Source organism: Tachypleus tridentatus, chromosome 9 (genome assembly GCF_004210375.1).
Source record: "Tachypleus tridentatus isolate NWPU-2018 chromosome 9, ASM421037v1, whole genome shotgun sequence".
Lineage (NCBI taxonomy): Eukaryota > Metazoa > Arthropoda > Merostomata > Xiphosura > Limulidae > Tachypleus > Tachypleus tridentatus.
The window spans coordinates 97,723,760-97,780,153 of record NC_134833.1 but is presented as its reverse complement, the minus strand read 5'-3'; the positions used below and the strand labels follow the sequence as shown (position 1 = coordinate 97,780,153).

General features: G+C 32.3%; 1 protein-coding gene across 1 annotated transcript; it reads right to left on the bottom strand.

Moving 5' to 3' along the window:
* Positions 1-2,847: 2,847 nt before the first annotated feature.
* Positions 2,848-33,159, bottom strand: LOC143227438 (uncharacterized). Its single transcript, XM_076458884.1, has 6 exons — positions 33,085-33,159; positions 14,534-15,043; positions 12,376-12,405; positions 11,919-11,957; positions 5,151-5,269; positions 2,848-3,202 (listed from the first exon to the last, which is right to left on the bottom strand). Exons 1-6 carry the CDS (start codon positions 33,157-33,159, stop codon positions 2,893-2,895), a joined length of 1,083 nt encoding a protein of 360 aa, XP_076314999.1. The 3' UTR covers positions 2,848-2,892.
* Positions 33,160-56,394: the final 23,235 nt, after the last annotated feature.

The window sequence follows — 56,394 nt, the reverse complement described above, 5'->3', positions numbered from 1 at the left end:
AATTATGTTTTACTTTATACTCTGGAGATATTTTATAAGATATTCTGTAGAAATTACTTCATGATGCTTTAATTTCTTTAGCCATGATGTAGATATTCGTTACAGGTCACTTCAAGATATTTTTCCTTCTTTAGCATTGATTTAGTTGAAAAACATTACTTTATTATGTTCTATCTTTAGTTTGACAACGCTAACTTTGTCAGAACATCGACTGCTTCGGATTTTATATTACTGATTTGCCTCTGGATATTTATCTGAACTATTCATCAAATGATAAATTAAAAAGTTGTATATCATTATTTTGGCCTATAATTGCGGCTATTATAAATAAGACCAAAGCTGTATCGATGAAAAATAACTACATATTATTTTTATACATCACATAAGGAACTCAAGGATTAACAGCAAATTTTCATTAATTTCAAAAAAAAAATATGGTTAATTTTTTACGATATTCATTCAGGAAAGATATAGTTTTGAAGTGAAAGTTGAGCATTTACTAAAATTATTCTGAAAGTTACGTGATATTTTATCCTTTTGTGATATGTATTTAATAGATATGATATTATCATTTGAAATTATTGTTCACGAAATTGTTACAAATTCTATTATGTAACTTATTAGACGAAAACTTGTATTTGTTTTATTATTCTCATAAAAGTTTAATGCTTTGTAATAACTTGAAAAAAAGAAATAAATCTATTTATCGCTATGCCGGCATACGTATTCGATAATATTTCCAAAATTCACAATAACTGTTAACGAAATGACGATTTTAAAACATTGCATTACTAGTTTTGTTGGAATTTTGGAAACATGGTTTTATTTTTGTCATTCTGAGTAATTAAAAAAAAACCCTTTGAAAAATATTTTAGCTGATACAATCGTATGTAATGTATAAAGCTCACGGAATTTTCAGTACATTACATACTTTGCAATTTATTTCAAGACTGGTGTGACCTACATTTTAACGTGTTCTAACTGTAAATCCAACGAATCTGTACGTTGGAGTTGTGGATAAGTTATAGGAATAGAGGTAAAAACCCACTATTAAATTAGGAATGTTTTTGCCTAGACAGCCCTTTTTGTATTTGTTTTTAAGATATTGTTCAAGAAAGATCAGACCTGTAATCGTACAGATTATGTGATATTCCAGTGTTGTTAATGTGGTATTCCTGTTCTGCTAGAGGCAGCTCAATCTAATAATCTATATAAATATAGTAGTAATGTCTCCTGTATGTCCATGTAACTATATGGCAGGGTGTGCACGGATCTTAACCAAATTTGGTATGGAGGTTCACTGGGTTCATGGAGAGATTTATACAAATTTTCAGATTTGCAATTTTTACCATCACCTCACATCCTGTGGATGGACCTTTACCAATTGTGAAAGAAGGTTTGTTGGGTTCATGCGAAAGCACATGGAAATCTATGGGTTCACATATTGTGTTTTGAAGTTTTTGGGGTCGATTTTGCGTTTTTTGTAGTTTTTTTTACGATTACATATAAGAGAAGCAAATTTTCACGTCCTGAAATCAGCTTTCATTAATTACGAATTTACATAATTTCCATCCAGGGTGCGGATAGTCCTGCTAGCATAATAATGTGCTTTACAGTTGTTATATAAGTAAAACATGTAAAAGTGGAGCTGCACTAGCACTCTTGTATCCGTCGTCTCTGAATTCTTGTGATATTTCCTGGTTTGAAAACGTGAAACTCACAGTTATCTGAATACTATAACAATAAAGGTTCGAGTAATTTGTAAATAATAATAGGGATATGTTGCCGGTTATAGTGAAAGGTGAGAATGATACACAAATGGAGAGACAATCTTTATTTCAGCTTAAGTATCACTGAGAATAAAACGTAATCTCTAACAGTCTGAAAGGATGTGACAGAACTATTAAAGAGAGAATTTCAAATAAACAAAGTTGTTTGAAAGCAGCAAATTACTTTATGAATCCACATTCTTTATATAACTGATTAATGAATCTGAATACATCTATGGATCGTATCATAGTCACAAACTAATCTCACACATAGGGTGGTGATGAAACCAAAGCAAAAGTGTCAGGAAACAACAGATATCATGCTGCGCCATTCAAGTAGAGGGTATGAGACTAAGTTAGCATACGAATTATACCTTGTTTATTACGTTCTGGACAAGACCCCTAAGGAAATTTTTGAAAAGTGAATCCGTGTTTAAAGATGTAGATAAGAGATTAATTTAAGTGATAATTTATACCGCATTCCAAAGCTTGAAGAATAATATTAACTCGCTCGCCTACTCTGTTCTGAGAAACAGCACTAATTTGAAAATTCACAATTTATAACTTAGTAACAAATGGATAAACATTAGCCTATTGTTAGTGATTTAACACAATGGTAATATAAAATCAGATATTTTATGGTATTCAAGTTAAACGTATTGTTAAAACAACAATACTTTACGAATAGTTGAAGATACGTTCTTAAAACACGTCATTATTTTGGGACGGTGATCATCATGATAAAATAAGATGGTTTTAAGTAAAGCCTACAAGATAATAGTCAAAACACCTCAATAATTAGCGTATGGTGACTTGTAATAAAACAAAACAGTTTTAAAGTTTAAAAATAAGAATACTTTTAAAGCACGTCAGTACGTTGTTGCTGTTGTTAACTTGTTTTAATACAATAAGGTGGTTTACAAGTGTACAAAAACACTAAAATAACGACTGCTTTGCGGGAAGATGGTGGATTGTTTTAATTAAAGAAGGCAGTTTTAAAGACTACAAATAAACAAACAAACAAGTTTATACCACGTCAGTACTCTTTTTATTTCTCGTGACGTGTTTGGATAATTTTTCAACAATGTGTTCATTGAAAAAAATGTACTTATCTTTCGTACCTTTACAATACATATATATTTCTGAAAACTGATAAAGTATAATGAACATTCCTAAGTCGAAGTAAAATAGGTTTTTGGATCTTCACTGTAACACGACAACGTGCTACCTCTGTCCCGTTTACAAAAGAAACGATCTCATCTGTTTGCAACAGAAGAGAAAAATGGAGACAATTTCCTTTTTGGAAATCTTCTATTAAGGTGTTTGTCACACTTCCAGATTCAGAAATTTGACTATCTTGTACTTTGTACATCATTTTCCCTTCGAACGGAATAAAGGTCGTTTTTAGTGTTTGGAAAATCACTGATATTTTCCTGCGAAATAGAAATAATATTAACTATGATATACACGAAATCAGTATTATTTTTATTCAGTTTTAAAACCTCATATTCGGGTAATACTGAGAATATATTCTAACAGAATATATCCCTACTCCTAAGCTGATCTAACAGGATAAAATCATACCATTCACTTATTATTTGGAACTAGTATAATCTTCACGTATTTCATGTAATATAATGATCATAATCCTCGTGTATTTCATTTAATAAAATGATTATAATGCTCGTGTATTTTATTTAATAGAATTATTATCATCTTCGCATATTTCATTTAACAGATTGAGTATAACCCCAATATATTTCAGTTAATAGAATGGGTATAAGTCTGTTATTCACAGTAATATAAACAACGACATTCATCTAATGAAGTAAATATAATTGAGACTGACCATTCGTTGCTATAGGAAGCAATTTTGGAGTGGCCATGCCATTGCCTTTTCTAGGCGGGTCTAGGGGCATGCCCCTCAAAAATATTTAAAAATTTAATGGTATGAGATTGAATCTTGAACCATTTAAACTACAAATAGTGCATACACACAACATAATGTACTGAATCAAAAGAAGCAAGTATTAGTACATAAGTTGTAGCTATATATACGTATATGCTATGAAAAGAGGGCCAGGCTGTGGCGTGACTGGTCTTATGGCTTCCTACACTCTTAGCATTTGTTTATAAAACAAATGCCCTGCTATACTGACATTCAGAATAGAGAAGTACTGTACTCTAAAATTTATCTGATATTTCATGCACGACAACTATAGAACTTTATCTTATCGCAGGCTTTCTGATTTATTAGTTACTGTATTTATAATTTGTTTATATACTGTTATGTTTTGATTTATTAGTCACTGTATTTATAGTTTGTTTATATACTGTTATGTTTTGATTTATTAGTCACTGTATTTATAGTTTGTTTATATACTGTTATGTTTTGATTTATTAGTCACTGTATTTATAGTTTGTTTATATACTGTTATGTTTTGATTTATTAGTCACTGTATTTATAGTTTGTTTATATACTGTTATGTTTTGATTTATTAGTCACTGTATTTATAGTTCCTTTATATATTATTACTTTTTGATTTACTAGTCACTGTATTTATAATTTGTTTATATACTGTTATGTTTTGATTTATTAGTCACTGTATTTATAGTTCCTTTATATATTATTACTTTTTGATTTACTAGTTACTGTATTTATAATTTGTTTATATACTGTTATGTTTTGATTTATTAGTCACTGTATTTATAGTTTGTTTATATACTGTTATGTTTTGATTTATTAGTCACTGTATTTATTGTTACTTTTTGAGTTAGTAGTTACTGTATTTATAGTTTATATATTGTCACTTTTTTATTTATTAGTTACTGTTTTAAAGATTGTTTATATATTGTTTATTTTATTTCATTACCGTTCTAGCTATCTTTTATGTGTGACGACTAGCATATTCTGACACGAAAGTTTCTTTATCATCAGTGTCTTGCAAAAATGTCTTTGTTCAGGTAAACCTTATCTCTTATTCTGACATGACTGTTTCTCTTTCTTTTTGGTATAGTAACTATATTGTTATAATAAACCATGCTACACATTTTAACAGGACTGTTTCTTTGTTCTTGGTATAATAACTACTTTGTACTACTAAACTGAATTACGTATTCTGTCATTAATGTTTATCTATTTTTTACTATGTAGTTACAACTACTTTATGCTAATGTAACACGCCACATACCCTATAATGACTATTTGTATCTCTTTACTTTGTAATCACAGCTGTTTTGTGCTACTAAAGAGCGTCACGTATACTGAACTTATTATTTCTACTTTGATCTAGTAAAATCTAAAATTATCTAGTGTAACGTTGTAAAAGATGAAGTTGGAATATTTTTATAAGACACTTACGATATTACCTAAATACGTACCCCTGTGTGTTATTAATGTTCTCATCTTGTTTACACAGGCTTACTTGCAGTACATCGTTTATGTCCACACCATCCATAATCTTATAATTGGCCCAAAACACATTTGATTGTTCTGAACGCTAGAGAGAAAGTTTTTAAAATTACATTAGAAAAATTAATCATGGGTAAATCTTACATTTATTCTGATTGTTTTCAAATACAATTTAATTAAAGTTATTCTAGTGTATTGAATACGTTCAAACGAATTTATTCTTTGTCGGCGAGTTCTGGTTTTGTAAGTCGACTATTCTCCAATATCACTGTACTCTAACGTGGTTGTCGATGTTAGTATAATGAAAGAATTTTAATGTTCGAAAGGTTGTGCATCTGAAACTTCAGCTCTAGCTCTTAGTTACTTTAGATGTCTTCTGCTTCTTCTATCTATCTGTACTTTGATCTGTATTTAGTAAAAATGCACACGAAATCTGAATGAACTAATTCTAAAGTTGGGGAAAAATTGGTTCTACTTGTTAGAAGATTAATTTGTTACAGCGCTCAAATTCCAAAACTTCGATATAAATGGAGTTGTGCGTACTACCACATGATCAATCCTTTTGAATGTCATTTATCAGAAAGTAAAAAATGAAGTAAAGTAACGCAAGGCATTAGAAAGGTGGTAATGAAAAAAAAGTAGTCTTTAAAAATATTTTTTGGTTTATAATTAAGCAGAAAGCTAAACACTAGTCTATTTGCACAGTGTCCACCACAGGTATCGAAATCCGATTTTTAGCTTTATAAGCCTGCAGATTTACCAACAAGAGGTGGACTTCGAATAATATATTTTGTGGACAGATATTGTTTAATGTCACTATAATATTAAAACAAGTTGGAGCACACATGGGGTTAAAGAGAATATGTAGATGTGTCATCTATTATAATAAAAGTGGCAATGACGTCTACTTTGATATTTTAGTGTGCATAATAATAAACATGGTTGACAAGGTGTTACACACTGTAACAACAAAGGACTAGTAAATATCCCAGAAATTCTGCAATCTTCTAGATAAGCTAGTCCTAAAAAACAACAAAAAAGAAATAAAAAATCCAAAAAATGAGACAGCATAGAGAAATAAAAACACGTGAGAAGAAATGGTTACTGGCAGAGAAAATTCCTCGCGAAAGAGTTATGAAGATAAAACTTATTGTTTTAGGTGGATCGCACTCAAAAGACAAAACGGATAGAAAAACAAAACGTTCAGAACAGCAGTGTGTTTGTCCGTTTCTACTATATGAGAAATGTAGATGTAGTGTAGGAGCTGTAAAGGGTAGTCCTAACTTACTCCTGGAGAAAAATAGGTGCAGTGTATGAATTGTAAGGAGTGGTCCCGTATTTATTATTCTTATATATGCTATATCCATGAGAACTCTACAGTCTGAAGGCCTACTAAAATTATACTTTTTGTTTGCGCATTTATCCTGATGAAATATTTGTTTTATAGGATTTTTTACTGACTACCTACTTCAGTATTTATTGACATGATTTGATAATTTGGTTGTTTCTTACAGGTAATTCTTTTGGATGCAATAGCAGGAGTCACAGCAAGGCCTGTTAGCAGGTTTCAATGTGGTAACTGACCTATTTTAATACTTGACCTTAGAAAAAAAAAGTGCTTTCTTTCATTATTTTTCTCAGGAACCAATGAAAAAGAAAGACGTAAGAACTAGTCTCAATCTCCCTGTTTAAGATTATTTATGTTTCTTAAAGCAGAATCTCACGATGTTCTGTTTACTGCATGTAATTGCAGTATTTAACTTTTCCATGCCAAAATAATCTGCATAAAGCCGAAACGAAATATTTATATAATCTGGTGCTTAACATATAATTCTGTTGTAACATGTTACATCGTTGGGATTATTTGGTAAAAATCATTTTAAGCCTCATCTATGTAAGATGATGAAGTAATTCATTTTTGTAATAACGTTTCTCACAAAATAGGATACATTTGCTTTGGGCGTAGATTGTAAATGTTGTTTGAACAAAATTTCCGAAAAATAATGATACCTAACTCATAAATAAACTTTGTAACTTGATCACTGATGAATGAAAGAACCAATTTTTCACTGTCTGACAATGAACTTGATAACTCATCGATTACTTTTTAAATAATTGCTTCACTGAGTCTATTATTTATATAATACTCCTTATTTTACAGACTAAACAAAAACTTTTATATTCTTAACATTCATGAAGTTTCTAAATATTGTACAATGTACCTTGTATCAAACAAACATTTCAAAGAAAGTATAATTTACAATTCTTCATTCTTCATGAATTGTAAATTCCTTGAGTAATCAGATTACACATATAAACAGCACATACGAAACAGTCCGTTCATCAAGTCTTTTTTGAAGGTTTTCTTCTTTGAGCATTATTGTACATAAATGGAATGATTTTTGTCCTTTATCATATACTGTATAGGGGTATTCTCTTAACTAAATGGTCAAGTGAATCCATTGATGGGTTTATCTATGGTTATCCTCTGAAAATGAGCTATACATTTACTTCCAAAGATCATTGTGGTGGTTGATTTTTCTTTTAGATCATCTATTCTTCTGGGTTCTAAGCTACATTACTGATTTTATTCAGTGCAATCTATGGCCCTTCCCAACACTTTCCTAACTTTGATGTTTGTTATTTCTAATGACAGAAATTGTACAGCCCTAACACGCTATATTGATGAAATATCCAGCCTGATGAGCGTTAACATGATAGCGAATGTTCATTTGATTACTAACTGATTTAAGTCTTTTTCTGGATGAAATCATGTATAACGTCAATGATGTTTCTTAGTCTCTCTTAATATTCTGTGTAAGACTCTGCTGAGTAATTATACTCTTGATGTGTGTACAGAATGTCCAATGACACTTTATATTTTCTCCCACACATCACTGGCGTTGTGTGTTGCTTGTAACTTTACGTATTGTCATTCAATAAGTGATAAGTAGCAGTGAAATATTTTGGTTCCATATTTTCTGATGTTTATTCACAGAAATGTTTAATTTATTAGAAAATAAATGTCCATATCTCTTCATCACACTATTGGGTTATTATCCATCTTTTTGACTCCACAGACTTGACGCATTTCCACAAACAATGATGACTTAAAGTTTTATCTCCAAATCTGAGTGAATTCGTATAAGCACTTCTCATTTGAAATTAATTCACTGACAAAATTCTTTACTAGAGTTTTGGATTCCTGTTTAATAATAGCACATGCTTTCAATCGTTTAACGAAATAGTCCACTACGACCATCCTCCTGTTACTCTATGGTAAATGACTCAATACATGGACAGAAACGCTTTCAAATGATGGTTAATAACACAAACAGCATAGACAATTACAGAAGTATTGTGTTATTGACCTTTTTAGTACATAGGATAATGTACGTGAATTACATCAATCATTTATATAGCCCTATCACCTAATCTAATAAAATCATTTTCTCACCCTATCCAGATTTTCTTAATACTCAAGTGTCCAGTGGCTGAAAGTTTGTAGAGATAATGGAGAACTTTGAAATGTAATGATTGTGGAAGTACCAGATGTAGTCATTGTGGTTGTTTCTGTACACTAATATCTTCCAATTTCTGACATAACACGCTCTCTTGAAGAAATAATGAACCCCACTGTGCCCAGTACGTTTTAGTCGTTTGTCTATATTGAACAACTGTTTGCCATGAGTGTTTTTGTGCTGTTCTTGATTAAGTGAATAATTATTTACAAACTCATATCGTTTGCCTGAGCATCTTTCAGTTGAGTGTTGGACAACATTAGTTTTTTATCATCACTTGTGAGTGCCTGTTCTTCAGTTATACTCTGTTGTACTTTAACTTGATCGCCTATACTATATAATGCTTCTCTCGTTTCACAGTGTTTATATTTTTTATTAACAAATGGTCTTTTGGATAATACAACAGTACATTTACGGCTCATTTCAGAATAATGCGCAGTGGTAAAGTTGTACTTCTGAAATCATATTGCTTTCTGGTCCTCTGGATTGTAAAATATTTACCAGCCACTTTAGTATTGCGTAATCTATTTGAAATGTGAATTTTGTATATATAGAAAAAAGGCTTATGGCTTGAACAAAATTACTAGCTTTTTGATTTGTACAATACCTCCTTTTTTGTAGTATTCATTGTCTTGCTATAGTAGATTATTATAGCTTCTTTGCCATGTTGTACTTGTAACAACACTGCTCATTGCGCAAAATCACTGGTATCTGTACTTAATATAAGTGGATCTTCAAGAGTTTGTTATGTTAATATAAGCCAAGTGATCAACTATTTCTTCAGTTTGCTAAATGCTTGTTCAGAATCAAAAGTCCTGCAAAACGTATTTGGTTTTTAAAATAATTTGTTGAGGCCGAGCGATATTTAAAAATGATTTTAAGAAACAGTGATAGTTGGAGTACAGTATTAAAAATCCACTAGTGTCACGAAGTTAGCGGTGCTGGCCAATTCGCAGCAGATTCAATTTTGGTGGGTCTTTAGATATTTTTTCTGTGCCGAGTATTTATCCCCGGAAGCACCTGTTGTCAAAATAATTCACACTTGTTGAGATTCAGCTTGAGGTTTTCTTTTTTCTTTTTAAACAATCCAAGTCAATCATAAGCATTATTAAAAGTTTTCGCATGTGCAATTATGTTATCCAAGTAAGTAAGTATGGCGTCCCAGAGTAGTTCATTGAAAGCATATTTCATATTGTTTGTTTGTTATGTGGATATGTCGCATATCCACATCTGTTATTATAAATATAAATAATTCGCGTGATAATAAATTCAACATTTCACGTGGAGAATCTGGGTAAAATAAATGGGCAGCCTTTTCACATTTTTTTTTTTTGCAAATCTAGCTAATGTCTCTTCTATCGTCCATATCCTGTACCAAAATTATGTATTAGATACTTTTTTTTTGTCCGTATGTCACTCATTTTATCTGTTGAATAAGGTAGCTACCAATGCTTGATAGTTGCTATGGTTTTCAGCTGGAAGGATACTTAAAATCACTGAAACCATTTCTTTTAAATGGACAGCTAAATGAATAGCTTGTTTTTAATATTACACCAATTCTCTCTGAAAAGTATTTATGATAGTACTGAGTTTAGTGTTTACTTAAACACTCAATATAAAAATAAAGCATTCATGCCATCTAGTGTTTAGTATGTCATCGGCTTTAATATTCAAAATATAATAAACTAAAAACATGCTAATTCACAATTATGTATCGTTATAATAGTTAACACTTTTAGTGTAGTAGACTTCTTTCCTCCCTGAAAGAGTTCAATCGGCCTAAGTTTGTTTTTGATTAGATAATTCGTGCTTTTTTGAATTCTAACAAATATTTCTATATATTATTTTTTGTTATTGTTGGATAATAATAATAATTATTTTTGATTTCTTTACCTTTAACAATATTTTTAATTGAATTTGACTTGAATGATGGTTTGTGAAAAATCATTTTGCATCAGTCATGCTTTGTTATTTTTTCATTTTTTATCAGTGAAAAAGTACTGCAAATTTTAAATACTCTCTGAACTCATATTTTAATTATATTTTCCTTAGATAAACCTGGAATGCAATTACTGTAATGGAGCTAGAAACCAGTGGTCTTTTTCATGAAACAGTCTAGCCAAAAATGATTATTTTTCCTCCTCATATTTTACCGTAAATAGAATAATGTTAGGCTTACGATTTAAAACTTTAAAAACCTTATTAGTTGGATTCTAGTTTTCAAAATAATAAATATGTCATTAACACATATGTTATTGCAAATTAATAGAAATCCTTAGGGAATTATTCCAACTATTGGTTTTCATAACAACACACACCATCACAACCAATAACAAAGAACAACAAACAGAAATAAAACAAATTAGCCTACTCCATCTATTTTATCGAAATGTAATTTAGTAGATAAACCAAGTATTTCTCCCTCAAACACCCTGGGGAAATCAGTGGAACTCTCATCCATGTAAAGAAAATTGGAATAAAGATTAAGGTTTTTTTTTTCTTCTCTGAAATACATCAATAAGTAAAATTTTTATATGTAACGAACATATCTAAAATTTAAAGGTCGTAATTTTTCCAAAAATTCAAAGCTGTTCAGGCTGATATATTTATTACTACTCGCTGTGATAAACTAAAACCCTGCTAATTCATGATTATATGTTCTGATATTTGATACAAATTAATTGTACAAGTGTAATTTCTCAAGAAACTTCCTAAAGAAGAGAACTTCTATAAAATATTCATATAAAACATTTCATTATAATACTTAAAATACTTTTGTTCAAGAGTCTAGGCCCGGCATGGCCAAGCGTGTTAAGGCGTGCGATTCCTAATCTGAGGGGCGCGGGTTCGCTTCCCCACCGCGCCAAGCATGCTCGCTCTTTCAGCCGTGGGGCCGTTATAATGTTACGGTCAATCCCACTATTCGTTGGTAAAAGAGTTGGCGGTGGGTGGTGATGACTAGCTGCCTTCCCTCTAGTCTTACACTGCTAAATTAGGGACGGCTAGCGTAGATAGACCTCGTGTAGCTTTGTGGGAAATTCAAAAACAAACAATCAAGAGTCCAAGTTTTATTTTTATTATGTTTGTTGTACAGTTAGATAATTGTAAAGAAAACATGTACTTGTCGTACTTTTGTATTTTTGTAAAATATTACTATATTTAATGAAATGTACATATATATTTATATGGATAATAACATATGAGGAAGCATCTTACCGGGAGGCCAGCACGTGGATAAGCACTTTTAAAAGGAAGCTAATGAAAGAAAACACAACACATTTATCAAGTTTTAAACACACGTAGAAGTTATATGGAATAATGGTGATAAGTAAAATATTTTTTATTTTTGTTACTAAAAGTACATGTTTTTTTATTTTTACACGTAATTGTTTATATACTTATAAATAAAACATTTTATAATAATATCCATGCATATTCCAGAATTTCATCAATATTTACTTTTCTTACTTTAAGTTTCAATCATTTTGCTATATGATGGTATTTTTTATTTCAATTACACATAATTAGTCTCTGACAAAACAGCAATAATTACGGCTTACACATTGTGAGTTATTCGAAAGATGCTACCACAAGGTGATGATTTTGTATCTCTCTACCTTACTATCCTGCATAGTCTCTATATGATATTAGGAAAAACACAAAAACAAGTTACCTGGTTCTTGAAATTCCATTTTGGTAAGCGCTAAGTAAAATACATAAAGAAGACTTGTCATTAAACTATACCGTAAACAATTGTACTCCTTTAGACGAAAGTATAATGAAACAGGTGTAATTAAGAAATTCATTAAATTTTGAGAACAATTAATTTAGTTGTTGACTAAAAGTACACGTCGTTGCACAGTCAACCCATTAGACTAAATTGAAGTTTCACACCCTTTTCTTTTTACTTTATACTGATGCACAGATTTGTAAAGTAGGTATTTTATTTGTGAAACGCCTTCTACATTATACACATTACCGAACCATTTTTTAGTGGTTGTATTCTAGCAACTATTGTTGCGCTATCTTATGTGGCATATTTATCAAAAATACATATATATCCCACTGTTTCTGAAAACATCACGACATGTAAGTGCTGAAGACGGAAAATTTCAATGAATAATAAACACTTTCATTTCTTTGACAACTTCTAAAAAGTAAAATTGATACGTATAGTTATGGGCAACAGATGTAACAAGTTTGGAACATACAGTCAAACACTGCCTTTAAAAATATCTATTTAAAATGATGAACAATCATGTTTCTCAAGTAAAACATACAACACTCACATTCACCACGTGAGATATCAAACACATTCACCAAATCAAATATTAAACACCCACATTCACTGCAATAAATTTTGAATAACAAATTAGAAAGTTAAACATTATGGACAGAGGTGTCAAAATTAAATATTACAAAAGAAATTAAATATTATACAGGGTATTACAAAAAGCATAGAGAGATTTTGTTTTATTCAGCATCATGCTCCAAGTTGAACAATAAACGCAGCCTGTTTAATTAATGAATGAATACTTGGTGTAAAAATTATTATAAATGTTATAAGTGTGTCAACAAATTAGGCCACTAATTTTAATTTCATTCCTTTAAGTCGCACGCTCAATCATTGTTTGGCCGCATCTTTTTGATTAGATTTAATTAGCTATACTGATGGCCAGGTTAATTGTTAGTTTCGCTTTGAGTACACACTTGATCCGATTGGAAGTTTTAGTATTAATTGAACACTGTAAAGAAAGTTACTAAATAAAATATTGGATAGTGACTTGTCAAAATATAGAACAGGGATCCGTCAGATCAAGTACTGTACAGGATCTTAAAAAGTCAAGTATTGTACAGTACAAACCAAGTACTGCGAAGGGTTTGGTTTGAATTTCGCGCAACGCTACTCGAGGGCTATCTGCGTTAGCCGACCCTAATTTAGTAGAGGGAAGGCAACTAGTCATCACCACCCACCGCCAACTCTTGGGCTACTCTTTTACCAACGAATAGTGGGATTGACCAAAACTTATAACGCCCCCACGGCTGAAAGGTCGAGCATGCTTGGTGCGACGGGGATTCGAACCCGCGACCCTCAGATTACGAGTCAAGCGCCTTATCTAACTGGCCATGCGGAACCCTTGTGTAGAGCCTTGTTAAGCTGCAGTAAAGAGATATGACAGATCAAGTGCTGTACAATGAGTTATCAAACCATATACTGTATAGTGACAACCAAATCAACAGTTCTATAGGAATTGCCAAGTGAAATGTGTACAACTAAAAACCGACTTATCTTTAGTCTTAAGTAACATATAAATGGTGCTTTTGAGGGTAAAGCTCATATATTCCTACAGTTCTCTTAAATCGTGCACGTAAGATACAGTTTTATAACTTATTTTTATTGATGCCTTTTGAAACTTCTTCCTAAGACAAAGCATCAGTAAATCATGATTTGAATAAGAAGCTGTATTCAAGAAATACCATTATGACAGGCTCGTAATCTGAGAGTCGCGGGTTTGAATTCCCGTCGCACCAAACATGATCGCTCTTTCAGCAGTGGGGGCGTTATAATGTGACAGTCAATCCCACTATTCGTTGGTAAAAGAGTAGCCCAAGAGTTGGCGGTGGGTGATGATGACTAGTTGCCTTCCCTCAAGTCTTACACTTCAAAATTAGGGACGGCTAGTGCAGATATCCCTCGTGTAGCTTTTCGCGAAATCCAAAAACAAACAAACAAGCTATTATGAATAAGGTTAGGACAAGAAACATAGAATCTTTGTGATAAAGATTAAGACTAGGGACATAGGAACAACATTGTATTTCACTCAACTCACCTGGTATACTTGAAAGTTGGTGTTATCTTGCAACAAATTTCCACTCCACGTGTGAAATCTTTCCATGACCTGGCAGGTGAGTAGATTATTAGTTGCTGGTGTCCCAGCCTGTAAGGAAAATATTTTGCAGTTTATGGAGACACATTCGTGGATACAGTCTTTCAGACTTGCCACATAAAGGTCTTGCTTTATTGTAGAGTCGGATAAGGCTTTATCACCGGTACCTGTTTGGTATACAGGAAGTCGTGTCCTGGCTGTTGAGACATAAACTATTGCAGAGAAGAAGATGAGGAGTAGTATTTCGATGTCCACAAGTCGGTCCATACTGTTGCAAGTTCCTTTAATGAAAACATGGTATAACACTAACTCTACCACCTCATGTATATACTGAGGCTGTCCGAAAAGTTTGGAATTGTAGGTGATTTGCAGTTTTTCTAGCTTTGACATACTGACTGTATAATTCATTGTCAAAGAGTGAGTTAATCCTACATCACAGACTTTTCGGACATCCTATATAAACAGGTGTTTAAAATAAAACTCCTAAAGTGAAGAAGTTGTCTAAATTCTGTTGTATACCTTAACATTAAATTAATAATACTATACAGTGTATTCTGTTGTATATCTCCTTAAGGTAAGGTTAATAATACTGTACAGCGTATTTTGCTGTATACCTCCTTAATGTAAGGTTAATAATGCTATACAGAGTATTCTGTTGTATACCTTCTCAATGTAAGGTTAATAGTACTTTACAGTAGCGACCTAAGCTAGAAAGCTCTGCTTCTACAAATTCTCGGTTTTGAACAAGACATGCAAGTGAAACAGTTTCACTTATATAGAAATTTCAAAGGAATTGGTAATCGAATTCTGAATTAAAATTCTCATAGAAATATTTCCAAGAAGCTTTTTTACTTAATAATATCGTTGAAATTATTGTTTTCCTACAAGTTAGTTTCATCCAAGGTGCGAGATGAAGGAACACAGTATGATTTAATGTTTGTATGAGTATTCCACAGAAATCCAGATTCACATTACCATGTGTTGTAAAAAAGGTTTAGTGCTAGATTTTGTCGACGCGTTATTGGGCTTTTTAAGTGTCAATTCTTCGAATATAATTTCTCTACGAATATTTTTTCTTTCACTCTAACTGCTTAACCTATACAGATATGTACACTTTTAAAGTACATAATTGTTTTTTTACACTTAAATCAATATTACTTTCATATACATCTTAAAAACACGTAATTAAAACTTTAGAAATATTAATATTTCTAGTTGACTTGTGCTAAGTGCATTTACTGGTAATCACTTGATTGCATGCTGAAGTATACTTGCGAGAAGCTAAAGCATGTAAAATGTATTAATTATTGTGTGGAACAATTCGAAAGTGTTTTAACTGTGACATTTATACGGCAAACGAAAGTATAAACATTTCTGCAAGTTTTAACGAATGGTTTATTATACATTATCAAGAGCTACGGTAATGTAATATTTTTCAAATATATTCAAGTAAAAATTAAAATATGATTGTTTACAACTGTCAAATAAACGCATTTTTAAAATTAAAATGTATCACCAAGATACACAAAGCTACTTTCAAACTGCTACTTAGATAACAAATTCTGAAAATTTTGTTTTCACACACATAAATTGTGTAAGGGTTCCAACTAAGTCATGGTGTATCAGATATTTCCATATCCACATTATGACTGGTCAAATGTTGTCTTGGACATAACGTAAGCCTACTTAACATTCTCCGATACGCAGTTTAATCTGATAAATGTTTCCGTATAGAGAGAGTGACATTACAGATCTCTTTATATGTACAGTTTAATGTGCCAAAAATTTCCTTATATACGTATGTGTAGACAGTAATTATTAAAGCAACTACGAAAGAAAAATCTTTCGTTGTACAATGAAGCATTATTTTGTGTGCAGTCTCTTATTTACATTTTGTTATACAGTTTCTCGAGATACTACTGTGTAATATTGTTCCAAATGTTTGTTTGTTTGTAGTTAACCACAAAACTGAACTATGTCCTATCTGTGTTCTGCCCACCACGGTCGTCGAAACTCAATTTCAAGCGTTATGAATCCGCAGACTTACCACCGTACCATTGGGGTGGGGGCTGTGCAAATTGCACTGTGTTACATCTTACATTTCATACACGTTACCTGGCCATTTCTTGATCTTCTCTGGTTTTATAGAAGCCCACAAAGCCTCAAAAATGTTCAAATACAGTCAAATTAAGTTATGGTCATGAGTCTCTTTACCGTCAGTAGGTCGTTCTATCATATTTACCGTATGCTTAGGGTTATTGTTTCACTGGAAGATGAACCCCAGTACCACGATTCTTGTTTTCAGGAAATATTATCTTATTAATTTGAAATTTTACTACCATAATGGGGGCTGGTATTTCCCTGCTTGATGTTTTTTATGAGCCTTTGGAGATACTTGAATGTTGTAGAATTATTAAAAAAACACAAAACAGAAACAGAGTTAATACCTAAACAAGTGATGTGACAGAGTTAAAACCTAGCAACTAGTATTACTTCCATAAATCCGTAACAAATGTAACGAAACCACTTATGAGCCAATTGATACACGAGATCAAACTTACTGTATTTCAGATCCGTGTATTTATGGTAACATATATGTTACATGTGGCGTAATAAACCTGGTAAACTAAGGTAACGAATGTTTAGCCATTATGTAATTAAAGAATCCAACCGAATAAACAATAACTGTTCAAGAACGGTTTGGTTTGTTTGTATTGAATTTTGCGCAAAGCTACTCGAGGACTATCTGCGCTACCCGTCCCTAATTTAGCAGTGTAACACTAAAGGGAAGACAGCTAGTCATCAACACCCACTGCCAACTCTTGGGCTACTCTTTAACCAACGAATAAAGGGATTGACTGTCACATTATAACACTACCATGGCTGAGAGGACGAGCATGTTTGGTATGACAGGAATTCGAACCCACGACCCTCGGATTACTAGTCGAATGCCTTAACCATCTGGCCATTTTAGAACGCAACTCAGAAAATTTGTTTTTCTAGTGAGACTGCTGTAAGAGCGGTTGATACAACGTTTAAAAATATTATTTTCTATGTAGTTCATCAATCGGTTTTAAATTGAATTATTTCTTTCATAAGGGATTCAAAATGTAATGAGATCAGTAACATTTTATTTAAACCAGCTATAGAACTTTACTTTGTAATTTAAACCAACTATAGAATCTTTACTTTGTGATTTAAAACCAGCTATAGAATCTTTATTTTGTAATTTAAACCAACTATAGAATCTTTACTTTGTAATTTAAAACCAGCTATAGAATCTTTATTTTGTAATTTAAATCAGCTATAAAAGTTTTACTTTGTAATTTAAACAAGTTATAGAATTTTTTACTTTGTAATTTAAACAAGCTATAGAATCTTTATTTTGTAATTTAAACCAACTATAGAATTTTTACTTTGTAATTTAAACCAGCTATAGAATCTTTATTTTGTAATTTAAACCAGATATAGAATCTTTACTTTGTAATTTAAACAAGCTATAGAATCTTTATTTTGTAATTTAAACAAGTTATATAATCTTTACTTTGTAATTTAAATCAGCTATAGAATCTTTACTTTGTAATTTAAACCAGCTATAGAATATTTACTTTGTAATTTAAGGGAGAAAACTGGTTTTGTTAAGATGATTTTCAATTCTGACCTTATGCTGACCATATGAATATTTCCATTAGATAGGAGACAGAATTTAATTTTATTTAAAACACAATGAAGAAATTTGAAGCTATTCCGGGTCAAATTTAGTTAAGAAACGTCCCTTAGTTTACGGATTGATGATTGGAAAACACACGTATAAAATAAATTAGGCTTTATATGGCTGAATTTTGGAATAAAAGTACTTAGATTTCACTAGGAAAATTCTTTAACATGAATTCAAAGAAAGTGGAACAGGCTGAAAGATAAATGTTACAAACTTATCAGAGTTTGGAGACGTTTCCAATCTATTCTGATTTTCAAAAGGAAACAAGATAATCAAACTATTGTCAGTAATGTGTCGTAAATTTCAGTTGTTAAAAACTTATAAAGTTTGATACATAATTTTCAATATGCTGTTAAACCGTTTCTTTCGAAAAAGGTTCGTTGAGGATATAGAGTCACTTTACCTTTCGGTTAAGTGAATTGAATTTTCTTGCTCTTAATGGTGTCCTACGGTGAGAAGCCTGGCATGGCTAAGCGTCTTAAGGCGTGAGACTCGTAATCTGAGGATCAAACATGCCCGCCCTTTCAGCCGTGGGGGCATTATAATGTGACGGTCAATCCTACTATTCGTTGGTAAAAGAGTAGCCCAAGAGTTGGCGGTGGGTGGTGATGACTAGCTGCCTTCCCTCTAGTCTTACACTGCTAAATTAGGGACGGCTAGCACAGATAGCCCTCGAGTATCTTTGTGCAAAATTAAAAAAAACAAACAAACATACGGTGAGTGATGCGTAAGTCTTCGGATTCGAAATACTTCCATGCGATGGAATATCACATTATACTGCTTATACCGGGTTTCGATACCGGTTTGCTCCCCGCTAGTACAGCGGTAAGTCTATGGATTTACAATGCTAAAATTAGGGGTTCGATTCCTCTCGGTGGGCTCAGCAGATAGCCTGATGTGGCTTTATATATGTAAAAACAGCTTGTTTGGGTTGAGAAAATATTTTACGTGGCGGAGCGAACAACGTTTCGACCTTCTTCGGTCATCGTCAGGTTCACTAATAACAAAATATGACATTCCAGTTAATACCAAATTTATTCAAAAACCAGGCACAAAACTAAGGTCTATACTATGTAAAAACTACACTGACAAACACCACACCAACATTATTTATAAAATACAATGTGATAACTGCCACGACTTCTATATTGGAGAAACAAGTAGAAAAATGGAAACCAGATTCAAAGAACATAAAAAGTTACCTTCACACGTTTTCGAATACTGCAAGTCAAATAAACACAACATAACCATAGAAAACACTCAAATACTAAATAAAGAAACAAACATAAACAAACGCAAAATTAAAGAAGCCTCACTTATACTTCAACTTAAACCCAAAATAAACCAATACAAAAGAACTTTTATATCTATATTAAAAATAATAAAATAAATAATATAAAATTATATATCTAAACATCTAACACCGCCCTCTACATTCCGACACTCAGTTACACGAACTTCTTTCAAACATGTGGTCAGCTTCCGTTGAGTTACCTCTTTCTTTGTGAACCTGAGGATGACCGAAGAAGGTCGAAACTTTGTTTGCTCCTCTACGTAAAATATTTTCTCAACCCAAACGAGCCGTTTTTACATATATTTCTCTACAAGTGGATTTTCTCGACATTACTGATGTGGCTTTGCTATAAGAAAAACGCACAAAACACACTAAATACCAGTGATGGGCAGAGCACAGATAGCCCTTTGTGGAGCTTTGTGCTTAATAAAAAAACGAACAAACAAACCTAAATAAATAAATAAGAAAAATTAGAACAACAAAAATTCTGAATAATAATTTATTTTGAATGCATATTACGAGGGCTGTTCAAAAAATACGCGGACTGTTTGAATTGCGCGGCTCCAGTTGGTTCCAGGGGAATCCGCTTGGTGTCGCTAGGTTCACACAGATCAGCTGATTACGACGCCATTTCCCGATTGCAGATATCTTCATTTGTGTATTAGCTACGCGGTTTTAAGTGAAGTGCGATTTTTTCGTTTGGCGGATTTCAGAATGAATGACCTGAAGGAGCAACGACTTGCTGTGAAATTTTGTGTTAAACTTGGAAAATCTGCGACTGAGACTTTTGCTATGCTTAACACGGCTTACGGTGACGTTGCTAGGAATCGTACGGCATGTTTCAAGTGGCATGAACGTTTTAAGGATGGTCGACAGTCCATTGAAGATGATGAGCGTCCTGGACGTCCTTCCACGTCAACTGACGACCCACACGTCGACAAAATCAACACCCTGGTGCGGGCAAATTGACATCTGACTGTCAGAGAGCTTGCTGAAGAGTGTGGGATATCAGTTGGATCTTGTTACGAGATTTTGACCGAAAAAATTGAAGATGCACCGCGTTGCTGCGAAATTCAGCCCTCAGAACTTGTGAGTTTTTGGCCAAACACTCGATCACTGTTCTTCCCCCCCTACTCACCTGACCTTGCTCCTTGCGATTTTTTCTTGTTCCCCAAACTCAAAAGACCCTTGAAAGAAAGAAGATTTGAGACGATTCCCGAGATTAAGGCAAATGCGACGAAGGAGCTGGAGGACATTACAAAAGAAGCGTACCAGGACTGTTTCAACAAGTGGAAACACCGTTGGGATAAGTGTGTGCGTTGGGAGGAGAGTACTTTGAAGGGGTCCCAGACATGTAACTTCTAAATAAAGTACATTTTGTTTTATGACGTCAGTCCGCGTATTTTTTGAACAGCCCTCGTATTTAATGCAACGTGTGGCCTTCTCGAATTACAAGTGAAGCTATTTTTAAACTGTAACATATTTACTGTTTACATTTATTTTAATATCTAAGTTTGTTTTAGTTTAATGCGTGTAACGTATATTGTTAAATATGTATTGCTCAAGTCACATCTGTTCTCTAAATCTTTAAAAGATTGCAGAACGTAAGAATCAATAATGCACAATGTATGTAAAATACTAGTGATTGACAGAATTGTTGCCAGCTAAACTTTCTGGAACTTTGCCTAATGAGTATAAAAGCTAGTATCGCAAGACGTGGTTAGACAGTACTAGAATATTGTTGGGCCACTTCAGGTAGTAGCCAAGGAAGCTATAATTGTGATGAATGCTTATTAATTGGAAAAACTACAGATATTTTAACAGGAACATTTATAAATTTCTAGCATTTCAACTAGTTCAATTTTAATGAATTAACTTCAGAGGCTAGTATTTTCTACGAGGAAATTAAATATCTTCGCTGACAAAAATCAGCTTGAAAACAGTGTGAGGCTAGCCAAGAATACAGAGCTAGCTAGCAAGCTTAAGAGAAGTGTAACAATATCAACTTGGAATTAATCCGCTCGTCGTGGACCTGGACAGTCAATACAATATTCAATTCCACACCAGATAAAAGACTCAATATTGTTTTTCCCCTCGGTGGACTCAGCAGATAGCCCAATGTGGGTTTGATATAAGAAAACAGATATTAACTCATAATATTGTTTATGAGTTTGAAACCTTTTTTATACAAATAATTATTTGTAATAACTATATCTAATAACCATTAATATAAAGTGTATTGCTCTTTGTACATTAAAATATATTTTTGTTAAGGAAGAAAATTGTGCGTGTTTGTGATTTTCTTATACCAAAGTCAAATCGGTCTATCTGTTGTGTCCCTTGATTTTAGTGTTGTAAATCTGTAGACTTACCCCTGTCCCAGCTTGGAACAAAAATTGTGTGTATCAATCTGTTGGCAAGTATGATAAATTTAATACATCCGACATTTAATTAGCTTAATCTAAATTCAATTCAAATTCAAATTTCCGGTTATTTCAAATTGTAATATGGAACGTACGTAAAATAATAAATCGGAGAGTCATACGAGATAAATTATAATACGTAACATAATCAACTGTCCGGAATAAATTATAATATATAACAAAACGAACATATGAGTGTTTTGATTTCGTTGTTATTTTAAAGTATCATATAGAATCGCAAAAATGTCATGAACATCTTTTCAGTCCCAATTTAAAAATATGACATTGTAACAACATAAGAGGAAAAACAGAGAAACTTTCGTTAACAAAATGCTTCCTTAACTTTTATTTACTAGGTATCAAATGTAATATATTTTGTTATTTTTTCATGTTTGATAAGTAACTTGATAAGGGCATCGGCCATTGTAGACAAGTAATGAATAAACTGAAAAATATTAGGTCCATCTTACCTTCAAATACACAGAATAATGAAAGTTATGAACGTTTACAAGAATTAGTGACTGCGATTACATGATTAAAAGATAATAGTGAAAACATAATTAACAATGAACAACTGTGCAGTTAGAGAGGTTTTATCGTAAATTTCAGTCATATTATTGGTTTTCGAATATTTCGTCAGCTTTTGACATTTAAACCGTATTTAACAATGAATAAGGTAACGTATCTACTATAGAATCACACTTAATAAAACAGGACACTCGAAAACGTTGTAAAGCACTTCGATAAAAATAAAGAGATACAACGTTTTGAATTAAGGCATGTTTGAAACAATATACATAAGTCTATCCGAAAAAACATGATGCAGATATACGGTGGATATTTTCGCATAATGTATTTGTTACTTTCGTCACTTTGGTTGAGGATATACCTAGCGATGTAGTAGTGTCTGGTTACATATTACAGTAAGGAAAGTCAGACAGAAAGCTCTTCCTTCACCGGCATATCTTTTGTAAAGTATAATGTATGGTTTCTTATCATTACATTGAAGTTCATATGGAAAGCTATTGTCTCCGGCATTTTTCATGCAACACGTTAGTGTCTGGCTACATGTTAAAACAACGATCTAAAGATGGGAAGTCCTTTCCTAAGCGCCATATCCTGATAATATGTTGCGACGTTTACAAAGGAAAGTTCAAATGGAAAGTCCTATTTTATCCGGCATATTCTCTGATAAATAACGAGGCATTGTAAGCTTATTAAACAGAACTTTCCATGTTTAAGTTGTTAATTTGAATAAAAGTTGTAAAATATATTTTTCTTCCTGTTTATCAAACAAACAGACTTCTTGTTCCTTTTGTACTAGCTGCTTTTTTAAGTGTTTAAAAATCTATATTTCGACAGAATTCTGTTTTCTAGGTGTCAATCTTACAAACTGTTAAAGTGTAAATTAAGTTTTAGTAAAGTACATTTGGGACTTATGGCTTACGGATAACAACATCACACACACACACATACGAGGCTTCACTTTCTGTATGTAATCATGAATTGTACCTGCCAGAGTTTGTATAAATGAAAAAGAGAATGCTACCAAATTTTGAATATTAGAATTCAAATGAAACAATAGTTAACTATAATATTACAATAATCAGTCACAACATTGTAATATTCAATTATCATAAAAACTAAGTCATTCACAACTTAGTGAACAAATATATTTTAATTCGTACAAACTGTCAGATTTTAAAACAGGTTTTTTTTTGTAACCAATCACAGAAGGACAGGTTGCGCTCAATATGAAACTATAAACATTTTTCCGTTACACTATTACACAAAAAAATCTATCCCTGTGCGAAACAATTATGGTTCATACGGTGAAAGTTGTTGTTAAAGGATTTTTCCAAAATATAAATAGTTTCTCAACCAACTGGTCTGAAGATTTCTAGTATTGGGTAAAAGTTCTCTACGGCAACGAATATAGCAAATATAGCGCAGTTAATACATTATCAACACATTTATTTTCATTCGGAGGTTATTGTTAATAATTATCAAGGTAATCTACTCCACGTGGAAGCTTCAGTTTCTTGTCCTGCCCCAGGATCAGATACACTGGCTTACTGTTTCATATGAAGAACAAAGTATTTCAATAAAGCAATAATCTATATTATATGGTGTTAAAAACTTCTTATTCTGATCATGATGTGTCGTGACATAAAGAAAAACTAATAAATATTATACTTCACCACTTTAATCCAGTTCTTACCATACCAGTTGTTATCAGGTGATTTGTTAATAAAAATGGTGTCTCAATCACTATTGTGTGGGTATACCACTTTGTAACACATTACATTATGAAAAATTACCCACTACAATATGCTCTACACTACAATACTACGCTAGAAATGAAAATGTAGTGCAGTTTAACAAGTTAATATGTTAACAAGTTCACTAATAATATCTGAAGATATTCTAATGAATTCCATCTTCTTCAATATCAGTATGCAAGTACACAAACCGTTATTCTCATGCTAATGTATTTATAATAAATCTTTCTTGTTATGGATCTTGTCTTTTAATTGGTATTTTTTTTAGCTCATCTTGCCCTCAGGTGGCTTTACGTTATGCTGTGGAAGATTACACACCATATCACTCACTACACTAAATTACAATACTACTATAGAAATGCAAATCTTCATCACTACGTATACGCTTAAAATGTTTTCATGTTAATATTAATGAGATATTACACATATCTCACTATGAAGTATAGCTTTTAATCGGGCTTTCTCGAGCTTACTAGTGTCTCATCGGCAGGCCTCAGAGTGTATAAATAACTCTAAAAATCCGGTTTCGATACTTGCGGTGAGCATATCAAAGACATCAGAAACAAACAAATTTATCTTAATCAGTTGTGTAATCAGTAACTTTAAGGTCGTTTACGTTACACCAATATCTTGCTCTATCGTTATAGTAGCTTGAATAGACCTATTTTTCTAATAATGAATAAAAGGTAAATAGGAAGTGAAATAAATAAATAAATTACAGTTGTTTGTAAAACTGGTTTAGACAACTAATTAAGTTCTCAATTTTTATAAGGTAGATAAGAAAAGTCATATCTCTTTCAAATTCCATTAATGACTTATAAAGAAACTTAGTTGAAACCTAAATTTAAAATATAGAAATGTTATACGTGTCAGTCATATTTGATCAAGGAACATGAAGACGCACTTTACTGCTTTAGTACTTAGTACTAACTTATAGGATTGATACATTACTAGATATGATGTCTTCTTAATCCTTAAAACGTGGAAGGCTTTTGTAAATTATTGACGTTAGGAGAATAAAACCAACTCTTAATGGTTTTTGTTGACGTTTCTTATTTCAGTACCTAGTCAACAGATTGCAGCATTGAGCTTAAGAAAGCTTATTAGGAGTATCTTCATAAGCACAAATAAACACAATGCACTATCTGTGTTCTGCCGACCGCGGATATCAAAACACGATTTTTAGCATTATAAGCTATCAGCCTTACCGCTAAGCCATCGGAAGTGCCTTATTTGGAGTGAAATTAAGGTGTGCATCTTATTTCTGTGGCTCAGCAATTAGTTTGGGGAGCTATAAAACTAAACATCGGGGATTGATGCCCACGGTTGGCACAGAACAGAAAAACAACAACATTGAATAGTTTTTGTGCTTACTTAGAAATCCTTAACCCAACTGTGTTTTTACAATTCATATGTGGGATGATATGCAGTTTATACGTTTATTTAGTTAAATTTAGAAATATTTTAAACTCAAACCATTTCAACCATCGGCAGTGTTCAGTTAAAAAGCTAACCTGCAAAAAAGTGTTCATAGAAGTTTCATGTATTTCAGATAAAACGACAGTTAACACCTACGAAAATGGTACAACCAGCTAAAAGGTCAAGCGAAAACAGTTGAATAAACAACCGTTTTATTAAAAGGTCGCTGATTGATATGAAGTGTTGATCTTGGCTTTGCTAACTACCAAATCATGTTCACCATATAATATATTACTAAACTCTACGAGTTCCACTTATTTTTCGTAGCTAGAACAATCGTTTTGTTAGGAAACAAATTATTAAAAGTACTTGCATTTCAAGCTATCTGGTATTGTCTTGCTGAGAAAATGTATAGACTACAATTCGATAGTAAATAAGTTAGGTTTTTAATCGGGAAATGACGGGTCAAAAAGGATTCAGCGACCCTTATTTTGTAAGTTATCTAGTTCAGTGTCGCACACGATGTCATCTTATAGACGCTTTGTTACTGTAAACGTAGGGTTACTAGGTGTTGATAGGTGTAATGCTTAGAACATCAAGAGTTTGCTTAATTGGAGGTGTTGGTTAGGAAATAGAAACCTCAGTTGAAAGGATGTTGTGAACATTAAGTTTTGAACGTCTTTCTGCATCAAAGTAGCTGCCCAAAACCTTTTGAAGAATTGTCATGACCTAAGCGAATGGTGAAGTTCAGAAATACCTGTGAAGTGCTCAAAAGATCCCTTCCTTCATCGCGTGTAAACGTGTATATATTACAGTTATAACCAATAGATGATCCGCTCTCGGTCAATACAGAATGTTAATCAAGTTTTAGTGTATGTCTTAGGTCTTTCTTTTACATTGGATTTGTCTGTATAGTAGGATTGATATATAAGTTAACGACAGTGCAAATATTACTCATGAGTAGGGAAGGTTTAGCTCAAAAGTCTTACTTAATTTAAATTATGTTAGACTTTTTTATTTGTAAATGCTTAAAAAGAAGCTGTGTTTTACTACTCACAGATGGCAGCACGTTGCAATATATTAGCTGAGTTATTCCGGTGGTAGCCCGTATTGATTACCATAGGAACAAGGCACGACACCAGCGGCGGTCTGTTTACGACGGGTAGTATGTGTGAAAGATTTGTATTTTGGAAATACATGTGTATAATAATATACATATTTATAGATGTACGTGAGTGGTGTTATTACACATTGAACATTGCACAGAATCATTCATCAGTGTTGTAGAACACCAGTGAATCATTCTCTAACAACTGGTAAATAACACTGGAGTTAAGGAAAGCATTTGATCAGTATTTTAAGATCTTGAAGTGTGGGGTTTACTGTGGTTGTTGGTCTGTGAAGCATTATTTAAACACATAGCAGGCCATTCATTTTCGTTATCATAGAATAAAAGCACAGTTTTGGGACTAAAATGTTTGGAAGGTAGTGCATTTTCATAAGATAAAAATGATAGACTCGCAATACAAGAGCTGTAAGATACAATTTGAGATATTATTTTGCTGATACAAGCTAAGAACGTTTCAAGTTGATCAAATTAAGTTGTTTATGAATAGGTGAAATTCTCTGTGTGAAGTGAAACTCACAAACAATGGCGGATTTTATACCAGTATTAATTTTCGTTTATCTAATGTTTTACTTGTTGTGAGAAAATGTTTCTCTATCATACTAATTGAAATGTTCCTGAAAAAACTCATGTTTTTGAACATCTTACGATTTCATTTCTATATGTAGCTATGATACACGAAAAAGCAGACTGTGCATCAAAAGCATTAATTAACACTCATGTGGTCTGTAAGAAATTAAACCTGGGAACAAGATGTCAGTCCTAATGAATTTCCATTATCATAAAATGAAGGTTAACAACTGTATAGTTGCCAATCTAATGTTGGTTATTTGTATAGGTGCCATGGTTTACAGTCCAGCCTCCATTTCTATCCCACTGAATACAGTTTCTGTTTTGTATGAGAACCAGACAGTAGTGCGAGGAATGTGGTTGGTTTACAGAGTAGTTGTAGACTACTGCTATGGTAAAATCACTTATAAGAGTACAGAATATTTGTTAATCAAGCATGAAACCTGAAGAAGTCTGAGTGACTGGGACAGATACAGGTAAGGCGATACATCTTCTACAGGTGATAGAAAAGTATGTAAAGGTAAGCTTGTACAAATATCATTGACCACTGTAGGTGTTTCAATACTCTATTCTGAAAGAGAATTTTAAGTCACTGAATGTTCTTGTACCCAGGCTATTGCAACCTTAATCCGTGCTCAATGTTTTCTGACTAACCATGGTTCAATTTATATTACATTTCAATCACAGCGTTTTGTATTTAAGGTCAAGTTGTTATCACTTCAGTTAATCAGCGGTGTCTCACTTTGTTTGTGTTTCCAATGACCCCTGACGCGGTTAACAACAATGGAGAGTAAACATGCTGAGAGAAACCTAATGGACTACATTAATGTACACGTACCTGACTATTTCGGTACGTAAAATCTTCGAGATTACGTTAAATTTTCACTTTGATATAAATTACGGACGAAAACCGTTTTTCATTGGATCTTTTATCCATTGTCGGATAAAAGAAGTCTGACTGAGGTGTGTCTGTGAAGTAATAGTTTAATGGAGTACATACACAGAAAATATGTTTCAGTTCAAGATACCACAGTCTGAGATACAGAAGTTGGAATATGACTAAACTGTCACTCCTGTTAATAACAGTGTGTCCTGCAGCGGGTTATATTGGCCGTATAACACTACGTTATGATTTATTTTGAAAAGAGTTTACAAAACCCTTTACATGTCGGGTAATGTTTATCCTGTTTAAATTATTGTTTGATATATTTATCTTGATGTTTGTACCTGAAGATGACCACATGTAAGGCCGAAATATTGCATTTCATTGGAAAAAATATTCGGCTTGAACTCTTCTATTTTACATTTTCGTTTATTATTTTGGTCAGATGCTCTCCAACATGGATTTATGGTTAGGACGATAAACTGAGAAAATATGTCTTCTTTTATTTGGTCTCTGATTTAACTATATTTGTGGCAGCGTTCTTCTTCAAAGAGAAATAATCGTATGAATTTTGATAAAAGTGAAGCGCTCCAAGTCACTACTGCAATACTATAAACGAGGTGACACACATTTAATTACTTTTTCTAATCAACACACAGAAATAATGGATCTTCTGATTACTGTAGATTGAACATTAATAAAATATCATGACCTAAATATCTAGTCTGAAAATAACTAAGTAAGTGCGAGAATGGAGATATAATAGCAAATTATATTTCTAACATAAAATGTAAAATTCAAAGGATTTTAAGGAAATATTGAATGCTAAATTAAAATATGAAAAAACAAAGTTTTAAGACTTGAAAACATAAGGCAAAATATTTAATCTTGTTTCAAAAATAACTTATTGTCAGATGTACTCTAAAATATGATCAACTTACACTGGATGAATAAAATAAATCGCCAATCGAAGCGAAACGATGCAATAAAAAAAAAAAAAACTTTTGACACAGTTAGTTTATCAAGCAATTCAAGCGAATATGTTGAATAAAGGATTGCAATACGCAGTGACTAGAAGGAATAACCAAACGTATAAGACTAAAGCAAAACTAAAACATTTAACCAGACGACTAATACAACAAGTGATAGACGTTGAAAACAAAACAGTTACGAAGATTCGACATAAATAGAAAGAGATAACATTGAGAAATAAAGAAAGAAACAAATTGAAGGTAGTATGCTAAAATCTATTTTCTAAAAGATCTTAAAAACCATGTATTTTGAAATCATTTTGTAAAAAAAAAATCTTTTGTACAATAGAAAAGTGCTTTTTCTTAAACTCAATGAATTTAAACAAAATATTGTGAAATATGCAATACAAACTTTGAAAGAAGTGGGAAATAGTCCTCGAATTAGAATCTTAAAAGGAGACAAAATAAAAAAAGTCATAATAGAGAGGAACAGTAGAACCGACTGATGTTTCAACATTTAAATGATAATTTTAAAAGGTAAAAACAAAATCAAATACCAATTTCAGTTATTATTATGAAAAATTATTAAATGGGTTACTTTTAAAACTAAATAACAAATAAAAATATTAGCAACTCTTTTTAAGTTTTAGTTTGTATATGTTTTTTATAGCAAAGCTACAGCGGGCTATCTGCTCAATCAACCGAGGGGAATCGAACCACTGATTCTAGCGTTGTAAATCTGGAGATATACCGTTGTAATAGAAGTAGCCGTTAAGTTTTAGTAAATTTAGTGCTTAGTGATTGTTACTTTTGTATTTCGATTTGATTATTGAGTCAATGTTAATAAATTAATTCTGATGACGATAACGAATGTCGATTATTCTAATTAGGTCATATACAAACTTTTGGAAACGCATTTCAAAATAAAAAGAACAGAGTTGACATCATATCAACGTGATTCACAACAACAGAGAATGGGTCAATTAAACGAACATTTGAACCAATTCTGTAAATGCTCTAATGGCTGTATCCTGCCTCGAGTGCGAAACTTTGCTAACGAATTAAAAATTATAGGAAAAAAATAAGTGTTCCTTCATAGACTAAAATACAACTAAAAGTTTTATTTATACTATTTAATAGATAAAAATTAAAAAAATTAAAAATTTTATTTTGGGTAAACTTCAGAGCCCTTCGAACGATAACATTGGTATTTGTAAATTTTCCTCAATTCTTTTTTTTCTAATCATAACTCATCATTCATAGACCTCTAAGAAGAAAGTGAAAATATTTTAGAAGAAATATTGACTAATTTGAAACTTCAATGTCTAAATATATATGGAGAGGAAGTTACTAGACAGATTTCGTTTGTTTGTTTATTAAGTATAAAGCTACACAATGAAACCCAATTTGTAGCGTTATAACCCCTCCGCAGACTTGGAAGACTATTAGATAAATTATATCATCGAAAAGCATGTAGCCATATTGAAGGGAAACTCTTTAAATTTTTAATTTTTTTAATTTTTATCTATTAAATAGTATAAATAAAACTTTTAGTTGTATTTTAGTCTATGAAGGAACACTTATTTTTTTCCTATAATTTTTAATAATGCAAACATTAAAAACAATAAAATCAACTTCATCACAAGGCCAGAAGTGTTTAACAATTATATGCCGCAATCGGAAGAATAAGAAATCAATTTTTGAAAAGGTAATTTTTTTAATATGTTAGTAGCCATTTTCTGTACAAATTAAATTTGAAGTCATGATTTTACTACATTAAAAACGTTAAGATAAAAGGAACTGAAATTTTATGCAAAATATATTTGATTGATTTTCAGTTCTTAAGATGTGTATCGTAACTTGTAGTAGTAACACTTCAAGCTAGTTCTATTCTAATATTATACTTGTATGATTAAATGTTTACTTAGGGCATTCGCCTTTAATGCTAATGTAGCGATGCCAGGTTCAGAGAAATAAAATGCTATATACATAATTATATGCTGTTTTTCAGCTTCGTAAGCATAAACAAGAATTTTTCTATGCTTGTGTCGTATTGTCAAACGCCGAGTATAGTATGATAATGTTTGTTAAATTTTACATTGATGTATAGATCTAACACTATAAGAGATCGTTAATAATTTGTTATTGATGATCTATATACAAGTTATAGAGACTGAGAGCTAGGTGCCTTCCTACACAGACCTCAAGCACTTCCACCTAGTATGGAGTGCCCGTCTTTATTCTTGTTATGGGAATCCTTCTTACTGTCCTATGGCCCATCAGTCAGTATACACAGATGTACCTTGCTTATCATCTGTTCATTAGAAACAACACCGATTCTCACGGTTGCGCTACTGCATCCAGTGTATTGTAGGACCTTTACTTTCATATACCCAATATAGCCTTCACCTACTGGTATGTTGTGTTTTGTTGCACCTTTCACTGTTTGTCTCTCAAATTTTCTGATCACCACTGGCATTATTGACCCATTCACTAATTTGAGCTTACCAACAATCATAGTTGTGATGAATCTGACAAGTTATTTTCTTTCTGTTTCTCTGAAAGCAGAACCCATGGTGACAGTCACTCTTTCTCATTTCTTGCCAGAATTATCTTTATGGGTAGCTCCAGCTGCTTTATACTGAAATTTTTGCTACATTTTTGTGACAGATTTACACTCACTCATAATGTGTCCCATTTTATGGCAGAAATAGCATCTGTTCTTCCTTATGTCTTTTGACACGTTTTGTTACCTTCAGTGAACCTCTTGGTTCTGGTCAGTCATTCCTGGTTTCGACTGTGACTAGTTATTCTTGGACTTGCCAGTTGTACTTCCTCCATGAGCTTCCACATAGAGCTAACAGCTTTGTCATTTCATTAACGTTTTTCAGTGCTCTCTCCTTTGGGAACAGTGATATATCAATGGCGTTCGTGATCATCTTGAACTGTTTATGTATTAGTAGATCCGTCAGTGCTTCAAAGCTATTTTCAAACTTGTTCATGCCAGTCCATCTTATGAAGAATCGCCATTAACGTGCCAAACACTGAGGTACATTTTCTCAAGTGTCACATGTGACTTTTCTGAACTTCCGGCAAAAGCTTTCCTCTGTAAGTTTATAATGCTACACCAACTTGGCATAGTTCATGACATCTCTTGAAGTCATGTCTGCGTATATCCGTAGGCATATTTCTGTGAGAAGGGAATTAAAACAGACTGCCCAGTTACATTTGTCTCACTTCTGACTTTGGGTAAATCTTTCATGATTTTCCAAAAAAGTATCTATATTTCCTTTCTAGGCAGCAAATTTGGGCATCTTGGGTCATCTGGCTCTGACCCCATTGTTGTTCTTAGGTTCTCCATCCTTCTGAGAGTGTGCCTGCAGATCTTCTATGACTGTGCCTGCAGATTTTCTTCTGTGAGTGTGCCTGCAGATCTTCTATGACTGTGCCTGCAGATCTCCTTCTGTGAGTGTGCATGCAGATCTCAATTTTTATTCTCTTTATTTTTAGTACCTTCTCTCTTTTTTTTTCTTTCTCTTTGAACTTGTGTTTTATGCTCACATTATTTTTTCAGTCTTTCTCTTTCTTCTTGTACTTTCTGTCTCTCCTCTTCTCTTTCTGTTGACACTATTCTCTTTAGGTCTTGTTGTTGTTTAACAAATTCTCATCGAGTAAGCTTGAATCATTTTGTGCTCTTATTCTCTCTATTTCAGCTTCTCCTTTCTTTCCATTTCTTTTTTCTTTTTGAGCTTGTGTTTTATGCTCACATTCTTCTCTCAAACGTTCCTTCTTGTCTTATCTGTCTCACCTCTCTTTTCTCTTGATGCTGTTCTCTTTCTAGATCTTCTTCTTGTTTAACAAACTCTCGTAGATCAGTCGGCATGATTATATATTGCAGTTGTGACCTCTATAACATTTTCACTACCACTAAAGCTGTGTGTATATAAGCCTTTTTTTCGCTATTGCTTATGTCTTCTTATATTGTAATTTCGCATTGTAGATCCCGAATGAATCGCTACTGTGAGATTTTATAACGTCATATAAATTTCAACTATAAACAAAGAGCAGCACATATGTCTGCTTGTTTAAAAATAACATATTAAAACAACTGAAACGTATATACAAATGTTAATTATATTGTTGGTTACCACACTGATATCTAGAGTTTTAAATAATTGTTTCTTCTTTGTCAAAGTCCATACAGGCTAAAGTTCATTTACCTTAGAACACAAATGACAAGTTGAATTATGTTTCTCCACTCTGTTATTATGATACAGGCTGTGATAACTTTATTTAAAAAATTGGCGTGACACACTTTTTGTCGCTAAGCTTACGATCACACGTTATAGAACAAGAAGTAAATAACAATTTTCGACGTGTACTTATATCCCGACAGAAGCCTAGAACACTTCACTGAATACTAGATATTGTGATGCAATAATACTTTATTAAAGCAACGAGAAACTCAGACGATTCTTCAAACATGGTGCAATTATCTCACTAGTGTAAGCAGTTACTATTTCATTCCACCTGAATACACAACATGTGATTCATAAACAGTCACGTAAACAAGATTACCATAAAATAACTAAATATGACACACTCGTGCAAGCTTTTTTATGAAATATGCAGTTGAAGATTATAACGTGTAGTAGAAATTAAATGCTTTCTGGACGCGTAAAGTAATGTTTCAACTACAAGTATTTTATATTATATTATATATGAAACACACACACCGCTATAACTAGATATATTGTGAACTTCGATTAACTGCTTCTTATTGTACCTTAAACCTTGAAGGTGCATTCAAGCATGTAACATGAGCCAAGAGAAGCTGGGAATGTATTTCAGTTCTGTCAGAAGACATTAATGTATGGTTTAACTAAAAGAAGCAAAACAGCAAACCATATCTGTTACGGAGTTAAGCTGCTTATGGATTGGAAAAAAAAGGTTCATCTTGAATTTCAGATTTGTAGCCGTAGAATAGCAGCTCAAACAGCAGCGATGTATTTGTTTCTTCAAATACAAACTTTTAGTTCCATCATTTTTTGCCCGTTTTAAAATCTAATTATCACGCTTGGTATTGCTAGCGCACAAAAATATAACTAATAAAAAGAATAAATTCTTTGTTTTGAATTTCTCGAAAAGCTACACGAGAGCTTCTGTGCTAGCCGTCCCTAATTTAGCATTGTAAGAGTAGAGGAAGGCAATTAGTCATCACCACCCACCGTCAGTTATTGGGCTACTCTTTTACTAACTAATAGTGAGATTGACCGTCACATTATAACCCCCATGGCTGAAAGGGCGAGCATATTTGGTGTGACGGGGATTCAAACCCACGACCCTCAGATTATGAGGCGAGTACCTTAACCACCTGGCCAACTGAAATTGAAAAGACACTCTTTGTTAATATATGATTACATTAGACTTCATTGGTCTAAGTCGCTGCTTGAATCAAAACAGAGAAAACATTTACAGTTATATAAGATACAAACTTAATACGATACAAACTTTAAATCTTGTTTCTCAAGATTGCAGGAAGAGATAAGAAGAGTAATTAAGATCTGCAGTAAAGGAAAACGTTATAAATGTTGTCTTAAAACCTCAAATTGCTGTGGAATTTGCTATAATTTTGAAAACTGAGAAATCATAGAAACATTACATATGAAAAGATATTGTAGTTGTAAAATCTACATATCTTGTAGAAAGTTCGTACGAAGTGTTAAACTTTTTCATCCAGTTATTTGTTTTTCAATTAAAATATAAAACACAGAACACATGTTTCGAACCAATTCACCCAGGTGTTTGAAAATTAATGTCTTAAAAACTCGAAAACAATCGTAAAATCTTCCTTTTAAAACTAGTATAGAAACTTGCCTTAAAGACTTTACACACACCCTGTTATTTTGTAAGTGAATTTTATACACATATGAGCGTAGAAGACTTAAATCATAGATATCTCATAATAGACTAGAAATGACACTGAGGTGCTATTAGGCCGCCATCTTAAAAGGGTCAATACTCCATTTGTGTCACGTCTCTATGAATATAAATAAGATAATGACGTACTTGTCTACTAAAACAATTTTATGTCGCTTTTCACATTTAAGGCTATGATTCACCATATAGTACACTTTTCTCTTTTGTAGCGAGTCATTAGACATCTGTTTTATTTTCAATTTACTGCAATTTTTATCATTATTTTGAATTATAAGTATATTATTTACAAATTCAAATTAGGTTGTGTAAGTTATGGGTGACAACACTTATTAATGAGTTTGGCACGTTACATAAAATCTATTTTTACAAATGAAGAAGAGAAGAGAAGCTAAGAAATTTAAGCATTCATATATTCTTATTTAATACATAGTTATTAAACTTTTTATATTTACCTAATAGGGGTTTTCATATAGGCTTCAGACCCGGCATGACCAGGTAATTAGAGCGCTTGATTTGCATTCTAAGAACCCGCTCAACTATAGAACATGCTATAACAATATTACTGCATTATACCATGATACCACAGATTTATATTTCTGCCATCAAAGATAAAATTGAAGAGATAATCTGAGACGTACAGGCGTAATATATTATTACACACATTGTTCCCACTGCTGTAGACTGCAGTTTCACATATTTAAGACTTATCAGCACCAAAGGGATCACCAAAAAAAGAAATACAACAAGGTATTTTATAACAGTAGTGTATATAATAAGTCTCTTTTAAGAGAAAGATATATACTGACAGGACACAATGCTTAGAGAAATAGAGATGGTTACAGACATAGTTTTAATAAAAATAAAGATGTCGCCAGGAAAAATACTAATAGAAATAGAGAGTTCAAAGAACATAATTTATACTTTTAGAAATTGAAGTGTCGACAACACGTAATATAGGACTAGAGATGGCGGCAGAAAGTTATATATATATATATATGTATATTTGTAGAAACAGACATGTCGACAAGACATAATTTTTTTATAAAAATAGAGGTGCTAACAGTACATTATATATACTTATATAAATATACAAACCAATAGCACATAATGTTTATAGACATAAACGTGTTGACAGGATGCAATACTTATAGAAACAGACATGTTGACAGGACATAATGCTTCTTGTTGATTTATCTTTTTAACAAGTTTTCGACTAAGACTGTGATGGTGAGAACTCCACTTGAACAGGTTTTTATTTTCAATGAGAATACAATATTTTACTGAAGGCGGTAATACAAAAGCCATAATGCAAAGAAAATAATTCTCTACACAAAAGTAAATTACAAACTAGCTGCTCTTTTATCTTTCATGATATTACAGTTTCGCCTGAGCAGTGTCATTTAGTAAACTTCCGATAGATATCCCAAGCTATTCGGCGAAGCTTTCTCAACTTATCTCATAAAATGTCCACATATTTCGCACGTGTAATGCGTTTACTCAAGGCCGAAGATTGCCATCTCAGACAGCACGCCACAAAATAGTTCACAGACATAGAAAATGTATTTCTAACGACACCACATTTTTTCCTCCTATACGATGTAAATGATAAATTCCTGCTGGATCAAGTGGCGAATTTATAATAAGAAGAACATTTATTTTTTAATCTCTGAGAAACCAGTTAAGTCTTGTAAGATATTTAAAACTATGCAACGTATCTTTGAAGGACTTTTTTGACTTTTATTTTTATTTGTAGAACAAAATACCACAACATGTTTATGTTTTTTTTTTCGTGCTATTACTATGAAGTACAGAATTATTCAAGATTATCACTTTAAAGTATAAATTTCAGTAGAATAATAGTTCAGAATATAGAATTCCATGTTATTACCACATTAAGGTTTAGGATTCTAGAGGATTAGCTCTTCAGAATAGATTCTACAGAACTATTCTTTTGGAATAGAGAATTTTAAAGAAATATTACTTTGGAGAATAGGATTCGATAAGATCATCGCTTTGTGATAGATGATTCTATAGGATTATCACTTCAGAGTATATGATTTTTGTAGGATATAATTTTGGAGTAGATTCTACAATATTGTTTCTCTGGAATTGAAGATTATAAAGAAATATTTCGGAGTATAGGATTACCACTTTGTAGTAGATATTTCAAAATAATTCTCACTTCTGAATAAAAGATTCTACAGGATTGTAAGTTATGAGTAGAGGACTATACATAATTGCCACCCGAAAGGAGTAGATTGTACAGGGTTATCACTTCAGTATACAGTATTCTACAGAATTATCATTTCAGAGTATAGAATTATATATGAATACCATTTCATAGAATATGATTTGATAGAAATATCATTGTATAATTATAGAGGAATATTACTTTAGCGTATACAGTTCTATAGTAATTCTATAAGTTGAAATGGTAATCTTATATAATCCTGTGCTCCTCAATGTATGAGGCTAAAGGATCATCATTTCGAAGTAAAGATTTCTATACTATTGTCTTTTCAAGGTATGATTCTATAGGATTATCACTTTGGAATATCGGATTCTGCAATAAAATCTTATCCAACAATTCATTGAATTTCATTCTAAGATAGTCTATTACAGTCTTCATAGTTTAAAAGTATGAAATTTGAAATCCATTTACTGGGATAGGCTAGAATTGTAAACGAAAATAGAAGAATGTCAATTGTTAGTTTTTAACTTATTGTAGTAATTTCTACGTTATATTTGAATGTACTAATTATTTTTTTAGTTTTGAAGTACACCAGCATATACTAGCTTTACTTTAAAACCGTAAAAAGAAAAGATGGTTTTAAAATGATTTAAACAACGGTGTACTAACTTTTATTATCATTGTCAGCGGTGAAATGAAACATTGTCTTCGGTAGTACTCGCAATGTGCCTGCGGTGATAAGCGTATGTTACCTCCTTGTAGACTTTTTAAACTGCATAAGATCCTATCGACGGCCAGCCCCGAGAAACCTGTTATGACCATGTTCATGGATGTTTGCTCACGAGAAATGTATCCTTATTGGAAAAAGTTTTTTTTTGGATGAGTTGAACGAAATTGAGAAACGTTCACATACTTTCTTGTAAGATTTGAAGTTTGACAATTTTTTGATAAGTTTAAAAATATTATTAAAGAATCAATTGAATCTACCCATGTAGAACAATCAACAGCTTACAGCTTGTTATTCAAACGGTATAACCAACCACAAGGTAGAGAGAAAGAGAAATGTATCAGAACATTCGTCTAAAGAGAAAATATATACATGCCTCTTAAAACTCACAGGAAAATTCTCGATTCTAAACGTCTTTAATTTTAGAATTGTAGAGAGATAGACACACAGGCACTCGTACACACAATACAAGTCGAACAGTGATACAAGTAGAATAATCAACTTACACGACACACTGTAAAAGGAGAAAAACTAAATATAACTTTGAAAAGTGTGGTTGAATCACAAATGTAAATGTTTGTATTATCAGAAGAACGAATAATAATAATAATAATACATCGTGTTTATAATAGAAGTAATTCTAAAAAGTTGCACATACTAAAAATTATGCCCAGATGTTGAGCAAATGCATTGTAAGTCCGTGAAGGTTCTATAAAGTCAAGGACTCTTAGACAATAGTTAATATATAAACCAAGTAACACATAGACAAACAAATACAACACTCACTTATGTTTATGCATTAAATATATACGTATATGGAAATTTCTTAGCTCTGAATAGATTTTTAAGGCAAAATATCAAAATGTGTTTAAAACTCAACACGACGCGTGTTTTCTTTAAGTTAATATTTAAAGAGAAGTCGCTTAAAGAAACAGATTTCCATGGCCTGTTGTAGCCACAACTACAGATTTAATTCAAATATTTTCGAGTTTTTTTTTTTGGCTTACGTTTGTTCTCATGAAATATGCTAAAACCAATGTTACAAACAATCGTGGTAGGTTTGTGTAATACTTGCATACATAATTAAATTAGTTTTAAAACACCCTTTTGTTGTTTTGAAAATTAGTTTATATAATCGATTCACGTGTTATATTTCATGTAAACAGTATCGTGATTTCAATAAAAATGTCCAATCTTTGGCCTTCTAGAGGATAATTTTCATTTGGTAGTAATCGCAAGAAAGTCTACTTCCAGGAGTATTAAATCGGTTTCTAATATAGAATATTTTATCCCTCAAAGGACTTTCCCCTTCAGAATAATATTACGTTGTCTACCGTTTTGCAGGATTATTGCTTTGTTTAATTTCAGAGGCTTGAATGAGTTCCTACCACAAGATCGAACGGTTAAAGTGAGACATTTTCTATAATGTGATAGTAGAGTAGACTGATGTTTTGGTCGTACATGATCAATTACTACAACTTTATTCTTTTTTTCAAAGGCTAGAGCTTCTTACATGATGCATATGTTTCAAAAAAGTCGTGAAACGAACATGCACCTTTAGGAACAACGCACATACACATGGTATTGAAAGAAAAATTCCCTCGTTTATGTGACAAGGTATTCTTCCTGGATTACAATCAAATACATAAAACATCATTGAATAGCGTGTTTTTAGACCGTTCCTCTAAACAATCTGATCAGTATAAATCTACTTAATGAGCTAGTTGTCAGACAGTTAGAGATTCAGCAAGTTGAAAAGAGTTAGTCGGCAAATGACGTTACTGTTTATTTACCTTCATTTATAAATGTGGATCTTCATAATAAATGCAATTCTTTTTTTTTTAAATAAACTGAATCATAAAAACATAACACAACTCTCGCAAATAAATATGTTTTTTGTTCAGAAACAAAGTAAGAAAAATAACTTTCATAAAGAAAGAATGTTTGTTTGAAGTTAAACACTAAGCTACACAATAGTCTATCTGTAGCTTCGTAGACATACCGCTGTGCCATAGGAGCAAAAGAATGAATGAATAGAAATAATCAGAAATTTCATAATCAAAACCGGCTGTACCAGTAAAATTCAAGTATTTTCTTGTTGTTGGAATGTATAAGTTTTCAGTACGAACCATTATAAATAGCTAGATATGTAAATTATCTATACTACTAGATCCTGGAGACAAATAAATTAGAGCACGATTTCCTATTATGTACGTATATTGTATTGTTGTGTAGACTAAATGTGTTAAAAACACATGAAGATGATCTAATACTTAATAACGTAAATGGGCAATCTGAAGCGATGTTTTGTTTTAGTTGTAATTTCATAAAAGCAAGAGTAACCGTTGGAAGAGATATTTCAATATTTCCTGAACATAATATTAAGGAAAAGTTTTATTAAAAATTCCTTCTGTTGAAAGAAATGAAAATATATACGATACACAATAATTTTAATATTTTACCATTTAATTTGCTTAAAGAAATTTTAATTTTAACCCATTTTAACCATTATGGTTACATGTTTCTTCATTTTGGTACGAAATACAAGATGATTTCCTGCTACCTTTTATAAGAATGTTAATTAAACAAAATTATTCCAAACTTTTTTTTTTGCAGAAAGAAAAATACAAAAACTTGTTCAAGTCTTAGAAGTTGTATTTTAGTAGAAGAAAAGTTCTTTAGCTTTTCTCTTCAGTGCGATAGTTTAATAAACCTGTCCAACTCTTTCCCACTTAACGTAAAATGAAATATTTTTCTAAAATTGGTAGTTGAAGAAGTGTTTCTTTCTTTCTTCGAAAAATCAAAGCCAAAGAAAGCGTTTCATTATTTTTTGTAAAAGTTGTAGTTTAACAAAATGTGTTCTACTGTTTTTTTTTTTTAATATGTGCGACACTTTCTCCTAAAACAGGTATCTTAAGAAAAAGTGCCTACACGTTTGTCTAAAAATACTAGTTTCACTAGTGTGACACCATTCTTTGCGTGAAATGCTAAGATTAACGAAAATCTTCCTTCCCTTCAAACCTGATTAACAGTGGATCAATTGCCAATTGTTTTTCTAGTAATATCACTAGAAAGAATTACATTATCAACAATTCTTATAGCAAGTGTCACTATTTTGTATCAGTGTTACAAGCAATAAGGGTGTTACCTTACAACCAGATGATGTATCACTGTCACTAGCTAAAAATATTTGTGAGCATCTGTTCTATCAGTTTAATTAGCAAAAAATATCTTGCCAACAGTTTTATATCATACACTATATTTCACTAAAATATATATATTATATATATATATATAACCGAAACATCAGTAACATCCACTTGTGGATACAAATAAGAAAACACTGGATTATCAGACTTTTTTTCTTTCATTGATTTCTTCTACCGATTTTGTGGATATATCAAACGCCACTTTCATTTGGTGTTAGCTTCACGTGTTTTCCCATTAATATCCTTCTTCAATGGAGCCTTTGGTCACCACATTAAAGATGTAAAAGTGAAATGGCAACCAATTTCGACTGTTCAAATTTCTACAACGTATTCTTGTGGCCCCAATCAGACGGACGGACAGCCCTGCTTCATATATAAAGTTAAACATTAATATGCATCAAATATTTTATATGCTTGTCACCAAACCTCAGCTGATAATTCATATCGATGTTTCACTCCTTTCCAAAGCACTGGTAATGACAACTATTCTGGACTTTCTGAGAAGAGAAATTGTAGTGACAAAACAACGACCTCCGAGAAAGCAATACACTGAGACATTATGAGTAGTTTCTGTTTTAGTGGTTGTAGAATCTTAATCACCAATGCTCTCAATCATCATTATTAAGCGAAAACACCTAAGATTTAGAGAGAAACACAATATGTAGGTATTAGCAAGCGAAGTGGAAAACTGAATTCATTAATATGGATGAACTGGTGCTGTATAGCACGCTCTCGTAGTGAAGATTCTACCTGGTGATTGTGGGATACATAGTAACTTCCAGACATTCTAAGCTAGCCTATGTATTCTGTTCAGTTTTGTCTGAATGTATGTTTCCGATTTATTCAAATGCAGATGTCAGTAACCAACTTTTGATGTTAATTCATCCAAATTTAGCTGATTACGGAAATTGCATCAGATTCCCGCATGAATCATATGAAATAATGGCTTGTGGCGTACATGAGTTACACATCTGCAGAAAATCAAATATCAGTCAAGTAAAACCTAGGATAAGAAATATACAAAGGTAAATATACAAATTAATTTCATCAAACAAACAAGCAGAAAATTATGATTTCAGTAACAAAGACTACACAGGGGTTATACTTATTTCTGTACACACATCAGACTCTGATTACACAATCTTTGTGAATAATGTATGTAGCAATAATGACATGCGTTTATAGATAAACTAGTATGAAAGTATTAGATGGAATGAACTAGTCGCGATATATATCAAAGAAGTAATAACTAAGCATTACTTCAGCCAAACTGAATACACAAGCAAACCCATGGTTTACAGATGAGGTTAGGTCACTGGTAGAAATGTTTGAAATAATCTAAGTTTTAATCAGAAAAGAGAACTTTGTAATTTGTCAGTTGAGTATGGTAATGTCTTTATTGAACAACACGAGAGTATTGATAGACCAAATATCACTTGTAAATATATATACACCAATAATTCATTTCTCATAAAGTAACTGTCATAGCTTTTATTTACAGCATCAAGAGCATGGCTAGAATCAAAACAGGTTGGATGTTTACAGATATTAACATGCTACCACTACCACCAGAGTTCTTTTGTAGATGAGTAAATGCAGAAACAAGTGGTGAGACTTCCCTCTTCCCTACTCAAACGAATGTCTGAAAGTGTTAAAGTGCTCTTGCTTCTCCCTTGGACATTTCATTAGTGACTTTAAATTTGAATTGCGTTCCAGGTTACAGAACATTCTACGTGCCAACGATAGAAGATGTTATAAGCTTGAATGACAGTAGCAAGCTAAAAGCGTTGTTTAAACCACCTAACGCTGTTGTTATTAAACTAGCATTCAACCAACAAGTCCTAGTGCCAATGGAATAGACACCTTTCTACTGATGCTGGTATTCTTATCTTTGTCACGTAGGTGGTAAAACTAAATGGTTGCTCAGCTCGAACTGTGTGTTTAGTTTATTATCAAGTTGAACTAAGTATTTTGATTCATCCATCTGAGATCCTCTACCATATTTCATGTTAATTGGGTCTCCACATTCGTTACAAAAGTGTACGACATCAGAAAAATTGGCAGATGGATTACTCTGATTGATACACGTATTGATGGAAAATATTAATCTTCTTTACAATAGACTAATAATAATATTTGAAAGTTCAGTTTTTCTTCCACTTTTAGCGAGAAGAATAAAAAATTCATAACAAGCATGATATTTCATTTTAAGAGAAACTAGGAACTTTATTTGGAAATACTGGACATACTAAGTAGGCCCGGCATGGCCACGTGGGTTAAGGTGTTCGACTCGTAATCTAAGGGTCACGGGTTCGCATCCCCGTCGTACCAAACATGCTTGCCCTTTCAGCCGAGGGGACGTTATAATGTGACGGTCAATCCCACTATTCGTTGGTAAAAGAGTAGCCCAAGAGTTGGCGATGGGTGGTGATGACTAGCTGTTTTCCCTAATCTTACACTGCTAAATTAGGGATGGCTAGCGCAGATAGCCCTCATGTAGCTTTTCGCGAAATTCGAAACCAATGAAATCAAATACTACTAAATAATAATACAAACTGGGACATGAGATTGACTTCCTTCCTTTCTTTTGAGACCCTGCATGACCAGGTGGCTAGGGCGTTTGACTCACAATCTGAGGATTACGGGTTCGAATTTCTGTCGAACTAAACATGTTTGCCCTTCCAACCGTAAGGTTGTCATAATATTGGTTGGTAAAAAGTAGCCCAAAAGTTGGCGGAGGGTGTAGGTGGTGATGATTAGCTACTTTTCCTCTTTTACTGCTAAATTAAGGACGGCTAGCATAGATACCTCTCGTTTAGCTTAGCTTTGCGCGAAAGTTCAAACCAAATCTTTGTTTTAAGTGTGAGCAAACGTACTTTTCGTCTGGTGCAATATTGCTTGTTAAAAGCGCATTGAGCTCCATTTTTGCTTAGCGTTGCTTCTCGTATTTTGCTACCAATCTGCTCGCTCACTTGAACCTTTCATTCAGGCTATTAAGTCAGTAGAATTGAAATGGCTGCTCTACCTGAACCGTTTCGTCAATTTCTTTTAAGCTCAATCTTTAGGAGATTCGTCTTTCAAATGTTACCGAAAGTTGTTTAGTCAGTTCCTTTTAACATTCACGTGACACCGGAGAAAGACAGACAGCCAATCCTGTTTTATATTATTTATAGATAAATATTACTTTGAGATTTCTTTGTTTGTTTTCATGTCCTGGAAAACTCATTATTTTAGAGCTAATTTTACTTCGTTGTTATAATTTTTATATTTTTTTATTAGTACGATGACATGGGTAAGATTAGGTATAGAAGACCATGTTTGTTAATTTATTACACCTTTTGAGCAGACGATTTTGTTCACCTTCCTCGTGCAAGGTATTATTTATTTTGCTATCGATTTTTTTATCTATAAATTCTTGTAAAATGTTTATGTTGAACGGTGACATTTTTATTTCACTATTTAATATATATATAATTTATTTGCTTTTGCTTTTGGGTAATTTAAATAAATTAAAATAAAAAAATTCGACAAAGCAGGTGTTCTATGGGATATCATGATTGTTATAATTGTTCAACTTATTCCAGATCATTATGTAAATATTGGTGGTACAATATTGTAATTTTTACACATTAATATATATTTCGATTTGTAGTAATGTTTCTATCATGATCGTGAATTTGAAGTTTTTATGACATTATTTTGATAATAGACTCTTCATTATAAATGTTCTTGTCTCAACACGAAAATCATTTTAAATTTCTATTTTGTTTGGTAGAAAGTTTTTATGTTCTTCCCTTCCTTATTTGTTGTGACTCACACTGGTGTTCCCATGTTTATGTTTCACGACTTTCTATACACTGCTATATTAAATTAGCCTACATAATTTACTGGCTTAGGTTGTAGTTTTGTGGTAAGTCGGTAGTTTGCTTTCATCGGATATGTTCGTTTTACTATTATATTATTAAATGTGAAGTCAGGTGTCATGATTGGATTGTCAAGCATTGATTTTTGGATATAAGTTCATATTTTGAGATTTAGATTTAAATTTCAAAGCCTGATAAAAAAAAGGAGGTTCTCTTATACAAGGCAGGACAACAGCGGCATTTCTGTATCTTGAAGTTGCCGTCTTATAATTAATAAGATAGATACATACAAACGTTTTAGTTCTTTCGATATTTTTCCTCATTGTGGAACCTGTTACGAACACGTAAAAGTGCTTAATCTGTAGACTTTATGGCCACACCAATCAAGCACGATTATAACAATCGTGTGAAAATTTCTAATTAACAGTAGTAATCCCTCTGACGTTACTACCCATAGAATTGTCGCAAGTTGGGATGGAAAGTAAGGAACAGGTTGCTGTTCGTTTAGTTACGAAACTCCAGTTTTCTGATTTGTACTCTGTATTGGCTGAATCAGCCCTGATTTTGACCATTTTATTTCAAGCTTTCTTTCACCTTCAGATCTGCTTAATTTGTAGTACTGTTCTGTCATCTTTACAATGAGACCATAGTTCCTTCAGTTATCTGCGACATCTAACTATTCATCTGCTTATTAATTTTGATAAAAAAATACCACGACGTTATGAAATGTACTGAGATTTACATATAAGATTAGCTAACCTAAATGCTAACTTCTCATCTATATAATTAGTTTACTTTGATCAGAAACTATTGATATTTTACGATGCCGATTATTTTCCAGGATCATTATTTCAAATACCTTTTAATTCACTATCATTTTGAAACATTCAAACATTGAATGTATTTTAGCCTTATATGCATTTCGGTTAAACGGCCAGCGTTTATAGCACGCCTACAGCTGAATATAGGAGTATTGTAAGAAGCACCGCGGGTTTCACTTTGTGTTTACCGATACGCAGACTGACACGCTAACCATAAGGCCGCGCCACACTCATAGTCTTAAGAAATCACATTAACATAGTGTTAAACAACGTAATCTCCTATTCGAAAACAGTAGGTAATTTATGATTCTGTTTTATGAATTAAGTTATAATGAAATCCATTACTTAATATATTTTATACGATTTTTTATCTTAAATGTCTTTCCATTTAAGATGTTTACATGCCATGTATGTTTATATACATATATATACACACTTATTCAGAGGTCGACTCTCAGAACTAATTTCATACTTATGTAAATTCTATAACATACATAATTGAACAAACTGATTATTATGTGCGTTAATGATACTAGGGTTTCAGTAACGTACCGCGATTTCTATTTGCGCATGTGCATTGATTTATACATTACTTATTTTTTCTTTTATTTTACTTTACAGAGTGTTCAGGTTGAGTCATGCTTTTGCATGATGTATCCAACAACCTACTTTCTTCCTAATGTAGTAGACATGCACGTGATTATATTATATATAGCTGTACAATACATACATATCCACAGCCTATGTATCTATTTGCACAATACATAACAACAACAAAAGCTACTAAAGACTTAATATAAGCATAAAAGCTTCTAAAGAGAAATTACGTATATGTTGCCTTCTGTGTAGGATTATGAGTCTTACCTTTACAGCTTGAACATGCGCTATAAATCACACAGTTTCGGCCACAGCGTTTACAAAGTTGAGTAGGATATTAAAAAGGTATCTGGTCGAATAATTACGAACTGAAAACAAAGGTTTTATCTCAGAGGACTTACCTCATTAAGAATTTACGTCTAATTTCGTCTTTACATAGCATCTTTATTACTACTTTTGAAAGAGTCACACGTTTTGTACTACAACTTTGAGTTGGATTCGAGCTTACTGTTATAAGGAAACATCCATGTACATTGAACCCGTTGGATTGATTGACATAACGTTAAGAAACAGAAACTTAGTTAAAACAAATTATATCAGTTATATTAGTCACAAGAAGGGGAAAAAGTTAAAAATTTTCAAGATAACTCTTCCTATCTCAGAAAGAAGAAATAATGTTAAGAAATTAGTTAATCACAAATGTTTAAAGAAAAACAATATTTACTGTGAAAAACTATTTTAAGTGGACGAAATAATTGATCATATGAAATTCGAAAGATAAAATTAAGTTTAAAACTAATAAGAACAATTCTGTTAAAGTAAATTATTTTTAGAAAGACAACAAAAAGTAATGAAAACATTAGAATTATAAACTAATTAATGAGAAACATTAATAACCAGAACAAAAAATAATTAAAAGAGATGAATCATGAACTGAACATAGTTATCACTGAAACATTCATATAGGAAGGCTACAGAGGCTGTAGCTTCGAGCCTCATTTTTAAATAAGTGTTTCCTAAAACGGTAACCACTTAGTAAGCAAAGGACACATTTTATACAAGTTGAGTTGTAAATTTCCCACTCCTTAACCTTGGCTGGTTGCTCAACTGTAAGCTAGGGGGCTCAGTAATGTTAAAATTCCTAGTTCAGTCCATTATATTGCGGAATGGACAGCACATTGTAGAGTATTGTGCTTAAAAACGAAAAGTTTAGAACTGTTTGTGACGTTAGATGGCTTTTTAGCGTTTTTAACTTGGTACTTGAATGTAAAAATTAACATGTAAAAATAAACAAGCGTCAAATTTAATTTAAACAAATAGAGTTTAGAATTGAGTAATTACTAACTGTTAATCTTAGAATGTGTTTTAGTTCAATGGAAGGAAATATATTGTAATAGTCGCTTAACAGAAAGTTATCGTTTTTCCTTTTTTAATATTATTACTGATTGTAAATTAAGTCAAAATATACAGAACTGCCATTCGTGAATGTCGTTAACTGAAGCTATAATGTCAAAGTTTGAGTGCAAATGCAAGATTACGAGTCACGTTATTAGTAATGTTAGTTTTCTATACTTTCCTTCATATATGAGTAACAAACACACGCCACTTCAACGTGAAAATGTCTAAAAATATCGGACAACTTCGTTCTTTAGCTCTATTCACATGTTAGTGTTTAACTCAAGTAGATAAGGAGTTGATAAAATCTAACAGTTTAAACGCAAAACTGTATTTATGGCTGTAACTGGAGCAGGCAATGAGCTCTTGATTTTTTTTTTGCATTTTCAGCTTTTATCAACTCTCTGTTTAATCAAAAGTAAGATGACGACTCATAATGCTAAAATTTAACTTATACCGCATAGGACCAATCATTCAGGCTCCTTTTAAATACGACCCTGCATGGCCAGATGGGTTAAGGCGTTCGACTCTTCATCTGAGGGTAGCGGGTTTGAATCCCAATCGCACCAAACTTGCTGTGGGAGCGTTATAATGTGACGATCAATCCAACTATTCGTTGGTAAAAGGGTAGCCCAAGAGTTGATGGTGGGAGGTCATGACTAGCTGCCTTCCCTCTAGTCTTACACTGCTAAATTAGGGACGGCTAGCGCAGATAGCCCTTGCGCGAAATTCAAAAGTGAAACAAACAAATCTTTTAAATACCTAAACCATACTGGATGAATAATAGTGTGAAAGTCTTTTTGAAAACTCAGATATTGAAAGAAGACTGACATCTCAAGATTGGCAGAAGCTATAAGTGTTCAGAAAGCTTGTATGACAGATTATAACCAATCTCTTCGACTATTTCTGACGTTTTAACTGTAATGATATGATACAGTAATCAAACCGTTAGAGAGCGCTTCACACATATTATAATAAATTATATTAAACCAGGTCATTACAAAGAATCTGAAGATATAATTATAATCTTAAACAAAGTAGAAGATACACTTCTGGAACCCAACAATGAATTTATATTTACTTATGATTCATTCACCCGAGAAAGTTAGCGTAAATGTAAATGATAGAGCTTCTATAACATTCGATCTTGTGTATCAGTTATGCTTAGATTTAATAATAACCACATAATAATCACACTGAAACATTTATAAGTCCTCGATACAGACCCGTTTCTAAACAACATTTTCAGACTACAGAGATTCGTATAAAGAATGACATTGGTCGACCTATCTTATTTGAACAAAGAAGAGTGATTGTAATGCTTCGTCTTTGCAGTTGTGAAAGTTCCCTACCATGAAGAACCAGAAGTTTATGACGCTCATTACGATTACCAAGTGGGAAACGAATTACTTTATCATGCTGGTTGTGAATGGCAATGAGGACACGAACTGGGAGACATTTCGAGTAAGTTGTTTTGATTGCCTATACCGTTTATGAAATAAAAAAAAGGCATTAACCTTAGGAAAAAAGCTGTTCAGTCAGGCATAAATTTAGCATCTGATTTCAGAAAAGGAAAACCTTTTGTCAATGCTGGAAAATGACAGGCAATACAAGGAGCTTAAAATCTGACAAGATAAGTTTTATATAATAATAATAAGAAATATAAAGGTCTCATGCTCAGAATATTTAAAACATAAAGATGAAGAACATCAACTCCAGACCTATTTGACGATTAATCATAACTTTCCTACCACATGAAAAGTCCTGTCAGTGTACAAAGACTGAGTTATAATTATTTTCCCTCCCTCCTACACGAACAGTGATTGAGGAAGGCCAGTGGACTAAATATTATCCTGTATCTCCAATGACTGACAGACGATCAGGATCAGGTGATGAATATTTTGATCCTGCACAGTCATATCTTCACGTAAAGGCATAGACTGTCAAGCTTGATGGGATTGACATGGAAAAAAGGATGAAGACATCTCTGCATCTGTCAACTTGATACTTCGTTCCCAATTTTCTTAAGTTGATGTTCACCAGAACAACGAAATTCTTTCTTCATCTCACATTCTTTATGTGTATAAATCCTACATAAAAACTTAACTGAGCTGTAACAGTGAAGCTAAGAGAATTTATTTGATATCATTCATGTGGATAAAAGACATGGCAAGTAGATTTTGACGATCTCGATTTTAACTGTAGTGAGATTGAAAAAACAAAAGATCAACATATAGAAACACATGTTGGTCAAACACTCGACATGATGAGTCGTCTACATTCGGATACTGTTTCACAGAATAAGTTCTTGCCTATTGGTGTTGGTTTTGCTTGCTTTTTGAATTTCATACAAAGCTAGTGATCACCACCCACAGCTAACTCGTGATTTATTTTTTACCAATGAATAGTGGGATTGACTGTAATATTATAATGGCCCTACGGCTGAAAGAGCAAGCACGTTTGGTATGGTGGTTATTCGAACCCGTGATCCAGAGATTGGGAGTTGAGCGCCCTAACTATCTGGCCATGCTTGCCTAATGGAATAAGTTTAAAACTCTGACTCTTATGAAGTAAAGATTCGTTTTGTATTAAGTCAAATGATAAATCAGGATCCACAATTGTACAACAACATGTTTATATCTATAGTCGAAAAGTCAAGATCGGCTATCAGTTCTGTCACATGTTAAAACATTTCATAAAGGAACAGCTAAAAAATCACATAAAATATATAATGTGCAAATAGTTTTCAGTTGGTAAACTTACAAGCGTCTATTGATAATGCATTTTTAGGTTAAGTGACTAAACGTCGGATTATAGGATATGTCGATTACGATGCATTTAATGGCTCTTGGAAGAAAAATTCATACAATTTCAAACATTACAAATCAATTTTGTGACAATCAACATGGATGGAAAAAAGGATTCTTGGTCGACCTTTACAATCAGAGTTTCATATGAAAGTGTATGCACGAAGCTACGAAACATTATTTAGTGGAACTCGAAAACAATTTCAAGATCAAGGAATTGATATAGGACATGAAGAATAATTGGGGGGATATATTTTCTTTGCCTTTGATCTTACGCCAAATCTATCTTTAACTTGGTAAAACAGCAATGTTTACGAATTGAAATATATTTGGTAGTGCCTCACTCAATACTATAAATTTCCTAACATATGCAGAATTTCATCCAGTTTTAGAAATTGATCAGAATAAAAACATCATAACTGATATCTGAAAAAGCTATGAACACTTTAGAAATGTATTCAAATTCTCACACAATTTTTATATGTAAAAAGTTTAGAGGTGTATTTGTCAGTGATCAATTACCTGAGCTTGCAGAAAATCAATTGTACATCGTCAACCTGTATTTTAGTCATAAGCCCAGTTGCCACTAGGTCTGTATTTATTTTGGTTGAAATGAAAAAGGGGAATATTCTGATCCAATTAGACTACCTTCACATAATCTCAACATAAGAAAATTTATTAAGAAGAACTGTTGAACGTGGATGTACAACCAAAAAGTACTGGAAGGACCACATTCATCTGTATGTAGACAATAATTTATGGATTATGCTTATCGTAGTTAACATGTGTCAAAACAAAAACTCCTATCTAAATTTGGATTCCACGTGGATAGTATTATGTCTGTTGACGATTTTGTTGTAAAATATTTTCATGTAAACACGTCCTTAACAGATGTGTCTTTTTTATGTATATTACGTTGTAAAATCTTTATTTTGAGGAAGTTAATAATTTGTTAAAAATGAATTGTTGGGTCCACTGAAAAATCTTTAATCACTCTTTTCTAAAAGTCAAACAGTAAACTTTAATTAAGACATCATCCATTTTCAGGACAATTTAAACGATTAGGAAATTTAATTAACTAATAAATTAGTGATTTAAATCAATTGTATTAAATACAACTGAATATACCACGCTTTGCTCGGGTTATTACGTTGATGCATTCTAGAGGGACATGTCAGTGTGTGTATGATGAACCTATTTTAGCATAGAAGAACATTAAAAAAATGTTGTAAAAATACTTTTATATTTCAGAAGCATAAAAAGCCGTAAAGGTACAATAACTAGAAAAGTGTGTATAGGTAATTATAGAGAATGCTATACGTCACGTTATCTAACCAATATAAAAGCTAGCGTGTGTCGCGTCACGTCATGCTTAATTTCTCGAAATAATAAGTGTCATAAAAGCCAAAGTGATATATCCATTTAAAATAGTTCATTTAATATCTGTCCATTACGATATTAAGGACGGGGGTGAAAAGGGCTATGAAGAGAGTTACAGTAAAACCTTGTAAGTGTGGTGAATATTGGTATGACGTAAATAAATTAATAAATAAATCTAATTAAAGACACAGTGTGAGATATCCTAGCTTAGAACCAAGTGCATAAGATTTATTATGCAACTAAAAATATCGATCGATTTGAAAATTACATTGTTTCTGAATATAATCAATGGGAATTCTAAATTAAGAAATCAACAATTTTTTGGGGGTCAGTTTTTGTGGGTTATACATTTCATTTTATATTTTCAGTGTATCGATTAACAACAATATAATATTATACGTTTGTTACTAAGAAATATGACATGGAAGTCATCGTTGGAATTCATTGTTGCCACATTACACTAACCTCTGTGTATTAGAAGCTGTTATATAAGAAAGCACTTCTATTCTATGTGGTTTATGTTAGCCTGCCTCATGAAAAAGATGCGCACATACATGCGCGCACACACGTGGATAAGCAAATCCCAGGTGCACAATTTCAGGGTGCAATTAGTATAGGTGCAAAATTTCAGGTTTCTAGGTCTTATTCTCTTGAAGATATGATGGTCACGCACATACAGATTCATAGACACACCCTTTTATTATTACAGATAGTTAAGTTGAGACACATTATGCCCGCTCCACTTCTGGAACTGTGGCGTCGTGGCCGCTTGTTATGTCACCAGATGGCTCCTTTTATATGATGCTGGTACGAGATAATAACACAATAATGGCGCGTCTCTTCGACATGTGGCACCTACCATTCCCATATGGGAAAATTTCAGGTGAGTATCGCTTTTCTGAATACAAAAATATTTAGGACACAGTATAGGGTATGGAAATGTTCTGAATTTAAGAAATATGTAAAAACACATTTTAGTTTTGGTTAAAATAAAGAATTTAATGTTTTATAAAATTTAAATTTTTAGTATTTAATTTATTTTTATGTATTATAGAAACGTAATTGATTTTTAAAAAAAAATGTTACGACATATTTGCTCTTAGAGTATATAAATAAATGAGAAACTGTATATTTCTCAAGTACTTTGATGTTATTGCTATTGAACTAAATTTTATGATAAGATGCTGTATGAACATACGATTAATTTAATAGATGTATTACAGAAATTACAGTTGTTTAAACATATCACAGAATGTTGCGGATTGCAGACATACATCGCATGCTGTTTTGTTATATCGACAAAGCAAAGATACTACATGAGGATAGATATAACAGATAGATTAACAAACACCTTACACAATGGCATAGCTCATTAATAAAAAAATTGTATTTTATAACTTGGAAAGAACACAAATACAATACAATATACATTATTTTTGAGGTGTGAGTGTATGTGTATTAGAGGGTGCAATTTGAAAAGAGAAGACGTTAGAAAGCTAAGTTCTGACAATGCTGTGGATTTTTGAATGTTATTTGTTTGTACTACTTTTATCTTTAAAAGTTGTATTGAATAAAAACCTAGAGTAGCTATGAGCTTTTAATTTATATTTTAGCAATGTTATAGTATAATGTTAGATTACGCCTAGTATGCATAGTGTTCCTAATTAAAAACTACAAGGGATTAATAAAAGCGTTACAAGATAAAGGCCATAATATATCTCAGGACGGCTGGTGTGGGTATTAACACTTTTACTAATAAAGTAGAGAATAACGTTTCGACCTTCTTAGTTTATCTTCAGATTAACGAAGAGGGAGTTTGCAACTGATCGTTGTCGGGCAGGTGCCATGGGGACGAGAATGTAAACGGGTATGGGACTATAGGGGGCGTTGCAGGTAGGTGTTAGGTTATTAATTAGTATAAGTAATTAATTGGTATACTATGTGCTAGGGCTGACAAATAAATAGAAAGAGCTTTATTAACCTTAACAGTATGATCTAGCTTATAAAAAAACAAAACGAGACTTGGGTTACTGATGTATAAACAACAAATTACTAGCTTTATAAGTACACTGTGTATAATTTTTATTGTACATACTGTACATGCAGCACAGCATTAAACTTTATTGATACTTCAGAGAATGTTTTGACTCATTAGAAGGCGAAAAAATGTGTCTTGCATAGATAAGTATGTAGTATCATTTTATCACGCACGTTATGTGAATATGTCACAGCATCTCTTAGGTTATACAAGTCTCTTTAATTGTTTGTTTGTAGCTAAGCACAAAGCTACACAATGTCCTATGTGCGCTCTGCCCACTACGGGTATCGAAATCCTGTTTCCAGCATTATAAGCCTGCAGGCATGCCGCTGTTCCACTAAGCAACGGGTATATTTAAGCTAACTAAAAGACAAAGATCTTCTAGTAATTGAGCAGAGTGTAAAAATATTTGCTCTAGCTATGACAGTCATTTTAACAGGATGTTATCATAACGCGTTATTGGGAAAAAAGTAACATAATACTCCTTTTTATTAGGGAGGCCACAATCTGGAAGCTTGACCTTATATATACGTATTTAGATATCTAAAATATTTTAACAACTGTAAGTTTTCAATCTGTTTTTGGTAGTGTTTTGACTTCATCATTGTAATTTTATAATTGGTCTTAGTTTTTTTATATAATTGTTAAGGGCACGTTTTAGATATTTCTGAAGCCTTAGGGTTTTATCCAATATATTTTTTTTGACTAAAGATGGAATCACATTCATTGCTAATGGAGTGGAAATTAGCAAGACCGTCTGACTGAGAGTTTGAAGGCTTTCATGTCTTCCCATTTAGCCGATTTAAAAGGCGATAAGACTAGGACCCAATACATCATCCCTAATGGGGGGCATGATGATGCAGAGTTAGAATAAAAGACAGTGCCTTTATTCGCCGGAGAAAGTTTAAGGATTAAAAAAACACATTTTCCTTTTTGTCTCACGTTAGGAAATTATTTGAAACGTATTTTATTTCTTAATCGATTCTATCCTTATCTAAAGTTTAATATTTTCTAACTATATAGACGATTATTCTACTTACTAAGTGTATCGCACATATCCACTTCTGAAGAAACATACACTATGGACAATGACGTTACGGAAGATATTACATATTTTTAAATATAATTTCTAAAATTGATACGATTTATAATTTTTTTAGATTTTTGAAACCGTGTAATAATTAGTTCCTATGTGTACGTGTTCGCAAAATTTGAAAATTTTGTTCTTTTTTTATTTTGTCATTTCGTTACTAGAACTGTACCTGAGTCATAAATGATATAATTGAGTAGGTTCTAATGAATGGTACATATACATAAACACAAAACTTTTAAGTATAATTTATCTTTAATATAAGAAATGTATAGACATTAAACAAAGACAAGTTTCAATTCTGTCTTCATTTTTTTTTCTTTTGAATAACTTAGGTGTTTTTCTGATACAGTAATTTTTAAAAACTGAGTTAAATTATAATTTAAATTTTGAAGTTGCATAAATGTCGATAAGTATCCAATTTATGGTATTTGCCAACAAGATTGATACACTCAGTCTTCCTTCTTAATATAAATATATTTTAATAAACAAACAACAATACAATTTATAATAACAGTTATTGCAAATAATGATTTAGATACAAACGTTTTGCAAACTTACAAGCAGTATTGAGTCTTTTATCTGATCCGAAACTTTCTTGATATCCTATAGAGGATTCATGGTAAGTGAATTAGTTTCGAGCTGATATCGGTCCATTTCACTAAATGGGAAGCTAGCTAGCTATTCGCTGACCACACATGAGCTTTTTACTGCTGACGTTGTATAATATCTTCGTAAAAAATAGTAACTTTCAATGATAACCCGCTGTAGTTAAAAGTTTTGTAATGCTTGAAATCTATAAACTTCAAATATCTAGTTTCCCGGTTAATAAGCATTAATTACAGTTTATAGTATACCAACTGTAGCAAACCAACTATATATACCGTCTCTTGCGTGTTGTGTTGGTTAATTTTAGAGAGTTTCTAAAAATTTTAGCTAAGGCAACAATACCGGCAATCGCTAGTATTTACATACACATATAATACAGTGTTGGTTCTTACACTCGAGGATATTCTACACCTTTACTGAATAGGCAGGAATTTCGCAATATAGATTTCAC

What these genes read in the sequence shown, in the direction of transcription:
- LOC143227438 (XM_076458884.1), bottom strand. Translation starts at nt 33,159, where the DNA reads ATGCCGACTGATCTACGAGAGTTTGTTAAACAAGAAGAAGATCTAGAA. An exon ending in ATCCACGTGCTGGCCTCCCG is followed by an intron (nt 5,270 to 11,918) that starts GTAAGATGCTTC and finishes CTTTCTCTCTAG; the next exon opens with CGTTCAGAACAATCAAATGT. An exon ending in AACATTAATAACACACAGGG is followed by an intron (nt 3,203 to 5,150) that starts GTACGTATTTAG and finishes TCTATTTCGCAG; the next exon opens with GAAAATATCAGTGATTTTCC.